At 32.8% G+C, this 72,089-nt stretch overlaps 1 long non-coding RNA gene across 1 annotated transcript; it reads right to left on the reverse strand.

The window, feature by feature from the left end:
- Nucleotides 1-17,296: 17,296 nt before the first annotated feature.
- LOC123264523 lies at nucleotides 17,297-33,495 on the reverse strand. Its single transcript, XR_006509361.1, has 3 exons — nucleotides 33,384-33,495; nucleotides 18,380-18,384; nucleotides 17,297-17,308 (listed from the first exon to the last, which is right to left on the reverse strand). It is a non-coding gene; the product is annotated as an uncharacterized LOC123264523 (long non-coding RNA).
- Nucleotides 33,496-72,089: the final 38,594 nt, after the last annotated feature.

Here is a 72,089-nt window from a genome sequence, read left to right on the forward strand (position 1 = left end):
TTTCAATATCAATTAATCGCAATTTAACCCAGAAAAATTATTACACAAAAATAAATTCTCAATATTTTATGTTTATGTTTCTATAAATATTAATATTTGCATTGAACTATGTGTTTTCTATAAAAATGAAGTTGTTATTGCTGCCAATATTCAAATTTAAATTCAAATTATCCTAAGGAATTCGCATTTAACGCCCTCTAAGCATTTATTGTTTTACCGCTTAATTGATAAATTTTCCCCGGGAGAACGCCAATTAGTGAATTCTATTGTCTTTCGTTTTAATTAGTCTTCAATTGAGGTTGGTTTTTTAAGAGTTATTTATGTAATAACAACAATTATACTTTTTGGAAAAAAAAACAATGTCTAGTAAAACTAATCAAAGAAAATACATCAACTTAGTTGGCTTCGAATCGAAAAATTTAAATAATTTAAAATTACCGATGAATCGTGACGTTTTATGTTTGTTTTTCTACAAACATAGAACAGAAAAACGAATTATCCGCGAAAGTGCTAAACTTGTTCTTTTTGAGGTTAGTAAGGTGTGGAATAAGTTTTCATTGCCTGCAAACAACTCACATAATACAATCGTAAAAATTGAAAAATTGTACAAAGATTGGCAAATAACTCAAGTGAAGATCTCATCTATACAATTTTGTTGCAAATTTGATATACTAAAAAATTTATACTAAATTTTTTGTTCTATATCATCGATAGTTCAATTGAAAAAAGTGAAAAATAATAAAAACAAAACTTTGTAGGTCTGTAGCTTTTTTGTTATTGATTATACAAAAAAATTGTTAAGAACTTTGTTATAGAGCATCAAACGAACTACAAAATTGCCATTTAATTTTTTTTTCTATCTCCAATAGTTTGGCTGTTAAATGCAAAAAACGTAAAATTTTCAAAAAATTCAAATTTCAAAGATCCGTAAAAACTTAAATAATGACGATTGATTTATGACTCAATGAAATTTTTTCTCAGAAATTTAATGCTTAAAAAGGTCCAATCATTCATTTTATTAAAAAAAATTTTCTTCACAGCTTGTAGGGTAAAATACTGTTTAAAACCGTACTTTCCATGTTATTTATATGGGAAAACTTAAAGTTCGATGAAGGAGCTCTTAAAATTGAAATTAAGAGCTGGCCTTTTGACAGAATTTTTGTTTAGACATATCCTATCATATTTTGGGCTAAGAGTGAAAAAATATCGTCTTTTTGGCACACCCTAATATATATATATATATATATATATATATATATATATATATATATATATATATATATATATATATATATATATATAAAAGGTTATAAAAAATAACCTTTCCAAAAAAAAAAAAAAAAAGGCTTATTCAGTAAACTGTGAAGATTATAGGCCTATATCACTGTTGCCAAACTTGTCAAAAGCCTTGGAACGGTGTGCTCATGACCAAATTGTTAAATATATCAATGACAATAATTACTTCGATGAATATCAGACAGCATTTCGTGGATACGCAGACTGCCATTGTAAAGTTCTGTGACGATATAAGACAAGCGGTGAATGAGTGAAAGGTTTCAATTGCGATCTCGTTTGACCTTAGCAAGGCCTTTGATTCTGTTAATCACAAAAGATTATTATGTAAATTGTCATCTATGAACATGTCGTATTAAGCCGTTGATTGGATTGGATCTTATTTAGCAAACAGAAAGCAGTCCGTACGCTCTAGCGAAGGTAACTCGTCGTGGGAAGAAATTGTAAGTGGTGTACCTCAGGGAAGTGTGCTTTCTCCGTTATTATTCTCACTATACATCACAGATCTAGCTAAACGTTTAGATTGCCAATACTTATTCTATGCTGATGACTTACTGATATACCTTTCTTGCCATCTTTCTCAAATCAGTGTTTGTGTGTGAATAAGCTTAACGGTAAAATAATAAAAATCACAGATTGGTGCAGAACTAATCATCTAAAAATGAATCCTTTGAAGACGAAAGCAATTATTTGTGGAAGTAGAGTAAAAATTAGTAGTGATGAGTGCAGACTAGCCGACACAATCTCTGTGGAGGGGTGTGCTATTCCTTATAGTAGCACTGTAAAATACTTTGGGGTGATTATAGATAGTACTCTCTAATGGGAGAATCAAGTAACAAATTTGTGCAATCGCGCTATGAGTATTCTAGCACAGCTAAAAATAAGCAATGAAATATTTAGTGAAAGTTTACGTATTAAGCTAGTATCTACTTTAATAATTCCTCTCTTTGATTATTGTTGTGCGGCGTATACGAATATGTCAAACAAATTATTATTAAAGATGCAGCGTAAATTGAATTCATTTCAAAAAGTTAGGTTGGCTAAAGCTTGCAGCGAGAAGAGATTATTTCATTGCTTGTCTGTTTTATAAGGAAATTCGACTAAATTATCGGCAGCTATTCGGCTCAAAACTGGACTTTTTGCCTGTAGCACTGCGTAGAGGTGATGTCCGACAAGACTATCTTCGTATACCGCAGGCTAATTGTGTCATGTATGATAATTCATTCTTAATTCATGGCATACGTATCTGGAATGTACTGCCAGCTGAGACTGTGGCTGTAGATAATTTTGTTGAATTTAAAAATGCTTGCTTCAATCACTTTTTTGAACATGACAATTAACAATTGCAATCTTTATTTTTGATTTTATTTAAATATTTTTTCTTGTAGAATTATTATGACTTTAACTTAAGTTATTTGTTTGTATTAAATAATATACTTGGATTTTATCACATTTGAAATTAAATTTAATTGTAAACCTTTAATTAGTTAAGTAATCTTGTAACCTATGTAAACCAATGTAATTTAAATATTGATGGCTTTGAGGGAGCTTAGGTTCCAGAGCCAAATAAATTTTTTATCTATCTATCTATCTATCTATATATATTTATTTAATTTGTGTATTTTATTTATTTATTTTATTTTTAAATTTGTCGCTTGTATCAGACACATTTGAAGGTACTAAAAATACAATAACTGAAATAAAAATCAAATAAATACATTGGTAAACTAAATTAATTTTTATTATTTATTTTTTATAAATCACGTCGAGAGACAACAGTTTTTCCATCGCCGGTAATATGGGATTTAATGCAACGCCTATATACATTTTTATTAAGCAGTAAAATTTGTTCAGACTTTTCGAAAGGTAGTGAAATTTCATAACATTTGATATTATTTAAAAAACCGTGGTTAAAACATTCTTTGTACAGTATATATATATATATATATATATATATATATATATATATATATATATATATATATATATATATATATATATATATATCATTCGCGTTACAAATAATTATATTAGTAATAAAACCAAATACTGGGTCGTTATTATCATCATTTCTCACATAAATCAAATAGCTAGGCTTATAAAGCGTTCAATTAACTTTAAGCCACGACACAGAGTGTTTTTCAATACCTTTCCAAAAAGAAAACGCATTATCTGTATAATTATCAAGGTCACTAACATCACCATATTCAAATCGATCTTCTAAACCACTTTCACTGATAAATTTGTAACAAAGATGCAGTTGAATTTTAAGTGCTACAGTATAAATAATATTAACACGCGAATTCACTATGTTAGCCTGTGCTTTTGAAAGCTTATGGAAGGATTCAAATTTTGAACATGAAAAATCATTTGATGGTCCCATATTTTTTATTATAAGCAAGACATTCCAGCAGCTGTAATTATTATACAACCATTTTGAATGTGGTTTTTTGATATGGTTGATACTTTATTTCCGTGATCAAATTCAGAATGATCAAAGTATTTTAGTCGGTCATTTAATTGTTTCAAGGTAAAGTATTTCTTATCAATAAAATATTTAATAATTTTTGCCATATCGTACCTACATACGCCTAGTGAGAAATCATGCATAACATCACACGTAGCATTAATAACATTATGAAAAAATGGAAGTTTGTCAAAAACACAAGATTCTTTAACTCCGTGAGATAATTTTTTAACATCTTCTGCATAATTTTCACAGTTACGTAATAATTTTACATCCTCTTTACATTGTTGATAGCATTCTGTTTTTGATGCTTGACAAAATCTGCAAAAATATGTCGCTACAAAACTTTTATTATAACCAAAAATACTATTAACGCCTAAATTATCACCTAAAATTCCCACAGTCACAAAAAATAAATGCTTCTTGTCACCGTCAATAATAATAGAAATCCCTGTGTTTGCAAGATCAGTTAATTGCTCAATAATATTAAAGAAGCATTTCTCATTTCCAAATATTTTTAAATCCGAAGTATACAATAATTGAGCTAAAAAAATGCTATCAACAGAAGATGAAAATTCAGGTGGTAAAGCGGCAATCGAGTATAGTCATCCAATTTTATAAATCCCTGCAGCTGTAGACAGTGGATTACAAACCTCAAAGTCATCGTAGTATAAGTACAGAGGAATAACAATTTTGTTTTCTTTAATAATATGCATGAATTTTATTAAAATTTATTATTTAAATTATGTTTTAAACCAACAAATTACATTATGTTTTCTTTTTATTGATTGATGTTCTTGCATTGTATTTAAACTACCAACGCTGCTACAGTTTTTATCAGGAACATTAATCAATTCATCCGTAGAATTATGTAAAATACAATTTGTTATATGTTCATATAATTGAGATACATAAAAAAAAAGTACGATGACATTTTTTATTAATACAGGCGTATAAAGGTTCATTTGAATGCGCTGCTTTTAAGAAGATCCACGCGAAGTAGTCAAGTTTTTAAAACTTCCTGAAAATTTGTAAATTTAATCTACATAGCCTAATAATCAATAAAAAAATTAAAAAACAGTAGTTTTCCGGGATATTTAATGAAATAATTAGGTTTGAAAATTGTAATTTTTATATGTATTTTTACGTTTTACACGCGGTTTTTTAAATGCTAGAAAATCTTAGTCATTTTAGTTAAACAGTAATAAACATATTTTTTTTAATAAAGTAAGTTAAAAATACAAAGATACTTAGGGTCAGTTTTTCAATCCGGGATAAAATTTTATTCGAGATAAAAGTACTGTCAATATAATAAAAAAAAAAAAAAAATAAATAAATAATTTAGCGACGTGATATTGCTCTCAGTTAGTTCTCCATGAATTTGATAATTTATTTAAATAAAAAATAAATATATCATAAAAATAATAATAACCTCTTATTGTGTCATTTAAATTATTTTAAATTAATTAACATAATTATAGATTAATAATAGATATGTCAAACGCAAGATATGAGTTCGAAGAGCTCAAAAGCATAGAACAGCGACCGCTCTGAGCTCAGAGAGCTCAAAATAACACATAAATTGTAATTTGAAGCTCGAAGAGCTCGATAACGTTATAAGTGCAATTTCTAGCGCTTAGATATGGAATTAGCGGGAAGTTGCAGGGATGGCCTTCAGGGTCATCCGTATTCCTAATTATTATTTTATTTATTTACTATCAGCAAGTTGTCACAGTTGGAGATTAATATTTCTGTGACGTGCGGCTAATATTTATTTATTTTAATTAAAAATAAGTGACTGGTTCAGGGAGAACTATTCGTATGCAACATCACTGTGCTGAATTATTTATTTTTATTATTATATTCGCAGTACTTTTATCTCGGATAAAATTTTATCTTGGGTTGAAAAACTTGCCCTTACAATTAAAAGTTGGAAATCATTTAATCGATGAGTAAAGAATATAATTTAATTAACAGGATTACATAAATAAAGTTATATATTTCTTTATAAAAAAATATACATTTGTACGCAATTTAATGCAAAAAATATTTGATAAACCAAACTGTTTTTCAGCGTAAAATATGAGCGTATCTGAAAGTAAATACACATGTTATGAGTAATCATCTATAATTGAAATTATTATATTTATTGAAATTCGTATTATCACCACAATTATATCAATAATTGTAATTAAAAATTATAACTTTTATGTGCAAAACTAAATACTTACAGAATAAAGTATACAAGTTTTCCTGAACTTTTGGATGTAGATTAATCAAATTTATCTTAAAATTGTTAATTGCCTCTGAGCGACTATGAAGTCATTTGGAATTTTAACATGTATAAAATAAGAAAACTGCATCGGCACTCGTAGTCTTGGTAATAACGTATTTTTTCCGATCCAAATTTAATTTATATCAATGTATATACGTGTACAAATACATGAGTCATAGAAATTTATTTATTTTACATACAAGTTACTTGACACTTCAGTGACAATATAACTCGATCATACGATGGAAGTAACTGACGATTACGTTATCTGTACAGATTTGTAAACCAATTAGAAATGTCGAAATACAAATGAATGTCACTAATAAAATTTTCTCTTTCATCAATTACAGATTATACACTGCATTAAATGATAGGTGGTGATTGAGGATGTTCACAACAATAATGGAGTTGTAATCATAAGTGTTATTACCTATCTTAGAAATTAGTATATAATAATTAAGTCCAGTTGTAATTTTAAGTGCACTACTAATCGTAAACCATAACAGAATTGCAAATAGCGGTCTGTTTAGTTGTACCGGAGTAAATATTTGTACAATTGAGTTTAATGACTGGCAAATTACCATCAAAGTAACCATTCAGCAATTCTTCAGTAGATCATCGCAAGGGTAGTACACAACGGAAAAGTTAATAATAATAATCTATTCAACGCGCATTTTTTAAACGTAACACATTTGAGATTTTAAAATAAATAATAATTATTATGGTTAGTCATTCGAATATAACAATATTGAATAGTACATAATAGATAAAAATAGATCAGTACAAAATGGATCGATACATATTAGATAAAAGATCTTGTCATACTAATTAAATTTTTCATGTTCAAAAACTGTCAATGAAAATGAATTCCACTTAATATTGTTAAAAAGAAAAATTAAAATTAATTATGAAAATTATTTAAGTTCAATTTATCAACCTCGGTTTGAAATCTTATAAAAATGTATACAGTCATAATTTTAATTTGGTAACATTAAATAAAATTCAAAAATAAAAATAATAAATAAATACCTTGACAATTTCGACTTCGACTCTGAAATATGAACACATAATTTCCTAAAGCAAAATTTCAATAAGTAATTCTGAATTAGAAATATTTATTTAAATTATTATTTATTTATTCAACACAGAAAATAGAAACATTATATTTATCTTATTAGTTATAAAAAATATTTGGTAACACATCATTTATTATAATTTTATCCTAGCGTAATGATCCTTAATATTACCTATTTGTAACCTATCACAGTTCTTATAATCTAAAATCACGTACTTTCAGTACACTTAATTAACGATGATATGATTATTATACATACATCAGGTATCAGGTATCAAGTAATAGTCTTTGTATTTACTGACTAATACTGCGATAGGTATCAAAACTAATGATAAATATAATACAAAAAAAAATATATTAAAATACAGAAAACTTAGTTTTCTTTAAAAAAAACTGAAACACAAATTAAAATATCTAATTATAATATTTAATTCAGTTCATCTTAGTTCGACGAAAACTATTAAAATAAAAGTAATATATATTAATTGACAAATACTTATTGTCACCATTCAGTACGAAAACGAAAAATATAGTGAAAACAATAGAAAAAAAAAACTGAGAAATAAAAAAACAAATATGTTAGCATGCACTGTCCATTATGTCATTTCATTTATATTTATATAGATATTTCATTTATATCCATATTAAAATACAGAAAACTAAGTTTTCTTAAAAAAAAAAAAAAAAAAAAAAAAAAAACTGAAACGAAAATTAAATCATATAATAATATTCAGTGACAGTCATCTTAATTAGACGATTGCTATTAAAATTAAAATAGAAATTAGCGGACAAGTACTTATTGTCACTATTTTGTATGAAAATAAAAAAACGATTTGAAAACATTAAAAAAAAGAAAAAAAACTGAGAAATAAAAAAGCAAATATTTTTGCCAGCAGTTAATCAACGGCAGTCGATTTTAATCCTGAAGTAAGTCTTCGCTTCTACGTTGAACCAAATAGGACTGTCCTGAAAATATATAAATGATATTTATATATTTATATCATCACTATATAATAATAATTAATTATTGAAAGTAGTCTTACCTTGATATTGTGGTGGAATAGGAACTCTTCGAGGGTGGAATAAAAAGTTTTCAATAACGATAGTAGATACTTGCGTAGTTGATAATTCAATGGGTCCCACACCATCTTCTGGATCGTGAAACTGAGAATTCCTTTTTTGCGCCTTTGCACGCTTGATGGTAATGATCTAAAGCAAATGTAGAATTGATATAACATTGCTTATTATTATTGTATCTACTATGTATGTTATTGAAATAATGTATAAAATTTACGGATCGTTCAGATGAATTACCAAAAAGTTGGGTGGCTCTGTCTCCCCAAAACAGAACGCAGATTCGACTGTTGCCGCCATTATTAACAATGACTGACAAAAGATTGATTACCCTATCATTAAATGCTCTTTCAACCACCACATTTTTCATGCCTACAACTTCGTCCACATAACCTCATAACTCGCTGCAAATTAAAATTAAAATGTAGAAAATAATATTAATGAATTAATAATAATTATTATTAATCAATGTTGATAACATCAGTAGAGTCAATCAAAATGGCTGAGACGCATATTTAAAAGAATAATTTAAACGATAAGTATCTGAAAAGTACTTACATACAGTCATCACCAATTACCCAGTGGCTTATTTCTTCATCGGACGTAAAACTGTCAATTACGGATTGCCTTGCCATTGTTCAGTTTAAAATTCTGATTAAAATAAGCAAAACGATACACGATATTATCAAAGAAAAAATTTACGCGTAAGTGCACGCTGAAGCCTTGGTGAATGAGAACGCTAATCAATATAAAGGAGTTTCGTTATGCTTACTATGATATAGCGCCATCAACCACTAATAAGTAAACTGAGAGGTCACTTCACTTTCACTGGGATGAAAGTTGGTAAAACTGGCAAATTTAGTATTAATATTTAATTTATTATTATTCGTTTGTTGTTTGCATGTTTTTTATTAGTTTTTTACTCTCACTGTAGTAGCTCTCTACAGGCTGAGTAACTGTAAAGCAGAGATTTATAACGCGACCGATTGAAGGGTTTTCAACTGTATAATATTATAATATTTATAAATACATATAATATATGCATCTTAAAAAATGTATATTGTGACGTCAGTTTACATATATTTTTATGCTGTTTGACTTTCAACCAATGAGATGCCGAGTTATTGAGGCCTCATGCATTTGTCATGTACTTTTTATTAGAGGATATCAACAGATTTTAAAAACGTGGGAATCTTATACATTACATCATTCACCCACACAAGAACTTCTAAAATTTCGAAGTAATTTTTCCCAATAACTATGATAAATGGTTGAAGCATAAGTCCAATTTTTTTTCAGTCACTCTTCAACTCACTGATTTCTTTAATCTTTCCAGGAATCTAAATATAAAATAAAAAATTTGAAGTTCATATTAAACTATAAATACATACAGACATAAGGTATTTACTGTATTTACCTCAATGTGAACTAATAGACTTTCTCCTGCACTTTCGATATTCGCCTTATAAAAATTTTTTGTTTTTTGATTTTTTAAGTTAGTAGCCCGATGAAAAAATTTTTTGTCTAATTATATATGATCATATATAATTATATATATTCATATATGAAATCATATATAATCATACATGATTATATATAGGGTCATATATAATTATATATAAGCCTATACATAATTAGATCTGATCATATATAAATATATATAATTAGATCCGATCATACCTGGCTGTTATAACCCCATAAATAATCATATATGCGTCTATATATGATCAGATCTGATTATATATAACTCTATATATAATTAGATCTGATCATACCTGGCTGTTACAACCCCATATATAACCATTTATAAGTCTATATATAATTAGTAGGGCCGAGAATTTCGTTTTTTTAAAAGAGGGAGACAGAAGATAGGCGTAGCCAAGCGTTCTGATTGGTCGTAATAAATAAATTGTTTTTTGTTTATCGCTATTAAGTGAAGACAGCAGCTTGAATAAAAAATAAAATTTAGATTGCTAATCCAATATGAAAATATAAAAAATATGTCAAAAAAAAAACAGGTTAGTTTGCAGATGTGAAGGTGCTTGTAAACAAATACAAGTCTATGCTGCTCAGATAAATAAAGAAGAGAATTTGAAACACCGTGTTGTAACTAAAATGTTTAATGAAATGAATAAAAGTGAACAGTGACAAGCTGACGATTTCGCTGGAGATCGCGTAAAGGAATTTCTCCCGGTCTCACTGGTAATTTTACTGGAGATCGCACTGACGGTCTTTTTAAAGGTCTCGCTGGAGGTCACGCTAGAAATCTTGCTGACGGTCTCGCTGGAGATCACGCTGATAGTTTTTCTAGAGGTCTCGCTGTCGGTATCACTGGAGATCGTTTTGCTGGGAGTTGTGCTAATGGTATAGCTGCCGGTCTCGCTGGTAATTTTGCTAGCGATCACAGTGACGGTTTCGCTCGAGATCACGCTGACGGTCTTTCTGGAGGTCTCGCTGGAGATCACGCTGATGGTCTCGCTGGAGGTCGTTTCACTAGAAGTTGTGTTAATGGGATTGCTGCCAGTCTCGCTGGTAATTTTGCTAGCGATCACGGTTATGGTATCGCTGGAGATTACGCTGACAGTCATTCTGAGAGTCCCGCTGGAGATCACGCTGACAATCTTTCTGGAGGTCTCGCTGGTGATTACGCTGACGGTTTTTCTGGGAGTCTCGCTGGAGATCACGCTGACGACCTCACTGGAGATCATGCTGACGATCATTCTGGAGGTCTCGCTGGAGATCACGCTGACGGTCTCTCTAGAGGTTTCGCTGGAGATCACGCTGACGATCTCGCTGGTGATCACGCTGACGATCTTTCTGGAGGTCTCGCTGGTAATCACGCTGATGGTCTTTCTGGAAGTCTCGCTGGCCATCACGCTGACGATCTTTTTGGAAGTCTCGCTGGAAATCACGCTGACGATCTTTTTGGAGATCTCGCTGGTGATTACGCTGACGGTTTTTCTGGGAGTCTTGCTGGAGATCACGCTGACTGTATTTCTGAAGGTCTCGCTGGAGATCACGCTGACGGTCTCTCTAGAGGTTTCACAGGAGATCACGCTGACGATCTCGCTGAAGATCACGCTGACGATCTTTCTGGAGGTCTCGCTGGTGATTACGCTGACGGTTTTTCTGGGAGTCTTGCTGGAGATCACGCTGACGATCTCGCTGGAGATCATGCTGACGATCTTTCTGGAGGTCTTGCTGGTAATCACGCTGATTGTCTCTCTAGAGGTTTCGCTGGAGATCACGCTGACGATCTTTCTGGAGGTCTCGCTGGAGATCACGCTGACGATCTTTTTGGAGATCTCGCTGGTGATTACGCTGACAGTTTTTCTGGGAGTCTCGCTGGAGATCACCATCAGCGTGAATACCAGCAAGACCTCCAGAATGATCGTCAGCATGATCTCCAGCGAGATCGTCAGCGTGATCTCCAGCGAGACTCCCAGAAAAACCGTCAGCGTAATCACCAGCGAGACCTCCAGAAAAATTGTCAGCGTGATCTCCAGCGGGACTCTCAGAATGACTGTCAGCGTAATCTCCAGCGATACCATCACTGTGATCGCTAGCAAAATTACCAGCGAGACTGGCAGCAATACCATTAGCACAACTTCTAGCGAAACGACCTCCAGCGAGACCATCAGCGTGATCTCCAGCGAGACCTCCAGAAAGACCGTCAGCGTGATCTCGAGCGAAACCGTCACTGTGATCGCTAGCAAAATTACGAGCGAGACCGGCAGCTATACCATTAGCACAACTCCCAGCAAAACGACCTCCAGTGATACCGACAGCGAGACCTCTAGAAAAACTATCAGCGTGATCTCCAGCGAGACCGTCAGCAAGATTTCTAGCGTGACCTCCAGCGAGACCTTTAAAAAGACCGTCAGTGCGATCTCCAGCAAAATTACCAGTGAGACCGGGAGCAATTCCTTTACGCGATCTCCAGTGAAATCGCCAGCTTGTCACTGTTCACTTTTATTCATTTCATTAAACATTTTAGTTGCAACACGGTGTTTCAAATTCTCTTCTTTATTTATCTGAGCAGCACAGATTTGTATTTGTTTACAAGCACCTTCACATCTGCAAACTAACCTGTTTTTTTTTGACATATTTTTTATATTTTTATGTTGGATTAGCAATCTAAATTTTATTTTTTATTCAAGCTGCTGTCTTCACTTAATATCGATAAACAAAAAACAATTTCTTTATTACGACCAATCAGAACGCTTGGCTACGCCTATCTTCTGTCTCTCTCTTTTAAAAAAACTAAATTCTCGGCCCTAATAATTAGATATGATCATACCCGGCTGTTATAGCTCCATTTATAAACATATATAAGTCTATATATAATCAGATCTGATAATATATAGGTCTATATATAATTCTAAAATTCTCAAATAATTTTAATACTACATGAATAAATAAATGAAAATTACACTTCATGATAAATTGATAAATAATACACAAAAGATTTTTTCATTTGGCATAATATTGCATGAAAAATAATAATAATAATATCAATTTCATATTGTATTTAAAAAATAAAAAAAAAATTTACTTTTTGTAAATTTTAAATCGGATAAAACACGGTAACCGATTGGTTCTACAACAGTAATTTTTTTTTCAAGTTTTTTAATAATGCACAGTAGATACAGCAGTGTAATTTGAAAAACATGTAAAATTTATTTATTTTCATTTAATTAATAAAAAAATTAATTTTTTAAATAAAAAATTCTAAAATATCTATTTCTCAATTAGAAAAAAATTTTGCGAAAAAATTGAAAAGTACATAATTAATTGAAAAGTTCTCGAGCAACTTTGAAGATTTTTTTTTTAAATTCATACATTTTACCTTTTTATAATTTATACCATAGATCTGCCATTAAATATATTAAATAAAAAAAATTAAAAATGTTGCGTTATAGATGCCATAAGGGCGTATAAAAATTATGCACCCTTATAGCAACCGGGAACCGTAAGCGCGTATAATAAAAATTCAATTCTTTTTTCTAAGGTCAAAAAAATTTTTTAGTTTGGAAAATTTTTTTTTTTTGCATTTCGCGGCGTTTCAGGTAAAAATAATTTAATTCCCAAAAAATAAAATTTTTTTTTTACGCCCTTATGGCTCCCTGGACCCACCTCGGATGCGATAAGGGCATATGAAATAAATTTTTTTTGGCAATCGATGTATTTTTGTATGAAACGTGAAAAATGCAAAAAAAAATTTTTCTTCAAACTAAAAATTTTTTTGGACTTAGAAAAAAAACAGAATTTTTAACTTTCCGCTAAGAAAATTGAAAATTTTCAAAAATCGGGAAGTTATTGGTTTTACCCCGTTTTTCGAAAATCGAGTTTTCATCAGATCTCGACGTTTTGAGGTCCTAGGAAGCTTCCCTGACTATTCCCGCGAGGGCGTCACTATGTCTGTATGTGTGTGTGTGTGTGTGTGTGTGTGTGTGTGTGTGTTTTTTTTTTTTTTTTTTTTATCTTAGGGGGGGGAATCCTTCTTACGGATTCCAGGCATAGCTGTTCGGCCTGGATATGTGGCGACTCGACGCAGCGTCATACTAAAACTCGACGCTAACGCCCCTACCCACTAAACCCTAAACCCCTTTTCTTCTTTCCTCTAATCCCTCATGGAAACCGCCGTCAGGCATTACTTCGTGAGGGGAGGATTTAGCTACTGCTATTCCTTCTGGTGGCTAAGGTGTTATTTTTCCTTCCTTCTAGTTTCTGTCATTTGCCCTTTTTCTTTCAATGGAACGCAGCTCTGTAAGCACTTCGGTGGTAAACGTGCTTGTGGCGTTCCAGGCAGCTTCGGATGACAGCATTTCTTCTACTATTGACTCTGGTGTGATTTTCTTGTTCAGGATCTTCTCTAACTCATCACGCTGTGGGTTAAAACGAGGGCACTCAAAGAAAACGTGCTCCGCATTTTCAGCAACTCTTGGGCAAGACGGACACTCTGGGCAATCATCGTGCTTAAAGCGATAAAGGTACTCCCGGAAACAGCCGTGTCCTGACAACATCTGGGTCAGATAGTAGTTGGCCTCGCCATGATTCCGGTTAAGCCAAACGTCAATCCTTGCTATGAGACGGTGTGTCCATCTCCCTGTTGTCGCGGCGTCCCACTGCGATTGCCATCGCGCGATGCTGTTCTGCCGTTCTTTAGCTCTGAGTTCCTCGGCACTTTGTGCGGTTGTCCTCTTTTGTTGGTAAAGGTTACGTCTTTCCTCAGCTAGGACTCTGAGCGGCAAAGTTCCGGAAATGACACACACTGCTTCCTCTGATATTGTTCGAAAGGCGCTGGCTACTCTTAGCGCGCTCAGTCGGTAAACCGGACATGCTTTCCTCCATGATTCTTGGGTCTCAAGTGCGTCGGACCAAATGGATATCCCATACGTGAGGACCGATGTAACTACTGATGATAGCAATAACCTCCTTGTCTGCTTCGGGCCACCGATGTTGGGCATCAATCGTACTAGGTTAGCCACTACTGCTGATGCTTTGGCGGTCACGTGTTCAACTTGTTGTTTGAAGTTAAGTCGGGAATCGAGCATCACTCCCAGATATCGAATGAATGGTTGGGATGTGATTTCTTGGTCTCCGACGTTTAAATTGATCGTTTCCACCACTTTTCTGCTAGTGATAAGTACAGCCTCGGTCTTCTGTTTAGCCAGTTGTAGGTTTACTGTGTCCATCCACTGGTTAATTCGCTCAAAGGTGATCGTGAACATATGATTTATCTCATCAATATGCTTGGCGACGATTACTACGGCTACGTCGTCCGCGTACGCTACCAGTTTGACATTTCTTGGTAGTTTCAGTCTCAGCAATCCGTTGTACATGATATTCCAGAGAAGTGGACCGAGAACAGAACCCTGCGGGACGCCTCCAGTAACATCATACTCCTTTGGACCATTCTTCGTGTCATATCTAAGGACTCTATTCGTGAAGTAGCTAGCGACTATCCTTCGTAGATATCCTGGTACGTTCATCTCTTGAAGAGCTTGCATGATGCGATCCCAGTTGGCGGAGTTGAAGGCATTTTTGATGTCTAGGGTTGCCACCAGACAATATTTCTTCGTTCCACCCTTCCATCTGGTACCGGCGATTGCGTCTTTGGCTATACCGACAACCAGGTTGATTGCGTCCAGGGTTGATCGTCCTTTTCGAAATCCGTACTGATTGTCTGCTAATAGTGGATCGACAACTGCTTCTATCCTTTGGTGGATTATACGTTCGAGTATTTTACCGGCTGTATCCAACATGCAGAGTGGACGATAAGATGACGGTTCTTCCGGTGGCTTTTTTCCTTTAGGAAGTAGTACCAGCCGTTGTTGTTTCCACTTCCGAGGAAAAATCCCTTCCTTCAAGCAGATGTTGTAGACATCGAGGAATAACGCTGGCGCTGCTTTTAATAGATGTTTTCAAGGCAATATTAGGGATTCCGTCCAATCCCGGCGCTTTATTATTCCCGACGCGGTTACAAGCTTCCATCAGTTCTTCTTTCGTCACAGGTGGGATATCATTCAGTTCGTCTTGTGTCAACAGGTAGTTGAAAACGCGCTGTCGTGGAAACAGTGCAGTCACGATCTTCTGTAGGAGTTGAGGACACGTAGGAGACGGCATTGGCTGGTATTTCAAGTTTGCCATGACTACCTTGTAAGGTCTGCCCCACAAGTCTTTGTCCACCTCGTTGATTAGCTCTTTCCAGCAGTTCTTCTTGCTATCCTTGATGGCTTTGTTTAAGTCTCGACGAGCTTTCTTGTATTCTGCGACTAGTTCCGCTGAGTCAGGCCGCCGATAACCACGCTGAGATATTCTTCTTTCTTGAGACACTCTTTCCGTAGGAAGCTGATGTGTTCGTTCCACCAGTGCACCGAAGGTCTTTGGTTCATGCCCCGTTTACGAGGCATGCAGGTGTCGCAAGCCTGGGTCACTCTCTTCATCAAGTCCTTGGTCATTTCTTCTGCAGATCCAGTAGTAAGCGGTTCACTATTTAGGGCAGCTACTAGAGCACCTGGGTCAAAGGATTTCACCTTCCACCCAACGATGTCAAGTTTCTTAGCCGGTCTTCTAGGATTCTGGTCCTTTGATACTTCCCAGAGAATCGCATTGTGATCGCTGGCCGTGTAGATCTCCATCACCTTCCAGTCGTAGTTTCCTCTGATGAGGCTGCTGCTGACAAAAGTAAGATCCACAATAGAACTTGCGTCTCCTTTAGTGTACGTCGGCGCATCGCCGCTGTTTAACAATACTACATCTAACGTAGAAAAAGCTTCCAGTAGTTCTTTACCTCGAGCGTTGGTGTGTTTGCTGCCCCATTCCACTGCCCAGGCGTTGAAGTCTCCAGCTATTGCCACTGGGTAGTACTGCTTTGCGTCCTCCGTCAGTCGATCCAGAAAGTCCATGAATTCAACAATAGTGAGGCTAGGTGGTGTGTAGCAGCTGTAAAAGCGGATGCCATCTACCGATGCTGCTACAAAGCCGGCGCTGCCATTGTTAACGACACTCTGGAAGGGGAGCTTGCGACAGGACCATATGACAGCTTTTTTGGTGCAGTCAGTTTCCCATGGTTGGCCGCCGAGGTGTTTATACGGTTCCGATATAAGCACAAGGTCAAGCTTCTGTTCACGTACTGTCTGCATGAGCAAATCATGTACCGCTTCACAGTGATTGATGTTTAGCTGCAGTATTCTCATTTTCGTTTATCAGTTATCTTCTTGAGTGCCTCTTGGTATACTGGGCATCTGCTTGTGCCGGCATGATGGGCGTTATTCTCTGTACCGGATTGATCCGCACACAGTGCGCATTTAGCAGGCTTATTACATTCGGCGATTTTGTGTCCCTCTTCTCCACATTTAATGCAAAGTTTGGAGCGGTCGACTTTACTTGTGCACTGAACCGCACGGTGTCCAAAATGCCAGCATTTATAACATCGGACTGGTCTTAGTACTGTTCTAATACGACAATTGGTCCAGCCGATCCTAATCTTACCGTGTTCTCCTACCACTTTCTGCGCTACCGTTGCTGCCAGAGTCACCGACGCAATTTGTGTTCTGCTACGTAAGACCTTACGAATTTTAATGGCCTCTACTGTTATACCACAATCGTTTCCAGCTGCCTCTTGTAAAGCTGTTAGAATGTCATCTTTAGTTGTAGTATCATCAATATCGCGAATTTCCAGGTCTTCTTCAGGTCCTGTACTAATGACATTTGCGTCCTCCTTAAGTATTCCCGCGATAGTCTTCTGCAGGTCTTTACCTCTATCACTACTGCCTTTCGACAGCGTGATGAGAATGTTCCCTGTCGCGGTCCTGCGTATCTTCTCGACTGTGTTGCGGACCTGATCTGGGCGAACGTCCGCCTTGATCCGTGTAAGTATTTCAGAATACTTATCTTTGTTCGCTGGACGGATAATAAGTGCCTCCGGTCTCGTTGCTGTTCTTCTTGGCTTCTGGTTCGGCTTCGGTGGAGGCACCAGAGGTTTTTCTGGGAGCAGTTTCTTGCGCTCCTTCTTCTTGTCCTTTCTGGACTGCACCTTTTCCCAGCCTGGCTTGTGTGTGTGTGTGTGTGTGTGTGTGTGTGTGTGTGTGTTTTTTTTTTTTTTCCTTGTAAGGGGGGGGAATGCTCTTTACGCATTCCAGGCATAGATGTTTTTTATAAATGTACTGCATAGATGTTCTGCATAGATGTTTGGCCTGGATATGTGGCGACTCGACGCAGCGTCATACTAAAACTCGACGCTGGCGCCCCTACCCACTAAACCCTAAACCCCTTTCTCTTCTATCCTCTGATCCCCCATGGTACCGCCGTAAGGCATTTCTTCGCGGGGGGAGGAATTAGCTGCCGCTCTTCCTTCTGGTGGCTAAGATGTTTTTTATTTCTATCTCCCTTCTAGTTTCTGTTTTCTGCTCTTTTTCTCTCGATGGACCGCAACTCTGTAAGCACTTCAGTGGCAAAGGTGCTCGTGGCGTTCCAGACAGCTTCTGATGACAGCATTTCTTCTACTATTGTCTCCGGTTGAATTCTCTTTTTTAGAATCTTCTTTAATTCATCGCGCTGTTGGTTAAAACGAGGACATGCAAAGATCACGTGCTCCACGTCTTCAGCGACACCTGGGCAGGATGGGCACTCCGGAGAATCGTCGTGCTTAAAGCGGTGAAGATAGGCTCGGAAGCAGCCGTGTCCTGACAACATCTGCGTAAGGTAGTAGTTAACCTCTCCATGACTCCGGTTCAACCAGTCGTCGATCCTCGGTATAAGACGATACGTCCATCTTCCTTTTTCTGCAGCGTCCCACTGGAGCTGCCATCGGTCGAAGCTGTTTTGCCGTTCTTCAGTTCTGAGCTCTTCAGCGCTTAGTGTAGTTGACCTTTTACGATGATAAAGGTTCCGTCTTTCCTCAGCGAGGACTCTGAGAGGCAGAGTTCCGGAAATAACGCACACTGCTTCCTCGGATATTGTGCGGAAGGCGCTGGCGACTCTTAAGGCACACCGTCGGTATACTGGTCCAGCCTTCCTCCATGATTCTTGCATCTCGAGAGCGTTGGTCCAAATAGATATACCATATGTAAGCACCGATGTGACTACAGATGATAACAGTACCCTTCTGCTCTGCTTTGGCCCTCCGATGTTCGGCATCAGTCGTGCTAGACTTGTTCCCACTGCTGACGCCTTGGCACTGACGTGTTCTACCTGCTGCTTAAAGTTGAGTCGGGCATCAAGCATCACTCCTAAATATCGAATATAAGGTTGTGATGTGATTTCTTGTTCGGCGACTTTCAGCTTAATTGTCTCTACCACTTTCCTGCTGGTAATAAGCACTGCCTCAGTTTTGTGTTGCGCCAGTTGCAGGTTCACTGCGTCCATCCACCGGTTGTGTGTGTGTGTGTGTGTGTGTGTGTGTGTGTGTGTGTGTGTGTGTGTGTGTGTGTGTGTGTGTGTGTGTGTGTGTGTGTGTGTGTGCAAATCTCTCATAACTTTTGAACGGATCATCCGATTCGATCGAAATAAGCGGCGTTCTGAAGAGTTTCTTTGCCCCTAGAATTCTGATACTAATTTACAGAATTTGAGTCGATCAATTTTGAGAAATCTCAAAAATAAAATTTCCAAAAAATCGTTTTTTTTAAATATCTTTTAAACGGCTGAACCGATCGATTCCAAAAACTAATTAGCTTGTAACCTCAAAAAACCACGTCGATTGCCACCATCCCGGTCAAAATCGGTTGGTTTGTTCGTGAGATATCGTTATCGCAAAAAATTGAAAAAAATTTTTTTTTCAGAATTTCTATGAAATTTTTAGTCTGACCAGTTTACGCTTAAAGATTTTTCAAAGAACTCAAAAAACTGCGTTGAATTCCGTGAACCACGAGAAAATCGGTTAATTCATTCAAAAGTTATTGCGGTTTGAAAATTCAAAAAATAGTGTTCTATAGAACTTCCATTAGCCTTTTGATCTCGAAGAGCTCAAAAGCACAGAACAGCGATTCATTTGAGCTCGGAGAGCTCAAAATTACACAAAAATTATATTTTTGAGCTCGAAGAGCTTAAAAAATAAGTGAATTGTTAAGCACTTAGGTATGGAGGTAGCGGGAAGTTGCAGGGATGGCCTTTAGGGTCAACCGTTTTCCTAATTTTTATTATACGCCCTTATAGCATCCGAGGTGGGTCCTGGGAGCTATACGGGCGTATAAAAAAAAATTTTTTTTTTGGGAATTAACTTATTTTTACCTGAAACGTCGAGAAATGCAAAAAAAATTTTTTTCCAAACTAAAAATTTTTTTTGGACTTAGAAAAAAGAATTGAATTTTTATTATATGCCCTTACGGTTCCCGGTCGCTATAAGGGCGTATAATTTTTATACGCCCTTGTGGCATCTATAACGCGACATTTAAAATTTTTTTTATTTAATATATATAATGGCAGATTTACGGTATAAATTATAAAAAAGGTAAAATGTATGAATTAAAAATAAAATCTTCAAAGTTGCTCTAAAACTTTTCAATTAATTATGTACTTTTCAATTTTTTCACAAAATTTTTTTTAATTGAGAAATTGATATTTTTGAATTTTTTATTTAAAAAATTAATTTTTTTATTAATTAAATGAAAATAAATAAATTTTACATATTTTTCAAATTACTTTACATTTTTAAAAAACTTAAAAAAAAAAATTACTGTTGTAGAACCAATCGGTTACCGTGTTTTATCCGGTTTAAAATTTACAAAAAGTAAACTTTTTTTTATTTTTTTAAATACAATATGAAATTGATATTATTATTTTTTTTCATGCAATATTATGCCAAATGAAAAAATCTTTTGTGTATGATTTATAAATTTACCATGAAATGTAACTTTCAGTTATTTATTCAAGTATTATTAAAATTATTTGAGAATTTTGAAAAAAATTAAAATAATCAGTGAAATACTTATAAATCTGACAACATTTTAATTAGTTACAAATAAAAGACATCACTATGGAGCAATCACATGTTCCGCACTGTCGAAACTAATATTAAAAGTTTTCGATAGATCGCGCATGGCCGCAGAATTGTTGCTTTCTAGATACTTGACTTTGAAGTGTTAATTTCCGAAAAGAGTAGAATTTTTGTACCCTAATACAGAGTGTATCTGTTTTTGAATAAAGTTGTACAAACAACTGAAATGAATGTTGTATCAACTTTATTATAATTATAAATTTATTTATCAATTTTATTTAGGCTTCAGGTTTGTCTACATCTTGATCAAGTCTACACCTTGATCAAGTCTGATATTGCCAATTTTTATATTAGGTCTGATCAGAATATTTTTTCACGAGATATAATTAGATATGATTAGACCTGGCCCATTTTTGGATCTGATCATATATAAGTGATTATACATAATCATATATAAACATATCTGTTCATATATAATCAGATCAAGTTATGTATGATTAGACCTGGCCAATTTTTGGATCTGATCATATATAGACGATTATGCATGATTATATATAATTAGACAAAATCTTTTTTCATCGGGAATCTTACATTTATTAGACTTAGGGCAAATAAAATGAGTCAATAGTGAAAATTCAACGATATTTCTAGTTTCATCACATAAATCTGGATCATTTAATAACTTTTTATTCTCTAATGCCTGCTGGGAAAGTCATTTTTTATCACTTACTTCAGAAATCTTGACTGTCATTGGCACTACTTAAATTCTTATTTTTAGCGACTTCAATTTTTCTCGGCACTGTTACATTTTTATATCAGCTCTTCTGATAAATGTTTGCATATTCCGATATTTGTCAACGAATTTGCCTTTTGAGACTTCTGATTTCTACTTTTTGGAATCTTTCAACTTGATTGGAGAAACAAAAAATGTTTCTTTACATTCAGATGGAAAAATGTTTATCGTTTCTTGTGTTATTTGTCTCCAATCATCGTTGTTTAATAGTTTTTTATGTTGAATCAGCTCTAAAATTATAATATCGTTTAAAATAGTTAAGCAGCTAGAATCTAGTTCTTGAGTGTGATCGTAAATTTTTAAAATGACCGCACCGTAAGGGTGACTTTCTAAAAAACTTCTTAACCCGTTAAGAAAATATTTACTTTGGGAACAAGTTTCTTTGTCACTTGATTTTTTCAATATATTATTTTCACAATTTAACTTGGGCAAATTATGAGATGAGATGAGTTCTTGATTTTCTGGTGCATCAATTAATGAAAGTTGTTCCACATTATCTTGATCTAATGGAATATCAATTATTTGACTACCAGACGAACTAATCTGTTGAAAAATACCAGTAGAGTCAAATTGCAGATTTTCCTGAGCGATATCAACGAAGTTGACTGCATTAGATGTAGAAGGCAAAATTTGAATGTTAGGAACTTTACTTTTTCCTACCTGTATAAACAAAAAAAAAAGTAAATGTATTAATTAATAAGTATTAATCTATTCATTATTTTATTTAAAAAAAAAAAAAAAAAAAAAAAAAAAAAAAGAAAGTAGTAAAAATTGGGTTTATAAATAAATAGTAACATTAAGAGCGGTTGATAGTTGATTTTCAAACGAGTTTTGCTTATGAATAAGATAAAATTTTGAAAAACAACGCTTCGCTCTTCGATAGATAATTAAATTATCCATCGAAGAGCAAAGCGCTTTTTTGGAAAATTTTCATTTATTTATGCATAAAATCCGTTTTAAGATTCCATAAGTTGTACAAGTATGACAGAGATACTCTCGTTTGTCCAATAGAGAGCGAGAGAGAGAAAAAATATAAACCCTTCTTAAAGCATTGTCAACCTACGAGTTCACGATATTTTTGTCTCAACTTCAATCTTGTTCCCAGAACTTTAACAATTTTTTCAAGTTTATGACTGTTTTCTAATAGTTCTTGCAAAATATTTATTTCAGTCACTCTATTTTCTATACAGTGTTTGAGGTTTTATTTTGGAAAAAAGAAAGTGTACAATTAATAAAAAGTATTGTTTTAAAATTTTACTAGATTTACTTAAAAGCCATAATCCGATACGCTGTAGTTATATCATTTATAACTAAGTAGTATTTTATGATACTAAAGTTGACAAATATTAAAATTTTTTTTTAATTTTATAACAATTAAATTATTATAAAAAAAAATTTTATTAAAAAATTTCACATGTTGAAATTAATAAAAATTATAAGTGAAAATTTTTAGAAGCATTTTTTTATTGTAATTGATTTCTTATTAAAATTTTTAAAATTGACAGCTGACGGCTAACTTCAGTATCATAGTATTTTTATTAGTATTATAACTAATAGTAGTATATTTTTTTACGAAAATAAACTAATATTGTTATAAAATATACAAATTTCATACTCAATAACACGTTTGAAAATTTTCTGCAAAAAAATTATTACTAAGCGACACGGATTTTAGGTTAAGAAATTTTTTTTTCGTTTCGATGACTGCATGAAATATAAAAAAAAATTTTAATGAAAAAAAAAATAATAAGTCACAACCGGAAAAAATAAAATTTCTTTAAGATCAATAAGTAAATGAATATTATAATAAAATAAATATAAAAGAAATAGTGGTTGGTTACAAAAAAAAAAGTCAAATGTAAACAATACTCTTACCTTCAAAAATAGGCCACAAATGCGACAAATCCCAATCTTCCAATAATTCTTTCATTATAAACTTTTAATTATTACACTTAACAATAAGAATTATTCCATTTAAATAATAAAAAAGACGCTTACTCGTGTTACCGGTCTGAAGATTAAAGTATATAAACAATGTCCTGGGATGGCGAAATTTAGCGGGATAAAATAAGTGGCGACTATAGCGGCACCAAGCGTAATTTACTTGGAGCGAAATTTGTTAATAGTTAACAAATCTTTATTTGAATGAAATAAATGAGTTGATTCAATTAAATAAACCAAAACGAAGTCGTATTTGATTCAAAGTGATATATTTAAATGAAATAAATTTGTTAACATTAAATAAATATTTTTGATTTATTTCAAATAAATCTGCACTGAGAGAAAAGTGCATAGTTAACTGAATTATAACATCACAATTATGAAAATATAGTTTTCTGAACTTTTTTTTTGTAATTGCTCAAACTATGCATTAGTTCAAGTAACTATTGATAAATAGTTATATCGATTATATTTTAATAAATATGTTTTTGCTATCGCGTTAAACAAAAAGTTATTAGGTGACTGAAAGGTTTTTACGGACGACGTCTCAGATAGCTAAACTGGAAGAGCCCTTAGCGCGTAACCAAAAGATCCGAGTTCGATTCCCGGTCCAAGCTATATGAATTATTTTTTCTGTTTTCTGAGTTAAACTTAATCAAGATGGCTATTAAGCTGATATTTAACTGAAAATAGTTTAAGTAACTATCTACTGAGGTTCAATATAATAAATAATGTTAGGTACAAGAACTGCAATTAAATAGTGGTGATGCTATTTAACTAGATTTTCCTAGTTCAGTTGACCATATTTTTCTCTCAGTGTGCGCATTTGAGTCAAACAAACCGTTTTCTCAGTGTAGAAACACCATTTGTGGACACTTTTAGACACTTGATGTTCAAATTATTGTATAAATAATTTATAAACGTTATAGTATCATAAATTCTGTTTATATGAATGTAAGCGTTTAAAAGTTCGATGAAAATATCATTTTAACATTACAATTTTCTGCACAATCATTGAATTTTAAAGTGTCCAAAACTAACACTAAGGTGTTGTTGTGTCTTAATTGGACAAACGAATTAAATTTATTTTGGTATTGGTATGTTTCAACCACTAAACGGGGAACCCAGAAGTTTAGAGGGACAGGTTTTATTAATAAAATTATGATTCAAATTATTTGATATATAGAGTATATTGTTGAACACAAATTTAGTTTCATTGACTGAATTCCATACAAATTTTCATCTAACAGTAAATTAACATTCAAAATTTACTTGGCAGAATTACAAAAGATAGATAATACCTGAATTTGTTTCGGCAGCACACGTGGTTACTTTTATTAATTATTTTTGTCACTACTTATTCCTCAATTCTTATTTTATTCTTATGAAGTTGAAAATTTAATTTGTTTAATGAATTTACTTTATGTTTACTTTAAATTTGTTTCTTGTTACACTGTTTTTTATTTGAAATCAAAATTTTAAGCACATATTTGGACTTTACAGCTCTTCACAAGATATACTGTTTTTTGTGCATTTTTCTACGATGTGCACATTTGGAGATCTTGAAGAAGAGAGCGATTGTCGTAGAAAACATAAAAACATACGTCTTGTACACTTTTTTTATATACCTTGTAATTTTAATAATTATAACGGCTATAAAACATATTGCTACATAACACGAAATATAAATGTTCACACAGTAATTAATGCACCGGTTATATTTTTTTAATGTTCAATAAACTGATGACTGACAATAATTCACAAATTGTAAACAGCACTTCACGCGCAGGCGCTAGAAAAAAAATGGCGCAGATGTCACTGGGTATAATCCAAGATTCTACTGAGTATAATCCAAATTCTATAGGATACAGTCTCGGATTATATCCAGTGGAATCTTACGGAGTATAATCTGAGATTTTACTAAGGGAAATGGGAGATTACAATGAGTACAATTTAGATATCACTCAGTATAATTTGGATTATACTAGCTGTTATTTGAAATTTCTTTTCCCTACAGATGTCACTGAGTATAATCCAGTGGGATGCCGTGTAGCTATTTTAGCCATCTAACGTATTCCTGTCAGAGCGATCTACTAGATTGCTTTAGTAACAATCAAACAGATAGTTAAGTGGGGATAGCTACTATAGCAATATATTACTGTTTTGAGAGCGATATTTTTTTTCCGTGTACTGGCTCGGCTTTATAATTTGAAGTTAACCGCTTAAATTATTATTTATACTTTGATTTCCTGAATTCCATTATCTCGTATAATAATCTTGCGGGGTGCAAATACGATTGTAGAGTAGAAAAAAGAGTAGTTTCCGATCGAAAGTTCACAGATGCTTAACCCCTTTTTCGTGTCCTTCTTACTTTCCTAGACTTATGAGCGTATAAGAGAAAAGAATGGAAGAGGTTAAAGATCGTACAGAGGGAAGAGTCTCCAGCCTGCAGTCACACGCCTGACTGCTTTTTAATTCTGCGATCTCAACGATCGATTATCTCGCCTCAACAAACCACCGATAAATCTCTTATCGACCGGGTGAACAGTTTCATGAGGAGAGCTCGGGTTTAAATTTTTTACTTTTATCGACAGGAAAGCTGAGAAAAATGATAAAGTTATTGAGCTTTTCAAACTCTCATTAATTTGACGATATTCTTTTGTCACCTTATTATGAGGAAACTCTTTTCTTTTAACCTGACATTTTATATGCTTTCGTTCGGAACCATTATCATAAGCTAAAGTTAATTAGTGAAAAACATTGCTTTATCATCCGTTTTGGTAAATTCAGCATAATTTAATCAGACTGCAGACAGATCTAATCGTAAATTACTTTATAATCCTGAAAATAATTTTAAATTGTACCTCAATATTGTACAAATGCATGTTGTTCATAAACTCTACTTAAAAATTGTATTACTTTCCTAATAAATTATGCTCATTTAATTTTTAATGAAAAATAAGTTGTATTGTTAATTTTTAAACGAGACAAAGGAAGTTTTTACTATCTATAATAACTGACATGAAGAATAAATAAAAAAGTGTTCGATACCGAAGAAGACTACAGATTAAGACGGACGGTAATACCTGATATTTTATAATAGACCAAATTTCTACTAAAAATTTGTAACATCTGCAAAACAACTGAACAAAAATATTGTCTCACTATATGATAGTTTTACATTTTACGACCGTTTTTCTGTTTCCAAAAACATATTTGTTTTACTATTTTATTTTCTTTTAAAATTTTTACTACAACCTTTTAAATTTTTTTATTCGATAAACTTTCTAATCCCTTAAACTCATGTTCCAGAGTGTCATAAAAATTATTTATGATCTCAGTATACAAAACTGTCTCACGATAACTGACCTTTTGAGCCTCTCACGCTATCTCAGTTTCGTACAACCCTCGACACATATGCGCCCTCATTCTTTCAAAAATCCCGCCATAATCTCAGTTGACCAATCATCCAATGAATAAAAAGGGTAGAGAATTGAGGTGAAACTACGAAAAATTCTTAATCAACTATTTAGAAAAGGAGATGTCTCTGTCAAAGTCATTTTCACGATAAATTTTATTTTTTTTTTCAAAAACACCTCTCCTTAAGCTTATTTAGAATTCTAACTAATCATATTTACCAAATATACCACACTTTTAAAATACATCTCATTTTTAAAAATTGGGTGACACCATAGACTTTGATAGAAAAAAGAAAACCGAAAAATTAATACAGTCAGACAGTCAATCAAGCATACACTGATGAAGTAATTAACTTGATTCAAGAGAGACATTTTTGAATCAAGAACATAGTTTGAAAAGTTTTGAATATCTTGAATTAACAGGCGAGACCATCTTTTTCTCACTTTGCTCTCACGGAGTTCAACGGAACTATCTCTGTCGCACTCCCAACAGCAGAGCAATTGCAGTTTCGATTGGTTTCACGAAACGAATGAAATTTTTGAAAAAAATGCTTTTTGGTGAAATAGTTTATTAAATTATCTACACGAAAAGAACAATAACCAACTGCGCATACTCGCATAGTATACTCCGTGATATCTATAGTAAAAAAAATTTCAGACTATAGTCAATATCCTTCAAATTATACTAAATTATTTTTGGACTGTACTTAGTGAAGTCTCCGATTTAATCGATTAATTTTTCTGGTTATATCGCGTAAAATTTCACGGGATATAATATGAAAAATTATTTCATGTAAATTAAATTATACTCGGTTGAAATTTGGATTATGCCCACGGTGACTCCGCCAATTTTTTTTCTAGCGCCTGCGCACTTAGCATTATCATATCTATTATGTATTTTAAATATAAGGTTAGTCAAATATTGTTTTAAATAATTATTACATACATTAAAAACATTTAAGGAGCATTAAAGCACAATTTTTCCGATAATTTGGGGTTAAAAAATTTTTTTTTCTCTTCTTAGACTCTTCGAACTTAAAAATGTTAGGCTAAGAAAAAAATATTTTTACATATCAAAATATATAAACAGTCACACACTCATATAATTCACTGATTATATTTTAATTAATGTCCAATATGCTGATTGACTATAACTCAAAAATTATAAACAGCACTTTACGCGCAGGCGCTAGAAAAAAAAATGGCGGAGTCACAGTGGGAATAATCCAAATTTCAACCGAGTATAATTTAATTTACACGAAATAATTTTTCAGATTATATCCCGTGAAATTTTACGCGATATAACCAGAAAAATTAATCGATTAAATCGAAGACTTCACTGAGTACAGTCCAAAAATAATTTAGTATACTTTGAAGGATATTGACTATAGTCTGAAATTTTTTTCCACTATAGATATCACGGAGTATACTATACGAGTATGTGCAGTTGGTTATTGTTCTTTCCGTGTATTATCTCTAAAAACGTTTTTTCAAAATTCCCATTCGTTTCGCTAAGCCGATTGAAACTGCAATCACTGGTCTCGGCTGTTAAGCAGAAAAATTTTTAAATGTATTAAAATTTACTTGAATCAAGAATAATTTCTTAGATCAAGAATTTTTCCACTTGATGCAGACTTATCAAGCTCTTCAAGACGATGTTCTTGGCTCAATAATTTTTCTCTTGAATCAAATTAATTTTTATCAGTAAAACACTTGTTCAAACAAACCCACATTCTATTGAATTCATTTTATTATTACATTCTTAACTTCCTGCTAAGAAAATCGAAAATTTTCGAAAATCAGGAAGTTATTGGTTTTACTCGGTTTTTCAAAAATCGAGTTTTCATCAGATTTCGACGTTTTGAGGTCCTAGGAAGCTTCCCTCACTATTCTCGCAATGGTGTCTGTATGTTTGTCTATATGTATGGATGTAAATCTCTCATAACTTTTGAACGGCTTGACCGATTTCATCGCAATTGGCGCCATTCGAAAGGGCTTTACCAAACTAAGATTTTGAATACAATTTGGACCGATTCGGACTGGTAAATTTTGAGAAATCTCAGAGAAACTACGAAAAAAATAGTTTGAAGAGCTCAAAAGCATAAAACAGCAAACTCTTCTGAGCTCGAAGAGCTTAAAATAACACATAAATTATATTTTTGAGCTTGTAAAGCTCAAAAACGTCACAAGTGCAATTTTAAGCGCTTGGATCTGAAATTAGCGGGAAGTTGCAGGGATGGCCTTTAGGGTCAATCGTTTTCCTAATTTTTTTATTTATTAAAAATTTCAAAATGAATTATAATATAATATAGCCCATGTTACCCGGGGATAGTGTAGCTTCCCAACAGTGAAAGAATTTTTCAAATCGGTTCAGTAGTTTCGGAGTCTATTCAATGCAGACAAACAAACAAAAAAACAAACAAAAAATCAAATTTTTCCTCTTTATAATATTAGTATAGATAAAGAAAGTTGCTTTATATTAATAAGTTAACTAATTCTTTAATAGAATTGTTACTTTTTTTGAGTGCGCTTTGTAGACGTAGGACTCGTTTTGTAATGCATTTTTCATTATTTGATTAACAAGAGAATATTCTCACTAAGAAGTAGATCTAATATCATTTAATCAACAATTTGTAATAAAAGTAATATCCACTTCTTTAGTTTAAAATCTGATAATTTGCTCTATTCTGCTATAACAAAATTTCTCAGATTGAGGAATATATTACTAAGGATGTTAATCTCAAATGTAAAGATTATTGTTTTTTTTTTCTTTTTTACATATTTATTATGTAATTTAAAGTAATATACCATCACAATATATAAGTCCATCTGTCACTGAAAGTTCAAGTGTATATTGAGAGAGAATATCGGGTATGTGATCCGGTATCTTAACTGCACGGTGAAAAATTTCCAATGAATTTTGCAATGTGTGCATAGTAACACTGAACCATAAGAAAACTAGTACAAAATTTATTATGGGAACTTGTAAATTTTGAATCAGTTTTTTTATGGTTCAGTGTTACTATGCACAAATAGTAAAATTCATTGGAAATTTTTCACCGTGTGGTAGAGCCATCGACACGTAATCGGGGAGATCAATTATATTAACGGCTGTCAAAATTGGGTAAACACACTAAATCATAAACACACATATTTCCATTTTTAGAATACGAATAAACAATTTGTTATTAGATACTTATACATTGAAAATTTAACTGCAGTTTTTGAATATCTCTTTATTTACAATCGTTTTATTTATAACTGTACAGTTATACATACTCACATCAAATCACTTTGTTTTTCATGATTCAAGTATCGAATATGTATTTTTGAATTGAAAGTTTGACCCGGATCTATGAGTTACTCATTGAGAGCTTTTGTGCAGGATATGCTGTAACGGTTAACCCATCCGGTTTTATATCATGCATGAATTCACTCTGGTTGAATAGAATCATACATTGTTATGAATATTACCGAGTTTTTGTTTCTCATAAAAGTTTATTCATCGAAAAATTTATTCTACTTTTCATTTCTTCTTTTTGCAGTGAATTATTCAGATAAAATTATTTTGTTAATTAGATATTCATTACATCTACTTAAATGCCTCTTTATATGTTGTGTAAATGGATTTCAAATATATGTGGGTCTCAATGGGCTACGACATTTCTCCATTAAGACGTGATAGTCTGTCCTCAACTATCTGGGATATATCTGGGATCCCCGTGAGACAGACCAGCTGAATTAAGATTAACACGAGGTAACAGTGGGCTCTTTTATCATTGTCAACATTAGGGAAGAAAGATTGCCCCAAAGTAGACCTACATGTCCGAGGGTATCAAACTAAGAGAAAGGTCACATGTAATAATAACTAATATAAAAAAACCTATCATTTTTGTCCAATATATTACTTTATCCCTTTATCTTGTTTTACGATTATATCATAATGTTATTGAATAGATAACTTCTTCTTGTAAGTCATCTCTTTTCTTATGATTGTGTTACTCCTTTTTTTCATATACTTTTCAAAATTTGTTTGGTTTTTTACATGTCGTAAAGATAAATCATTTCTGACTCAAAATCTACCGTCTCAATAGCGCCTCAAAGGACTCGTTTTTTTTGTTTTTTTCCGGAACTTTAATTTTTAACATCTCAACAGCGTTTCAAACTTATTTGAGATTCTAATGCCCAAAATTAGAAGTGCTATTCGCTTTTTAGAGCCTTATAAGCCTATAGCGTCTCAATAGGTGCTCGAGAACCTCAATATTCTTCGAAACTGAGCAAAGCCTCATTAACTTCTCAAATTTCTTTGATATTAATAAAAAAAAAAAAATCTGGAAAACGGTTGACCCTAAAGGCCATCCCTGCAACTTCCCGCCAATTCCATACCTAAACGCTTGAAATTGCACTTATGACGTTTCTGAGCTCTTCGAGCTCAAAAATACTATTTATGCGTTATTTTGAGCTCTCCGAGCTCAAAGAAATATCTTTTGTATGCTTTTGAGCTCTTCGAGTTCAAAAGTCTGACTGAAGTTTAATAAAACAGTATTTTTTGAATTTTCAAACTGCAATAATTTCTAAAAGAATGAATCGACTTTCATGCGGTTGGCAGAACTCCACGCAGTTTTTTAAAATCTACGATATACTTTTGAACACAAACTGATCGAACTGAAAATCTTAGAGAAATTAAAAAAATTTAGAACCAATCAACCAATTTCCACATTCTTGGTGGCGATCGACGTGATTTTTTGAGCTCTAATAATTATTTTATTTCGTCAAGAATGATCCAATAAGAAATCTCGAAGTTATGTGAAAAAAACACTTTTTTCGAAATTTTTCGTTTTCGATAACTCTCGAACGAATAAACCGATTTTGATAGGACTGGTGTCAATCGACGTGGTTTTCCAAACTCAAGAGCTGATTAGTTTTTGGAATTGATCGGTAGAGCCGTTTAGAAGTTATTCCAAAAAAACGATTTTTTGAAAATTTTATTTTTGAGATTTCTCAAAATCTAGCGAACCGAATCGATTCAAATTTTCACGAAATTTAATGGCAAGGATACTCTTTGGATCGCCACCTATTCTGATCCGATCGGCCGAGCCGTTCAAAAGTTATAAGAGGTTTACACACACACACACACACACACACACACACACACACACACACACACACACACACACATACAGCCGCACGGACACCATCGCGGGAATAGTGAGGGAAGCTTCCTGTGACCTTAAAACGTCGAGATCTGATGAAAACTCGATTTTCGCAAAACGGGGTAAAAGCAATAACTTCCCGATTTTTGAAAATTTTCAATTTTCTTAGCGGGAAGTTAAAAATTAGTAAATGTATTCAATGCTTTTTTTATATCAGTGAATTTATTTATTATTTAAATTCTTTGTCATTTACAGGCAAGCTAAGATAATTTTTATTATTCACTTTTATAAAAAAAAGACGCCATTCGGCCACACCCGAAACGGAAGGTAAATTTCATAGAATGAATCATCATCTTGTCTCAATAACTTTCGTTTGATATGGAATGAAATTTATTTTAACATACATAAGTAGGTTGTATTACACATTGCCTGAAAATGGTTCAATTGAACTATTAACTTCGATAAAATAACTAATAATTGTCAAAAAGTTAACGTTATATACATCAAGTTAGAAGAAATTTTATAAGCTTTCACATGAATTAATCAAAAATCAGTTATCTTTCTGCTATCAAAACTAATACATAAATGAAGTCGTCAAAAACGTAATTTTTACTATTTTGATCATTTTGAAGAGCTCTTATTTCTGAACTAATCGAAGTATTTCACTGATTTTAGGGCTAATGCAAGTTAATTGTCTTAGGAATCTATATACTAAATTTCATAAGGATCTGTTGAGAATTCTCGACAAAATAACATTCATAAGTTGGTTGTACTACACATTGCCTGACAATGGTTCAATAGAACTCTTAACTTTGATAAAATAACTAAAAATAGTCAAAATGTCAATGTCATATACGTCAAATTGAAGGCGATTTTAAGAGCTTTAACATGAATTTATCAAAACTTAGCCATCTTGTTTCGATCAAAAGTTATACCCGTGCAAAAAAAAATTCTGATTTAAAATGAATTTAGGATTGAAATTCATATTTTGACACAAATATGAATTAGTTTTAAGATCAATCCAAATTTGAAATTGATTTGTAGATAGAAATTTATTTAGGATAAATTTTATACATAAAGTATTCGTAAGGAGATACTTTCGCCATCAATGTTAAATAAAAAATATTAGATTATGCATAAAATTAATTTTTATCTAATAGTTAAAGTCCTTATGTATCTACTAGTGAAGTTTAATTTATTCTTCACCGTGCAAATTTTTGAAAAAAAAATTTCTAAAAATGTTAGTATTTTTTCCGAGTCTTACGAGAAAGTCAGACCTTAACAACTTTCTCGAACTATGGCATTAGCCACTGATTAGATGGGGTAAAAAAAAACTCAAAATAAGGTTTTCGAAATATTCAAGTTTGATTTTTTGCAATAAAATATATAGGTTGCCGTGGAATTTATGGAGAAATTATAATTATAAAATCACAGAAAATTTTTAAGTAACCTACATTTAAATGGCGTCAGAACATTTGGCAACGTTGTATAGCGCGCGAGCTTCAGACCATTCAATAAATTCAAACTAAACTTTAACGCACTTATGTTTTTCATACATACTTATTAGTTAATTTATTGTTAACAAATTTTCATACTTCATAATTGAAAAATAAAACAATAATTTAAAAATACTAACATTTCTGCCATGAGACATTAGAATATTTATGGTTTTGTGACTAAAAATTTTTAATTAATTTATTTATTTACACTGACTGCAAAAAGTTAAACATGGTTAAGGTTATATTGTGCAAATAAAAATGTAAACAACCGAAATAAAGCGTTGCCAAATCACGGACAGGTTACTAACAGCTGATTTACAAGAGTCAAATTAATTTTTGTATTTAACTATTATTTTTTTTTAATTTCAAAATTCAACGATTAATGCCTCATATACTATTTATTTTTCAATTTTAGGAATTTTTATGGGTTTTTTATTTTAATTTATTGAATATTGACTACTACAGTTGTTGTGACTCAACTGGAGCGAAAGGACTTCCTTAAGTCTTTATTAAAATTCTTTATTTAAACTCTGAAGCAGGATCGAAAGTTCTACAGGCATGCTAATTTCTATCTACAAATCAATTTCAAACTTGGATTGATCTCAAAACTGATTCATATTTGTGTCAAAATATGAATTTCAATCTTAAATTCATTTTGAATCAGAATTTTTTTTATACGGGTACATCAATGAAGTCACCGAAAATGTGATTTTCACTATTTTGATAATTTTGAAGAGCTGCCATTTCTAAATTTATTGATGGATTTTGCTCATCTTCGAACTTATTCAAGGTTATTATCCAAAGAATATGTGTAACAAATTTCATCTAGATCCGTCAAGAACTGTAGACACAATCGCGGCAACATTCCGCGTTATATTACATAAATATGTATATATAAATATATATATATATATATATATATATATATATATATATATATATATATATATATATATATATATCTATATATATATATATATATATATATATATATATATATATATATATTATACCGCTTAGCCATGGGCTAAGCGGTATAATGCTTGTCATGCTTGCTTGGGACTGGTGAGGCGTGGGTTCGAATCCCGGTGTGAGCTGAAATTTAATTTTCAGTGAACATCGGTGCTCATAACTCACGCCGGGCTGTACAGGTTTGGGTTTTTCGATGGTTTCCCCAAGCCCTGTGCTACCGGTGGGGCACAGGCAAATGCGTGCAGTTTCCCCAAAGTCGGCCCATCGCCGCATTACTCTCCAGGCTGAAAAAGTATGTAATACCGCCAAACTTATTCTGCCAAACTTAATGTACCGATCAGCCTGGAGTCCCCTTCCGGTCTCGGCCGGACCCCCATCGAGACAGAAGTCTGAAAATATTACGACGAAATTCCGAGTAAATTTTGACATGAGGACCAATGCAAAAGATTGATTTCTATGAAATCTACCTAATACATATGTTCAGAAGATATTTGATAGAAACAATAGTATATTCATTTGTAGTTTACAAGCCGTATAGATGAACCAAGTTAATTTTCACGTTATCAAAGAGTAGTTTAAAAACTCGATCACCATCAAGTTTTTGTGTTATAACATAATATGTTTAGGGATGCATTCGCAATTATGATTAGCACATTCATTAATACAATTAATTAAAAAAAAATAATGTATTATTCAAATTTTCGCGTAACTATTTACAGAAAAAACTTTTAGACAGAGAAATTAGAAACAGTCAAAAATTTTTGGCAGAAAAATGTTTGTTGCAATCAATTTTTTATTCATTTAATTGATTACTTTGGTCATGAAATGATTAATTAAGTCATCCCAATTCGAAATTACCAAAATTTATGAGAGCATGATCCTATGATAAAATTAAGATGAAAAATATGTGTTGCAAACTATTCGTAACATGATTAGTCAGATATATCATAAGCATGAAAATATAGGCAAATCTTATATTCAGGCGCGCACAAGCGCAAATTAAATTCTAGTCCGCTCTTATAATTTAGATGAAAAATATGAAAATATATCTTATAAGCAAACTATTCGTAACGTGATTGGTCAAATATATCATAAACATGAAAATATATATAATTCCATACTAACATTCAGACGCGCGCTTGCGCGCGCAACGTATACAAGTTTAAGTTAATTTCGATTTCTATTACATCTATTTCTATTTCGTTGAAAATGTAAAATGTTGTAAAGCTTATATATTCTGTTGAAGAAACATTTTCTAAGAATCATCGCAATATTTTTTCGATTTTATATTCCATTTTTTTTTACCTTTTTCAAAGGTTATTTTCATCGCTATTGGCTTTGACAGCCAACTGACTGTTAAAAGTAAATATTTCATTTTTGAAAATGTGCATGATACATGTAATACATATTGCATAATACATTTGTCTCTTTTATTTTTATTTACATTTCAATATTTATTGTTCCAAAACTATCTCGTAGATAAAAGCTTCACCTTTGGTTCAATAAATAAATTTACAAAGATTATTTTTTATCACCTGACCAGATGGTTATATTTTTATTTACATGCAAGATATTTTTCATTTAAAAAAATAACAAAGTTACATATATATTTATGATCTTTTATCAAAAATAAGCAGGAACTTTGATATAAGAGGAGAATAAATATGATGAATTGTATTTTTTGCAATATACTCATAAAAATAAGCATTATTTTAAGCTCTTGTACTCACCGGAGAAAAAGCAAGAGCAGAAATAACTGAGTAGTATTAGGCTTGAGCCTACAACACTGAGCTCTTTCTTCCGCTAACAAAATAATATATTTTCTTTCCTAATCCGTGCCAGACGTGACGACGATGAAGCTTCACAAGTTTAACGTTCAGACCGTTGAATGTTTACGGAGATAGTAGTTGTAGTTATAGCAGTAGTAACAGTTTTGCTAGTCAACGTCTCATTTTTTTTTTCCGTGGCTAATCCTGAAAAACGGCCAAAGTTTTTTAACATACTGAGAAGAAATAACACTGTACATTTTCAAGCATTAAAAATACATAAGTTTCATTTATTTTTGTTACTTTTTTTTCATTTAGTCTAAAAATACATGTATCAAATTAATTAAAATTTTAATCTATTATTTCTATCTACTAAAATAACTTTTATTGCTATTTATCTTTTTAAAACTTTTATTATCATCTAGCGTTTGCGATGTGTGCTTAACGGTCTACGAGGCAGAAACTGGAAAGGAGCTAGCAGCATTATCACTAATGAAATCGAGACCTTGCTTGTGATCCCATGCAATTAATGCGGTTTTCCTTCTCTCAGTGTAAAGAGAAGGACCAATAAGAGGAAATGCTCAGGGATAGAGAGAAAAAGCTGCCGAATGGATCCTCCTCAGAATGCTACTGAGAATGAGAAGCCGTAGTAGCTTATACTCTGTAATACTGTAACGTCGAAGAGGGAATCTGATTTTGGGATGAGGATTTCATGAAAATACTGTGGCTCCAGATACCAGTAAAATCTTGTTGAACCCCTTTTAGAATTTCAAATAGAATTGCCGATCATCCATTAAAGTCTTTGAGCTATTTAATTTTTGTGTTAGCTTACACAAGTCAAGCTGATGCTAACGTTGAAAAAAAAATTTTTTAAACCCGGGTGAAACCAATAACTTCCTATTTTTTTATTGATTTTGATGAAAACCATTGATTTTCATAGTAAAAGGTTAAAAAGATTTAATACATTTAGGTTCTCGAAATTTTATAATTCCAATTTTTTGTAACGTTTGAAAATTGTTATCCTCGCTAATAAAAAAGTTTAGTTTCAAAAATAAAATTGTTCATTTTTATCATCACATATCATATGAAATATATATTTTAATTTTCATTACCCTCATATATGATGTAATTGTTGTATCAAATATAGTTTATGAATTAAAAAAAAATACACTTCTCACAAAAATTAAGGGAGCAGAAAAAAAATCTAAATTTTTGGGGGATTTTCAACAGGCTGTAACTTATACAAAAATGGTCGTACAGCAAAAAAAAAAAAAGCAAATTGTAGCTCTAAGTGTTTAGTTTTCGGATCTGAGTTTGAAAATTTTTTTTTGAAAATATTTTTCGAGTAATCATAAGAAAACCACCGAAAAAAAAATTTTCGAAATTTTTTTGGTTTTTTTTTTTAATCTACGGACGTGGAAATTTTTTCGACTCAACCTCCATATGGACCGGATAGCTTGTTTATTCAGCTTTAATTTCGTTTTTTTAAAATCTCGATACGAGCATTTCTCGCTGAGATATCGATGTTTGAATGGAAAAAGATCATTTTGTCTTTGATTACCAATATCTCAGCAACCAATGATCGCACAGAAATTTTGAGGTTGGTTTTAAAAACTTGAATAAATTCTCTACAAGGATTGGCAATTGAATTTTGAAAAAAAAATTTTTTTTCAATCATTACATGAATTTGAAAAAGCATCCAAAAAAGGGCTTTTTGTCGTTTTTTGGAAAATCAAGCGCCCAATCAAAAATATTGCGGAAACCACTAACGTTAAGTGTGCCTTTTACTGTTCAATATACCCACAAAACCCTACAAAGTTTCAATTCAATCCAGACAACCGTTTTTTTTCCCACTTGATCGAATTTTTGAAAAATTAAAGGAGCAAGAATTTCGCTCTGAAAATGTCATAATTTTATCAAAAATAAAAAAAATTTTTTTTTTCTTTTTTCTCTCAATTCTGTATTAGTGACTTGAAAAATTTAAGTAAAAAAAAATCGAAAATTTTTGAGAAAAAAAAAAAAAATTTTTTTAATTTTTTTCAATTGGCCCAAATCAAAAAAAATGTAGTGACTCACTTTCTCACCGATTTTACTCTTCCGCACTTTAATTTTCCTAGTCACAAATTAATTGAATAAATTAATAGTTGATACCCCCAAGGCAAGTCGAATATTCGTTCTACGAATATTGGGACAATAATTTTTTCGTGCGAATTCCAACAGTGTCTAAAAAAAAACAGTTTTTCTTAAAACTAACCTGCTTTCTTGGTAATCGAGCCAATCAACAGTTTTTCTCAAAACTACCGTATTTTTTAATTTTTAGAAAAGCAAATTAACTGAGTTTTTGCAAACTTTAGTTTTCTTTTTATTTTTTTTCATAATGCCTAGGCGGCATTTATCCGCGCCACAAGTCGCTCAGATAGTGACTCTAGTGGAAGAAGGGTACAATTACCGACAAGTCGGGGATCGTATGGACGTTAGTTCATCTGTCGTATCTCGCGCATACAATCGGTATTTGGAAACCGGTGGTTATCAACGACGAGTTGGCCAAGGTCGTCGTCGCGCAACAAATCCTCGTGATGACCGAGCGATCGTTCGGCGCGTTCGTCAAGAACCTTTCGTTCCTGCGAACGTTGTCGCCCGAAATTTTCCGAACCGTCGACAACAACAACAACAACAGCAACAACAACGACGACGACGACAACAACAACCGCGGAACATTTCAGTTCAAACGGTTCGAAATCGTCTTCGTGAGACTGGAGTGCGATCAAGAAGTGCCGCCCGAGTACCGATGTTATCACCCATACATCGCCGAAACCGTCTGGCTTACGCTCGTCAACATGTTCACTGGACCGTAAGGCAATGGAACAATGTTTTGTTTTCTGATGAGTGTCGGGTATGCCTGTTTGGAAATGACCGAAGACCCCGAGTTTGGCGCCGTCAGGGAGAGCGTTTTTCACGTAACTTCACTCGACCGGTAGCTGCTTACAACGGAGGGTCGGTGATGGTTTGGGGAGGAGTTTCGAGATTTTCACGAACTCCTTTGGTAATCGTCCACGAAAATCTAAACGCTACGCGTTACATTAATCAGATCTTACGACCTGTTGTCTTGCCTCTACGGCAGCAAACTAGAGGTTTTATTTTTATGCAAGACAATGCCCGGCCTCACACAGCAAACGTCACCCGTCGGTTTTTCCAAAGACACGACATAACGCACGCAGAAAAAAATTTTGTTAAAATAACCTAAGATATGTTCTAGTAACAAATGCATTTGTTAACATAGGGATAACAAATTATATGTTAAAATAACAAAATTTAGGTTATAGCAAGTTATTAATATGTTATAACAACAAAACAATTTGGTTACTATAGAAAAATCTTTAAGTAGATTCGACCAAATAATTCAGTTGGTATAACAAATTTTTTTGTTGAAACAGCAAAATTATTCTATTAAAATAACAAATAAATTTACATTAAATTTTATAAGAATCCATAATTTAAAAATATGCTATAATCAGTGATATCTGATTTGGAAAATATTTTAGCAACAAATTAGTTTTGTTATTGCAATAAAATGATTTCGTTAGGACAACAAATTGATTTGGTGATTTAACAGACTGGTTTGTTAGTACAACTTGAAACATTTTGTTAATGCGATTAATGGATTTGTTACTATAACTAAACTCATTTGTAACCAGAACATATTTTTCAGTTATCCCATCTTTTGTTATTTCAACAAAATCATTTTTATGCGTGCGTTGTTAAGGCATCCAGCGGTAAGCCCTGATCTTAACCCTATCGAGCACGTCTGGCATATCCTGAAGCGCCGATTGCGCCAGAATTATCCCAATTTACGAACGTTAGCAGCATTAGAGCGGGCGCTAATCGAAACTTGGCGACGGATTCCGCAGTCAATGATTCGAAACTGCATTTCGAATATGCCTGAAAGATTGCGGGCTGTTATCAGGAGCAGAGGTGGCAATACGCGGTATTAGCACAACACACACACACACACACACACACACACACACACACACACACATATACACACATCTTCGGAGAGTGAGTTTGGAGTCACAAAATACTGTGGAAGTGACGAACCACAGGGTCTCAATCTCTGATAAAACCACACACATACACGTGCGCAAGCACAAAAGCGTAAATCCGCCGTGCAACCTCCACGTGGTACGCTTTGGGTAACGCTAATGCCGGCGGTAATTTTTTTTTTAATTTTTTGAAGTTTTTAGCCAATTGAAAAAAATTAAAAAATTTTTTTTTTTTTCTCAAAAATTTTCGATTTTTTTTTTTTTTTTTTTCCTTAAATTTTTCAAGTCACTAATACAGAATTGAGAGAAAAATGAAAAAAAAAATTTTTTTTCATTTTTGATAAAAATTATGACATTTTCAGAGCGAAATTCTTGCTCCTTTAATTTTTTCAAAAATTCGATCAAGTGGGAAAAAAAAAACGGTTGTCTGGATTGAATTGAAACTTTGTAGGGTTTTTGTGGGTATATTGAACAGTAAAAGGCACACTTAACGTTAGTGGTTTCCGCAATATTTTTGATTGGGCGCTTGATTTTCCAAAAAACGACAAAAAGCCCTTTTTTGGATGCTTTTTCAAATTCATGTAATGATTGAAAAAAAATTTTTTTTTCAAAATTCAATTGCCAATCCTTGTAGAGAATTTATTCAAGTTTTTAAAACCAACCTCAAAATTTCTGTGCGATCATTGGTTGCTGAGATATTGGTAATCAAAGACAAAATGATCTTTTTCCATTCAAACATCGATATCTCAGCGAGAAATGCTCGTATCGAGATTTTAAAAAAACGAAATTAAAGCTGAATAAACAAGCTATCCGGTCCATATGGAGGTTGAGTCGAAAAAATTTTTTCCACGTCCGTAGATTAAAAAAAAAACCAAAAAAATTTCGAAAATTTTTTTTTCGGTGGTTTTCTTATGATTACTCGAAAAATATTTTCAAAAAAAAATTTTCAAACTCAGATCCGAAAACTAAACACTTAGAGCTACAATTTGCTTTTTTTTTTTTGCTGTACGACCATTTTTGTATAAGTTACAGCCTGTTGAAAATCCCCCAAAAATTTAGATTTTTTTTCTGCTCCCTTAATTTTTGTGAGAAGTGTATATTATAAAAAATTACTTGATAAATATAATGATGCGTTAAAAATGATGAAGAAAAATTTATAATATAAAGCCAAATATTCATTGAATGATTCGTAAAGCGATCACCGTAGTTGTTAGATAACATTAGACTTCTTTGCATAAAAAACATCACATCAGAAACAGAAATACCAATAAAGAAAAGGGTAGAGTGAGGATAAACAATTGTCTGGAGGCACCTTGCCTTTGCTTTGACATCTTGTTTCACTTCCTTATTCACAGGGAAGTTATTTAGTCCTGTATGATCCTTGAAAAAAAGTATAAGGGTGTGAAAAAAGTTTGGAGAACCATGAAAAACAAGTCAGCCTCTCCTTATTTTTGATGACAAGGGACAAAAATATAAAAGGTGAGGTAAGACAGAAAGAGATTACCAAATAAACATACATAGAATCCCAGTGGAAAGTAGATATAAAAAAAATTCTACTTAAATGACGTATGGGTATTGTAGTCAAAGTTTATTTTACTACTATTGTTATTAAAATTATCTAAAAATAAAATAATAAAATAAGGAAAAAAATGTTTATACGAGAGAAGTAAATGTTGAGAAGCCAGAAAGTCATTATTGTTGTTGTATCAACGTCTGAATACAAATAAAGAAAAATAAATGTGAAGTAGTGAGTGACTTTAGCTTGAATTAACATGTGCATACTTACAAGTGCACTCTTGTAGACTATATAAGCAACGAGTGAACACATGATTATTTTCCGTTGTCTTATACAACAGTCTGTGTTGTATTTGCATTTATGGAATGCAAATGTATTTAAAACAACATATTTAATGACTAATATGTATGACTTATGATGAAATATTTGACTAGTGGCAGCTGATTGATCAGATGTTAAGAAGGGTTTACATTTTTTTCTCTCTCTCACCCTCTATTGGACAAATAAAAGTATCTCTGTCATACTTGTACAACTTATGGAATCTTAAAACGGATTTTATGAATAGATAAATGAAAATTTTCCAAAAAAGCGCTTCGCTCTTCGATAGATAATTTAATTATCTATCGAACAGCGAAGCGTTTTTTTCAAAATTTTATCTTATTCATGAGCAAAACCCGTTTGAAAATCAACTATCAACCGCTCTTAAATGCAATAGTTTTTATTTTGAAAGCTTCATAACGTGCAGCAGAATGTAAAGTCTTAATATTTTAAATTGTTTCAAGTAAATAAAGAATGAATAATTGTTTGAACTGGCATATTTTTTTAGAATATTTATATCGGACACAAATTCACTTAAAGAAATTTCCTTTAAATATTACCGTTAAATTCATGGTAATCGTGGGACGAATGGCACGACCTAATCATTTGTTGGTAAGTGAGATCATTTTTAACTTTTTTTCAACAAATTTTACCGTAGTCTACTGTAAATTTTATTCAGTTTTCAGTAAATTTGATGAAATCTACCACAAAATAAATGAATTTTTTCGTAATTTTTATTGTAAAAATGGTAATAAATAAAATGGCTGCATTATGTCCCACGATTACAGTTAATGTAACGGTAATTTTTGAAGAAAATTTCTTTCTGCGTATATTTTCCGGTTTTACAATTTATGTAACATTGGCGTATAAACTTTTATTTTTAGCAGCTGCTGTAATTTTGAAAATTTAGGTTGCTTGATGAATCTTGAATTGCACTTCTTCGACTTTCACTTTGACTACTTTCCTCGAAACCTTGGAGACTGTATATTTGATCGAAATAAGATTTATTTGTGCCAAAGATATAAGATATTTAGATATTGCCAAACAAATATTTATTTCTGATAAATATATAATATATTTTGGCGGCTTAATTGCGTAAAATAAATAGTTCTTTATGGTAAAGGTATGGTTTATTTGTGGTAAATTAGTCATAGTTGACGAAAATAATGAACTTTGAAAATTTATTTTATCAATTTTCATAAATTATAACGGCTTTAAAATGGAAAACAAAATTAGGAAAACGGTTGACCTTAAAGGACATCCCTGCAACTTCCCGCTAATTCCATACTTCACTGCTCAAAATTGCACTTATTAAGTTTTTGAGCTCTTCGAGCTCAAAAATACAATTTATGTGTTATTTTGAGCTCTCCAAGTTCAAAGAAATAGCTGCTCTATGATTTTGAGCTCTTCGAGCTCAAAAGTCTGATAGAAGTTTAATAAAACACTATTTTTTGAATTTTCAAACCGCAATAACTTTTGAATGAACGAACCGATTTTTACGCGGTTGGCGGCATTCAATGCAGTTTTTTGAGCCTCATGGAGAAAATTTAAGTTTGAATTGATCAAACTAGGAATTTCGGAGTAATTCTAAAAAAAAACCCTTTTTTCGATTTTCTTTCAAAAACGATACTCACGAACGAATCGACCGATTTTGGCTGGACTGGCGGCGATCGAAATGGTTTTTTGGAATTAAGAGCTGATCAGTTGTTGAAATTAATCGGTAAAGTGGTTTAAAAGTTATTCCAAAAAAACCACATTTGAAAAAATTTTCTTTCGCAGTTTTTTTTTGTGAATTCTTGAAATCTACCCCTCCGAATCGATTCAAAATGACAAGAAATCTAAGTTTGATCGAACTCTTTAAAACGCCATTAGTTCCAATTAGTCAAGCCGTTCAAAAGTTATAAGTAGTTTACATATGGCCACACACACACACACACACACACACACACACACACACGCGCGCACACACACACACACACAAACACACACACACACACACACACACACACACACACAGGAATACAGACATCATCGCGGAAACGTTCGGGAAAGCTTCCTAGGACCTCAAAACGTCAACATCCATTGGAAACTCGATTTTCGAAAAACGGAATAAAATCAGTCTTCCCAACTTTTGAAAATTTTTAATTTTCTTAGCGGGAAGTTAAAAATTATTTTTTATTCTTTTTTTTGAATGATGAAATATTTTCCGGTCTTTTATTGAATAAAAATGTTAATTATAGGTTAAGAATAATTTAGATTTGTTTCCGTAAAATATAGGGTAGAAATACCGTTTTTGGCCACTTTAGCACCGTTTTTGGCCAGTGAACATTTGAATTAAATTTATATTAAAACAAATTGAGTTTGTAATGGTTTATTAATATAAATTAATTCCTATCGTTTATTTGAACAATAAATGGCCATAAATGGTACAGTGGCCACAAACGGTACTTCTATCCTAATATTTTAAACAACTTACCATATAAGTTAGGTATGATTTTTTCTAATCTCCAATTAATTAATAGTTCATCCATCGATGAATAGAATTAGTTATCACTATTATGTATGCAAATAAACTATTTTTCGAAACGTCGCTGTAGCTTTAAGTTGTAATCAAGACAATCAACACTTGGTAACAATGGTGGTTACTTTTGGTACGGTTTAAGTGACGTCATGAGAACTGTATTTGAGAGTTTTAATACCATAGATGTCGTTGTTTTCGACAAATTTAGTATCTTTACCACAAATAAATGATATACTTCTGACGAATAATAAAATAATTCAAGTCAACTGTTATATTTACTTGTATATTTACTATGTTATATTTACTGTGTTATATTTACTAAACCTATATAGTTGTCAGAAGGAAATATTTAAAAAAAAACGACTCAAATAAATTGATTTATTTGTGAAAAATATTTATTTTTTTCTGTGTAGTGAAGAACAAGGTGAAAAATTTCATCAAGATGGTGGTATGTCAATATGATGGCGGATTTTTGCTAGATGCTCAAGAAAGAAATGAATGAAAGTATAAAACGAAAGAGAAATCCGTTGCACAGATCATTCGAAGGCAAAAGAGTTCAATACAAGCGAAGAACTCTAAAAAAAATTTAGTTTGCAATTTTCAGCAATTTTCTGGGTTTTTTTTTTCACAAATAACTTCGAATTTTGAACTCAAATGGGCAGAAAAGGCACTATATTTAGATTGAACGCTTCAAAGTTAGTAAGAAATCTTCTCACAGAAGTTCAAAACACAGTAGTAGCGTTTTTCGCAATTCCAAAGAACTTATTGATTTCTGAAACTTAACTCTCTTATAAGACGATTCAGTGATTATGCGCCTTCTATCGGAGATTTGCTATGTTAACATGTTGCAAAATTATGTAGAAGCATGTATGACCATACTAGATCTGATACGTCCTGACACAATCATATGATGCATGATATGACTAATTTTCATATCAAGCTATATTTAGGCAAGCTAAGAGAAATAAACAATTGCATACGGAAAAATCAGACCATAATCGAAATTTTATTCCCGGGAAACAAATCTAATTTAAAATAAACACTCTTTCACATTGACATGTATCCTGATATTTTATGTGTAGACATTAAATTTTAAATGTAAATGCCGGAACTATAACTGAGAAAGTTTCTGACAAACTTAATAACATCCAAATGTACTTTAGAAATTAGTGAGATTATATTCAAAGTATCTGAGTGTATGCATAAAATATATTAATAATGGATAAATATAGCATCAATGTACGTCCATTTTGTCAGCGTGTGCCTCGTTTTGAACGACATGTTACTGCAGCAGACTGACGCCGCTCTACAACCCGACGACCTAATCTCACTTCTGACGTTTCACTTCCTCGCGAACCAACTTGAAACTCATAGCTTCTCTACGACTAGTTGCTAATTACAAACAGCACGCTGCAGACAAAAGCTTCATCGGCGTACCAGGCACTTTCGACAAGCTCGAAAATGCGTGTATACCAGATTGACTGAAGGATTATTTTGTGGAAGCACTTTATGAGCATTATATATCTATATGTTCACACAACAAGATTGACTACAAAGTGATGATATCATGATTATGCAGTCTTGTCAAGGATGAATGCACTCTCGCCCACGGCTGTGATTTCCTCGCACTTCTTTTACTCTTTTATCGGAAATTATATTGACAACTATAACATTTTTTCGTATTTAACAGTCAAGTTGTTTTTTAAAAGATAGTATAGATTTTATATTATTTGTCAAAATATGTCTCAATTAGCCAAAATATTATAAAAAGGCCATAAATTGTAATAGTAGGTTGCACTTTAAGAGTGCGAAGTTGAACGCTTTTATCCATGTGTGAAATTGCTTATCCGAGCCGAAGGCGATCACGTAGATTGGTTTATGTTACTTTTTTCCTTGGCGCGAATATCTCTCTTCACTGAATCTACAACTAAAATTTACAATTTTAGCAATTGTTCGTGAGAAGCTTATTTGTCAATGTACTTAATTTATTTTTCTTCATACGAAAATGTGCTATCAAATTTTATGGCGTTAAATTTGAAAAAATTTGATTTGAAAATCGACAATACTTCCTCTTAAACAGTGTATACTGGCGATTTTTTGTATGCACAATTAACGAAGGGTTAATATTAGAGCCAATGATACATGCGCTGATCACATCTTACATTTAAAAGAATCGCATTAAATTATAAACATACAAGTAGCTGATAATAGTACTAGTTATTTATAATAAAAGTACGATCGAGCGAATTTTTTGAATGAATAATTGTATTCGTGATCGAATGATGGACTCCGTGGGATGTATTAAATTCGTGAGAAGATAGCAAACATTGTCGTAAAAGAGACAACGTTGAATTCTGTCCCTTTTACTCCTTCTTATTCGCCATTTTATGTTCTTTTTTTTTCAGCTGTACTTAATATATTTACTTTTTTTTTATTCTGTCCGGGCTTCCTGACAAGAGCACTCGGCGTCGGAATTCGAAGAGTGGTAAAGCCTCTGAGTGCACACGGCCGAAGATATCATTACGAAGATAACGGCGCATCATTGGTAGCCGCCATGAGGATAATCGAGTTGCTTCCTTTTTTATCTTTTAAATTCACCTCTTTCTTCTTTTCTCTCTGTCGTTTTCGTTGTCGACCCGGTTTAAACTGAATAGATAGAATCGACGTTCAGCGAAAAAAAAATCATTTATATGCATAAAAGTGGAACACACTTAATTTCCTGTTCTTAATATGACCTCCTGTTAGTTTGTTGGCTTAAATTTACATTGAAATAAGCTGAAGAATTTTATAAAACAATGAATTGTAGACCCAAAATCAACAATGAGAATATTTTAAGATGGATAGATTCAAATGAAACATAATAAAATTAACTTTATGAAGTTGAGTAGTTACACTGAATAAATGTATAATTCAAGTAAAAGGGAGTAGCGTAATTCTGGGAACATAATGTTATCGGAAGCCAACAATCCGACGTGAAAGGTAGACCGCTTGCCCACCAGATATGCAGCTGGCTTACCAAGGCATCGTTGATTTTTTACACTTTAAATTATTTTTTATATTTTTTAGTTTTATTTGTTGACTTTAACACAGCTTTTTGGTCACTCAGTGACTCATATAACTGCGTTAAATGTGCGTCGGCTTTTTTTCGATGATTATAGATAAATGTCTATCGGCTTTTATATTTATTGATATTTCAAAAACTGCTGTTATCCGTTGATAAAAATGATTAATTTTGTTCATTTTTATTCGTAAGATTACCTTTATGAAACCTACCCGAAATTTTAACAGGAATAAGATGTTCAGAAACAAAATATATAAAGGCTCAAGCAGTTTATGAACTGACTCTTACAAGTTTTATTATCTTCGGTATAATTTTTATGTTTTTAAATAATTATAGTTATAAAAAGAGATATAAATAATATAATAGTGTGATTTATTTATATTTTTTATTAACTCTCGTCTGAAATACTCATTATTAGAGTTAAAATTGATTTTTTTCACTTAATTTTATTTTAAACTGTTGAAACAAAATAAGGCTATTATTGGAACACTGTTAAAAGAAAATAAATCTCTCAGAAAGAGTGAAAATCACGCAAGCTATCTGAGCATCTCCTGCTGCGAACACTCCACCAACGTTCACGATCGTGTAACGAGACACATTTTACGAGCACATAAGATGGTAATTCTTTTTCTTACCACTAGCGTCCTTCGTATTTATATTCAATTCCTTTTCCATTTTACAGCCATATCATATACCAGTAGTCAGTAGTCAGGTTTAGATTTCTCTGTACCATTCAAGTACTGTAATTTCAAAAATGGTTTAGAATATCCAAAAGTGCACTTATTATGGTGACTTTTCATGATGTAAAACAGAAATGATTTGATTTTCTTTATAACTTATACGAAAAAAAAAAGATGATCACGAATTGATATGAAATATAAGTATAATCAAGGCAACTAAAATTGGAAAAACAGTTTGGCCTTACATTGACAAAGTGAAAGTAAAGCACAACTTAAAACGCTTAATGTTATGAGGTGTACAATAAATTGAATCAAGTCAATTCAAGTGAATAATAAAAACGCTTAATTTCATTAATAAAAAATATATTTATACTCTATTCGTATAAATAAAATATGATATTAAAATATTTTGTGTAAAAAAACTGTACACATAATCTTTTTACAGCATAGCGATTGGTTTGCACGAGTTTAAAGAAAGATCGATTGGACATTTGAGCGTATCAGAAGCCTATCGGCAATTCTCTTCTCTCCCATAATTACCGTAATGTTATGCCATCTAATTGGAGAGGTTTTTTGTGAGAACCGATAAAACAAAGATTACCAGCCGTAGATTGGTAGAGTCGCATGTTTCGGCCGCAAAGCACCCAAGAAATTGGATATCGATGAGCAGTTTACTTCTTCCCAATAAGGAATAAAAATAATAAAATATAAAAACAGATCCATTTCCAAAAGCAATTACACCCTTTTATACACCAATGAGATTAAAGTACACATACTGTGAGGATGATTACTTTAATGAAAAGATAATTATTAATGCGAAATTTTTTTAAAGAATCTTTAAATTTTATCGCAATGTATACATTCTTAAATAATCCAATCAAATAACACAATATACGTTATTATGTTGAGTTAACTTTTATCTGATCCTGAATTTACGCGATACCAGTAAATACCCTCCGAAATACGTTGTTCGAGTGAATACCTAGAATTAACGTAATGGGCGAATATGAGTCAAGCGTAAGTAATGAACAGCCTCATTGTTTGCTATTGCCTTGACGTATTGCTTTACGCACCGAAACAATAGGACAGCCAATTCTGCTCTACTACTGAATGCGATATATATGTGGCTCTTCATTTTTACTATATGCACCAAGTACCTATGAGACTAGACTAATATTATTGCCTCATAAATTCATCATTTATTTCAGTATATTTAATAATAAAAAATTAAATTTCATTTTTCTCTCAAGTCGTTCATGACGGAAGTATATATTATAACATGAATGAATGAAAATAATCTACAATTTGAAAATCTATTACATTTCACAAGAAAGACCGCTCAGATTTCAACAAAAAGAGAGGAAATTATAGAAAACATTTTAGATATTTGAAAATACGGTCTTAAAGTAATTGAAAATATATCAATTGGCAGTGTTGAAAATTCATTCTGCTCTTTCTTGAATTTGTTGTTGGATGAACTTGAGAGTTTACACCCAGTTAAAATTTTCAAAAAATCGATTTTTTTGCCTTTTTGGAAAGTACATATAGTTGAATATTTTTTTTGAAAATTTCAAACTGATCCGACAAATATTCTTGAAAATAAATGTATATTTGTAAGGAAGTCTATGAGCATACGAAAATAGGTGGTGCGTAAAAAAAACGCGTTTTTTTCAAAACGGTGTTTTTAAAGTCGATAAACATGATTTCTTCAAAACGGAATGATTCATCGGCTTCAAACTTTTACACAACCTTCTAAGACATATTCCTCAAGTATCAATCGAAGGAATAAGATTTCTGACGGTTATTTCGATTATTTAAACCACTTGAAACTGGAAGTTTTTTCGAAAATCACTTTTTTTTTTGGAAGCCGGTATTTTGTCAAAAATCAAATTTTGGGCTGTTCCTTCAATTAATACACGGAAAAAAGTAAACAGTAAAATTCACGCGGATTTTGGTTAATTTTTATAGTTTCAAACACTACAGCGGACTTCGGAGTGGTAAAAATGTAAATATTACAAAACTAGTGTGAAAGCCCCAATTTATAATTTAATATTGAAAATAAGTGATTAGTAGTTGTCATTATATTAAATAACGACTCTATCATCTTAAAAAATTATAATTTCAAAAAGTAGAAATTGCCGTTTCAATATATAGTCTATACTATGAGTAGAATGGGAAGGTCTCACACTCGGAGAATTTAACATTTGAAACAGTAAAAATTCTACTCTTAAAATATATATTTTACCAGTCCAAGCAAATCAATAATTATAGTTTCAATTTTAGCGGTGCGTTTAAAATTTACCATTTTATTTTGTAAATATTGGCGTTGCTTGTATAGAAATTTAGTAACTGTAGTTTATATTTTTTACATATCATACGATCATTTTTTAAGTACGAAATGATAAATATCAAAGTCAAAATTCTTAATTATTATACTTTAACATTTTCGACATTCATGTAGCGAATATTACTGTTTAAATAGTATTTTCTTCCATGTAAAGAATCAACTGTAATATTTAAATGATAAATGTTATAAAGTGATTATTAAAATCACGATATTACTGTTTAAAATGGTAATTTTTTTCAGTTGATCATTACTTATTATAAATCGACTATTATTTATTACAGTTTACTTCTTTCCGTGTACCTGCACTTATCATTTCGCTATATAATTTTTAACTTCCCGCTAAGAAAATCGAAGATTTTCAAAAATCGGGAAGTTATTGTTTTCACCCCGTTTTGCAAAAATCGAGTTTTCATCAGATCTCGACGTTTGAAGGTCACAGGAAGCGTCCTTGACTATCCCCGTGAGGTTGTCACGGTGTCTGTATGTATGTATGTGTGTGTGTGTGTGTGTGTGTGTGTGTGTGTGTGTGTGTGTGTGTGTGTGTGTGTGTGTGTGTGTGTGTGTGTGTGTGTGTGTGTGTGTGTGTGTGTGTGTGTGTGTGTGTGAAAGTATGTGAACCGCTTATAACTTTTGAACGGCTCGACCGACTTCATCGTGGTTGGTGCCATTCGAAAGGGCTTGACCAAACTTAGATTTTGAAAACTATTTGGACCGATTCAGATCAATAGATTTTGAGAAATCTTCAAAAAACTGAAAAAAAAATTTTTTTCAAATGTAGTTTTTTTGGAATAACTTTTAAACGGCTATATGGTTCAATTCCAAAAACTAATCAGCTCTTAACCTCGAAAAACCACGTCGATCGCCACCAGTCCGGTCAAAATCGGTTGATTCGTTCGAGAGATATCGTGAACGAAAGAAAACCGAAAAAAGTGTTTTTTCGGAATAACTCCGAAATTCCTAGCGCGATCAATTCAAAATTTGAAATTCTTTGTGAGGCTTGAAAAACTGCATCGAATGCTGCCAACCGCGTGAAAATCGGTTTATTCATTCAAAAGTTATTGCGGTTTAAAAATTCAAAAAATAGTGTCTTATCAAATCTCTATCAGACTTTTGAGCTCGGATAGGAAAGCAATCTCTTTGAGCTCGGAATGCTCAAAATAACCCATAAATTGTATTTTTAAGCTCGAAGAGCTCAAAAACATCATTGGTGCAATTTTAAGCGCCTAAGTATGGAATTAGCGGGAAGTTGCAAGGATGGCCTTCAGGGTCAACCGTTTTCCTAATTTTTTTTTTTTTATTTTCCATTTCATATAATTCTAGCCAGAGATATCTTTCTCACCACCTGACACCCTTTTGTGGAGACCCTCCAGGAGATCGTCTACTGAAGCAGTACAACATAATATTTAAAATATAAGAAAATCACTACTCATACATGTTTTTTATATATTTATTAAATAGAATATTTTTTCAGAAAAAATTCATAAAATACGCTTGTCTTGGGATTGCAACTAGGTATTAAGGTAAAAGCCCCCATTATTGACACTATAAGTGATCATGAATATTTGAATTTTTATATCGTGTTTCAAATCAATATTGTCAACTTTTTTTCTTATAGGACACCTTAGTCACTGTTTTTACTTATATAATTTAATTGATTAACTTTAATACCAATAAATTTAATAGCTATCATATCAACTTAAAACCAACAGGTCGAATGTGTGTATTATTGACAGCGCAAAAAATTCAAAGAGCCAATTATTGACATACCATTCATCCCATTATGGACAGGTCTTTTATTACAGTTAAATTTATGTTAACAATAATCATTTTTACTAACTAGTGGAAAACTATCAATAATTTTTATTATTTTAAAACTCGTTTAAGACCTAGCTTTTCTATGTTTTTTACCAAGTTTTTTTTTAGCAATTTTTTCTAGTCTCAAATACTTTGATTCTTATAAAATCACATGAGAGTTTGTAAGCATTAGTACCTTTATATGTATGTTACGGGAGTTTGGTTATTTTACATTATGGCCTATATCGTTAGTTGACGCAAGTTAATTTTTGTATCTCCATCATTGACATCCGCTATTTTGAAATTAATTTTAACTTGATAAAATATATAAATAAATGATTACATGGTCATTTAGACTATACACAGTAAAAAATTTTGCGTCATTGCGTCAAAAAACAGTGTTAAAAATTTTTGTGTTGAATATTTAACACTTTTATGTGTAAATTATGTGTATCACTTATTCTGTTAAATCAACACAAAAAAGTGTTAAATATTTAATAAAAAAATTTTTAACAAAATTTTTTGATGCAATGACGCAAAATTTTTTACTCCGTAAATAATCTAAAATAATGTTAAACAATGCAATTACATAACAAAAACATTGAGGAATCGGAATTTAAAAATAAGATATTTCTTAACAATATTGTTAAGAAATTATAAACCCTATAAGCAGTTTTGGCCTTCTTGAAAAATGAAATTTTTTGCGGTAAATAGTTTATACCTTGGAATTAAATTTTATTATTTTGTAATTAAAAAAAAAAAAAAAAAAAAAAACGTAAAATTGTCATGAAATATTAACAATTGTGAATATTAACATATTTTATTTATGAAATAATAAAATTGAATAGGATATCAATAGTGGAGGCCCTGTTAATACTAGGGGCTTTTACCTTATCCCTTAAATAAAGCCAAACGTAACGATGTCTAATACATTTGGTTCCCGCATTATTGTTAGTACTGTCATGATTAATTAAAACTCATACATTCGAATAATAAAATGCAAAAAATTGATTTTTGTATTAATCAATTTTTCCTTTAACATAAATCAATCAAGCAATGATTCTTATTAATTAATAACATCATCAATTGTTTAACCTAGTTTCTCATATATTACTAATTGTTCTCATCCATTAAGACTAAAGTATTCTAACAATTTCAATAATTCTTTGCGGCGTTACTTATTATGTAGTTCATTTTTACAGTTAACGTATACTAATCGTAGAATATTTATCGAAACGTCATCATTTATCTTATCCGTCGGGTACTTAGTTTTCGTTGAAGCGAAGTACAGGCGTATTATGGATAAAGAAAAAGGTTACACAAGAATTTGCAGCTTGTTGGGCAATCAAGTGTAGTCTATTTATAATCGCGGACACATTCGATTTTTCATAAACATAATAGATTTTTAAATGACAGCTGAAGTGTTGTCTTCAACACTAAGATGACAATATACAGTATAGCACTATTCTATTCGTACAGTCATCTAAAATCTAACTAATGACAATCCGCACGTTTGTATTTGCTGAACAAACATTTGTACATACATCGTAAGCGTTAGACAGCTTGAAGAGCAATGGCTCGTGCGCTTTATTTAACTGTAAACACATTATGTGATCTGACGTAGGTTTACTGTGTAATGTGAGGGAGGTCAAATCGTAAATTATCTGTCTCAAAATGTCAATATAAAATATTATAAAAAAAAAGTAATATTATATTGTTTTCATTGCAAATTTGAATCTATCGAATTATTTGATTTAAAATATGTCTTTTACAATAACTACACGGAGAAATTAACACAGCAATGATTACTGTTTCGTACACTACTCAGTAGTGTTTTAGAAAAAAGTTCATTGACAGTAGAGATTACTGTGAGACACACGACTGGTTAGTGCCAGTGCACAACTTGGCAATGAAAGTTCATCTTGATCTGAAATTTGATATAAACTAGAAATTTGAATAGCGAACTACGCGCGTGGCTTAATTTTAATCAATAATTAATCGTTCACGTTTTTTGCGAGTATCTACCTATGACTAACTTCAAGACTTTCATGTAATTTTATTTATAGGATATTATTGAAAGTATAAACTTAGATTCAAAGCAAAAAAAATGAGGACGACGGTTAACCCTAAATGCCATCCCTGCAACTTCCCGCTCATTTTGTACTTAAGCGCTCAAAATCACTCATTACGTTTTTGAGCTCTTCGAGCTCAAAAATATGGTTTTTGTGTCATTTTGAGCTCTCTGAGCTCAAAATTCTAATAGCAGTTTAATAAAACACAATTTCTTGGATTTTCAAACCGCAATAACTTTTGAATGAATGAACCGATTTTCACGCGGTTGGCAGCATTCGACGCAGTTTTTAAAGCCTCATAAAGAATCTTTGAGTATGAATTGATCGAACTAGGAATTTCGAAAGGATTCCGAAAAAACACTTTTCGGTTTTCTTTCGACAACGATAACTCACGGACGAATCAACCGATTTAGACCGGACTGACGGCAATCGACGTGGTTTTTTTATGTTAAGAGCTGATTAGTTTTTGAAATCGATCGATAGAGCCGTTAAAAAGTTATTCCAAAAAAAGCACATTCACAAAAATTTTTTTTTGAAGTTTTTTTGAGACTTCTCAAAATCTACTGGTCCGAATCGGTCCAAAGTGTATTCAAAATCTAAGTTTGGTCAAACCCTTTCGAATGGCGCCAACCGTGATGAAATCGGTCAAGCCGTTCAAAAGTTATAAAATTCAGAAAATTGAAAATTTTCAAAAATCGGGAAGTTATTGTTTTTACCCCGTTTTTTTGAAAATCGAGTTTTCATCAGATCTCGACGTATTGAGATCTTAGGAAGCTTCCTTTAACTATTCCCGCGATGGTGTCTGTATGTATGTATGTGTGTGTGTGTGTGTGTGTGTGTGTGTGTGTGTGTGTGTGTGTGTGTGTGTGTGTGTGTGTGTGTGTGTAAACCTCTCGTAACTTTTGAACGGCTTGACCGATTTCATCGTGGTTGGTGTCATTCGAAAAGGCTTTACCAGACTTAGATTTCCTGTAAGTCGGAACCGATTCGGACCAGTAGATTTCGATAAATTGCAAAAAAAGTGACAAAAAAGTTTTTTTTTTTTTTCATTTTTTTTAAATATCTCCGAATTGGCTGAACCGATCAACTTCAAAAACTAATCATTTCTTAACCTTGAAATCCCGAATCGATCGCCACATAAAGCGTCAGAATCGGTTGATGCGTTCGTGAGATATCGTTGTCGAAAAAAATCGAAAAAAGTGTTTTTTTGTAATAACTCCGAAATTTTTCATCAGATCAATATTCTTGTTCAGAATCATTTATAGAGCTCAAAAAACCACATCGATCGCCGCCTACCGCGTGAAAATCGGTTGATTTATTAAAAAGTTACAGCAGTTTGAAAATTAGAAAAATCGAGTTTCATCGAATTTTGATGACTGTTGAGCTTGAAGAGCTCAAAAGCATAGCAAAGCTATCTCTCTGAACTCGGAGAGCTCAAAATAACACATAAAGTGTATTTTTGAGCTCGAAGAGCTCGAAAACGTCATAAGTGAAATTTTAAGCGCCTAGGTATGGAATTAGCAGGAAGTTGCAGGGATGGCCTTCGGGGTCAACCGTTTTTCTAATTTTTTTTATTAATTTTTACCTATTCTACGAGAATTTAATTCAACATTCACTATTTACTAAATGATGGAATTACAATTTCTCAAATAAATTACTCGAAAATCTTTCATACGATCTTTTCTCAAACATTTTTTTATATGTATGAGATAGCGATTACGAAAATATTGACAATTCAGCTTTTTATTCTTACATTACCTTAACGTTCGATCAACTTTGATAATGTTTTTTAAACAAAAATAATAACTCGAACTATAGCCTTGTGAGCTTACCCTATAAAATATCACAATAAAGTTTGAATAATTTATAATGAAGAAAATAAAAAATTCGCAGAATCACGTGATTTAAATTAGGACTTGTATAATGTCTGTATCATTTAATTCTCTCTGTCATTCGCATTCTTCGTTTGTCAAGTACAAAGAAACGCTAGATTAAGAGAGTAATCTCAGTTGTGTTCGTGCGACTAAGACAGATACAACCGATTGCACCGAGTCGAGGATTTAAAATAGATTTAAGTCACGTTCATCCTTCTTAATCTCCACTTTTTTTTGACAGCTGAAGTTTTTTTTTTAATTAAAAAAAAAATGTCCAATATTTTTTCTTGTAATTAAAGAAAATTTTTCTATTAAGCAAGCTTTTAATGAGTAAGCAACGACTCGGTAATTTATTTAAATATTTAATTTAAGAATTTTTATGAATAATAAATGTTTTATTACTGAAGAAGACATTAAAAAAACTGTGTTGAATCCAAGGTGTAAAAGATATGCGATATATCTGAAGAATAATCACTAAGAGTATTTTGCTGAAGCGGATAACGCTGCACAGGGAGGAATTACGTGCGAATGGTAGCCGTTATCCGGTTGTGACCCGCCAGTAAATCGTTTTATCCGGACCGCGCATTTATTTGAGTCCGCCCGTGGGGCTAGTCCAGCCATTTTTCTAAAACTATTCCAAGTACACCCCATTAGAGGAGGTACTAGAGATGTTAAACTGTTTGAACATTGAAGTTTCTCGTGCAGTAAAACGACGCAAGTTTTGTCTTTTAAAGTCTGTTACTACTTGGATATAGAAGAATAAACCAAGAATATACCCATATTATTCATATTTTTTTCATCTTTTTAAATATACAGTATATATTTTTTTGCTATGTTAGTATATATACACGGAAAGAAAATTGTACGAAAAATTACAATGCAAACATCGTAATTTTTAGTATAGGACATTGCAGTGCCGGGCCAGAACTCAAACATCGTAATTTATATGATGCAACATCGTAAATTTCTATCACTCAAATTAAAAAGAAGTTTAGGTCACCGAAAAAATAATTCTGTATCATTCAGGAATCGAACCCGGTGTCCTCTCCGCCTCAAGTCCAAGGTTTATCCCCTCACGCTATCGGAGGGAATATTTAAAGTTTCTGTTCAGTCACATAATAAGACCCTCGATACAGTAGTTGGTCATCTTTCGGTGGTGGCGTCGCAAACTACTAGACTCTGTCTCTCTTTTATTAAAACATATAGTATGCGTCCTTATTCACTTGATCTTACGGAAAAAAAATTTACTAAATAACATCGTAATTTTCAATAATTCAAATTGTATTCTGTAGACGGCAGCATCGTAAAAATCGAGATACTGAAAGTCTAGTCCTGGATTACGATGTTACTATAGTAATTTTTCATAGGATTTTTTTTCCGTGCATTTGATTTTTTTTTATCGCAGCATAATTTGATATGTGTATGTGTTAGGTTGCTTTTCTTTTACTGTAGCGGATTGATACAAAATTTAATTAAGCTATACAATGATAGTAAATTTATCTGGTTTTGGTGAATGCAAGATGATAATGGTAGCGAGATCGTCGATGAGTTCGGCTGGAGGCAAAAGCCGTTGTGTGTGATGTTGGGACGTGCCAAGTAAACACTTGATGATGGTTGAAGATTTGTTGCTTTCCCAGGTGTGACGGGACTGGACTTTCATGCGGACAATGATTTTGGCTCGTTTAATATTATCTCTGTGAATCGAATATCACATTGTAATGAATTCGTTTTAGAAATGAGTTTAGATTGCGGAATAGGTCGGAGAGCATAGTGGACTGTATGAGAATGAGTTTGATTTGACTCCAGAGAAGGTCCAGGTCGAAATACCTGGAAGAACTTCTTCTAGTGACGGAATTATTGAGATGAAAATAGATTATAATGCCAGAGTTGATTCAGGCCTGTGTAGTAGGTCCTAAACAGCCTACCTCTGGGCTTGAGAGTTGCCAGAGTCGATTCAGGTCTATGTGATAGGTCCTAAACAGCCTATTTCTGGGCTTGTGACATGCTTTGTTGTTAAGAGACTTAAATTGATTAAGGAGGCATGCCAGGACACAGGGGTCCTGACGGGAGTTCTTCAAGATTGACTTTTTAGAAGTTAAATCATGCGTTATTTGTGAAGTGAAATGTGTGAAGACTATCGTAGAAGTTACAAGTTGATAAATGTGAATCAAAAGTGTATTATCTACGACAAATCGAGTAGAAAACACAATTTTAAGTAGCAATGACGTTTTTTTATCGAGTAAGATTTGCCAATTGTAGTTTGTACATACCTTTGAGTATTTTGTTTAGAGACAAAATACTGTAGCAATTACGTGTGGAGTTGATTTGATGTATACAATAGGTTGTTGTGCTGAGTTTTGAAAAGTTCCAGGTGATAGAAACTCTTTTGGCGACTGGAGCTGCCTTGAGACGTTGGATAGTAGTCCTTGATGATTGATAAATCGAACGAGTGATGAAACACACTATGTACACTGATGTGAATAAATCACCACAAATAAACTGACAATTTTGAACCAACTGGGGAAATAGGTAGAATATTGAAAAGAGGTATTTTGAAGTTACGTGGTCGAAAAATTGGTAAAGACTGACGCTTACCGAAGAGTTTTTAGAACTCCAGCGTACAGAGACTCTTTTTATTTTTGTAATTGGTGGTAAGGATTCTGAAAAATATTCTTGAGAAAAAGCGTTGACAAAAATATTACATATATAAAAAATAAGGAAAACGGGTCACCCTAAAGGCCATCCCTGCAATTTCCCGCTAATTCCATACTTAAGCGCTTACAATTGCACTTATTACGTTTTTGAGCTCTTCGAGCTCAAAAATATAATTTTTGGATCATTATGAGCTCTTCGAGTTCAAAAGTCTGATTGATGTTTAGTAAAACACTATTTTTTGAATTGTTAAATCACAATAACTTTTGAATGAATGAACTGATTTTCACGTGGTTGCCGACATTCGACGCGGTTTCTTAAGCTTCATAAAGTATATTTAAGTTTAAATTGATCGAACTAGGAATTTCGAAGTAATTCCGAAAAAACACTTTTTTTCGGTTTTCTTTTGTCAACGATAACTCACAAACGAATTAAGCAATTTTGACCGGCTTGGCGGCGATCAACGTGGTTTTTTGAGGTTAAGAGCTAATCCGTTTTTGGAATTGATCGGTAAAGTGGTTTAAAAGTTATTCCAAAAAACCACATTTAAAAAAATTTTTTTCCGCAGTTTATTTTAAGATTTTTCAAAATCTATCGGTCCAAATCAACCCAAATTGTATTCAAAATCTAAGTTTGGTCACACTGATAGAAGGATTTATTTGTATTAAAAAATATTTGTTGATAGTTCACAAATCATTTATTAGAGACCACTTTTTAGTATTAAAAAAATATTTCTTAGCATTTAAAATGATTTATTTGTATTTAATAAATCTGATATTCGTTCATTAAATATCAATAAATCTTTTCAAATACTAAGAAATATTTGTTAAGGACTAAAAAGCGGTTTCTAATAAATGATGTGTTAAATATTAACAAATATTTTTAACTATCAACAAATCCTTCTATCAGTGCAGTAATGGTACCTTTTGAATGGTGCCAACCGCGATGAAATCGGTCAAGCCGTTACAAAAGTTATGAGAGGTTTACACCCCCCCCCCCCACACACACACACACTCATACTCATGCATTCAGACACCACCGCGGAAATAGTCAGGGAAGCTTTCTAGAACTTCAAAACGTTGAGATCTGATGAAAACTCGATTTTCGAAAAACGGGGTAAAAACAATAACTTCCCGATTTTTGAAAATCTTCGATTTTCTTAGCGGGAAGTTAAAAAAAGAGAAAGTAAAAACGGAAAATATTTAAGCTGAACCGGATGAGTGCCCGGGTTGAGGAAAACAAGGGAATGCATTTAAGGCCTCAGCGGCCAGAAATTCATAAAAGTAAGTACTTGAGAATAAAGACCCGCATGTATGCATAAGAATTCATAGTTGGAACGAAACATTTTGGAGTTTGGCATATTATTTTGATACACACTGAATAATTTTTTAAAACTAAGATAAATGACGTTAAAAAAAAAATTAGCTATTTAATTGATAATTTATAAATTAGCTAAGAATTCTAAGGTATGTATGTTTTCAAGAGATGCATATACTCAGAACTATAATAAAGTTTGTTTTGTAGAAAGTGATAAAATGTACAATGTAACGAGAAGGGTGAAAAAAAAAATCTTGCAAGTCATAGATTGTGGACGGCAAAATACTCAAAAGCTTATTACGAGTAGTAAGAAAGTCATGTTGTATTGAGTTTTATGTGAACTCTCAGTACTCTGTCGCTTGCTTTTTGTATTGTGAGTTCTTTAAAATCTACGTAGATACATGAGCAACTATGAGCTTCGCGGTATGTTATTCATCGTCATAAAATGTGTCGCACAGGTATTCATTCGCTATGAGGTAAATGCAAGGCTAAATATAAACTCACATATACACGTGAGTATGTGTATAGATATATATTTTCATTTGTATACATAGATATATGTTCGAACGGTAATACTAGGTGTGCTAAGAATATCTTGGCGTGCGAATGTCGCAAAAGTACAATGCTGTGGTCCGTGCAGCTGCTCGTTTGCTTGTTTTGCCATCGTTATTGTTACTTTATTGATCGTAAATCCTTCCAGCGTGCATGTCGTACAAGACGAAGGATACCAAAAATTATCGGAATATTCCTATGGACTTGGTATTGTCACGCACATAATACGCTGACATAGATTATGAATTTGATTTACCTTGTTCGCGAGAAAATAAAACTTTTAAGCTTTTAATTATTTTCTATATACTAAAAATGTGGATATATAAATGACATGGTTTAAAATTTAGTGAGTGAATCACGGATTAACCAGTATAAAGTTTTTTGTAATTACTATTTAAAGATTAGATCTATCATGAGCATCACTCATAAAAGGGTTAGAACTGAAGAAATGCAGGTGACAAAAAAATAGTTTCTCAAATTCTACTTCTATAGTAGATGCATTCAAAGTTAATTTTATTTCAACAAACTGAATCACTTCAAAAAAGCATTATTTTACGACAATTTGATCAGAAACTGTGCTGATTATCAGACAAAAATTCAAATATTATTATTAGCTTTCGTACATAAACTTCTATGCTCTTTATTAAATTTTTTTCGGCAACATTAAGTATAGACGATCACCTTTATAATGGAAGCTTTCAAAGAGGGTTTTTTTTCTGTACAATTTACATTTTTTAGTAGATTTCATAGAAATCTAACTATTGCATTTGTTCTCATGGCGGAACTTTCGAAAAATTTTGCTATTTCCTGATTCAGTTCGTTGAGCTGATTCAAAAAATATATATGGTTCAAAAGTTTATGCATGTATTTATAAATTTATATATGTATATATATTTATATATGTATATTTACATACATACGTATGTCGTAGATAGATCGTGCAGCCAAATCGTGTAATGGTCCATCAGTTACACGAAGTAGCTAAAATTTTAAGATAGTTTATGAAATGCAAGTAGGTCTTAAACAGATCGTGTTTCATTCCAGAATTACATGAAACCCATGTAGGAAAGTATGGTAGGCCCAGACCTGGCCTAACTATACAGAACTCTAAGTCAGGCTTGTAAGCCAGCGTTATTCCAGTCTTGGTAGAAGTCTGGAATGATAACGATGGGCCAAGGCTGGTTACCACGACTGGCCCATGCCTGTTTACCAGGATTAGCCCATACCTGGTTACCAGGATTGGGCCACAGTTAATTTTCAAGTCTGGTCCATGCCTAGTTACCAGGACTGGGCCATAGTTAATTTTCAAGTCTGGCTCATGCCATTTGATAAAAAATGATAAAAAAGAATTTTTTTATTATAATTTTGGTGTAGAGCTAACGCAAGTCTAGATCATTTGACTGCTGATTTAGACCTAATTTTTACTAATTATAGAAATAAAGTGAATACTGCATTTTTTTAAATGTGGTTTTTTTGGAATCACTTTTAAACGGCTTGACCGATCGATTCCAAAAACTATTTAGCTCTTGACATTGAAAAACCACGTCGATTGCCGCCAGCCCGGTCGATTCGTTCATGAGTTATCGTTGTCGAAAAAAAAAACGGAGAAGAGTGTTTTTTCGGATTTATTCCGAAATTACTAGTTTGAGTAATCAAAACTTAAAGGTTCATTATGAAGCTTCAAAAACTACGTTGATTGTCGCCAACCACATGAAAATTGGTCCATTCATTAAAAAGTTATTGCGGATTGAAACTTCAAGAAAAAGTGTTTTATTGAACTTTCATCAGATTTTTGAACTCGAAGAGCTCAAAAACGTAATTAGGACAATTTCGAGCATTTAAGGATGGAATTAGCGGGGAGTTGCAGGGATGGCCTTCAGGGTCAACCGTTTTCCTAATTTTTTTGGTTCAATTGACCCCCTTCTTCCCTAATGATTAATTAAGTTTGGATTTTCCATTAAATGGCCAAGGCTAGGTTACCCAATTCTGGCTCAAGTCCAGACTGGGTTGTCATTCAACGGCCATGGCTAAGCTTCCTAGTTTTGGCTAAGGCTCGGGTAATCATTGGGTTGACCAAGGATGATTACCCAGTGTTGGCCCAAGCATGGGCTAATATTGGTTGCGCAGTACTGGGTCAGGCAAGGCCCCGTCATTCAACTCTGGCAGTTCCTACATGGGAATGTCTAAATTTTTTAGACACCATGAAATGTTTAATAGCTGTTTTGCCGATGGTATAATATCTAGGAATAACGGATTCCCAATAAGGAGACAACTAAAAAGAAATAAGATATTCTAAAAAAAAAAAAAAAAAAAAAATTCGAAAAACGGTTGACCCTAAAGGCCATCCCTGCAACTTCCCGCTAATTTCATATTTAAGCGCTCAAAATTGCACTTACTACGTTTTTGAGTTCAAAAATATAATTTTCGTGTCATTTTGAGCTCTCCGAGCTCAAAAATCTGGTAAAAGTTTAATAAAACACTATTTCTTAAATTTTAAAACCGCAATAATTTTTGAATGAATAAACCGATTTTCACGCGGTTGGTGGCATTCAACGCAGTTTTTCAGGCTTCATACAAAATTTTTAAGTTTCAATCAATCGAAGAAGGAATTTCGATGTAATTCCGAAAAAACATTTTTTTCGGTTTTTTTTCGACATCGATAACTCACGAACGAATCAACCGATTTTAACCGAGTTAGCGGCGATCGACGTGGTTTTTTGATGTTAAGAGCTGATTAGTTTTTGGAATTGATCAGTAAAGCCGTTTAAAAGTAATTCCTAAAAAACCACATTTGAAAAGAATTTTTTTTGTAGTTTTTTTGAGATTTTTCAAAATCTACCGGTTCGAATCGGTCTAAATTGTATTCAAAATCTAAGTTTGGTCAAGCTTTTTCGAATGGCACCAACCGCGATGAAATCGGTCGAGACTTTCAAAAGTTATGAGAGGTTTACATACGGCCACACACACACACACACACACACACACACACACACACACACACACACACACACACACACACACACACACACACACACACACACACACACATACATACATATATATATTACATACAGACATACAGACATACGGACATCACCGCGGAAACGTTCGGGGAGGCTTCCTAGGACCTCAAAGCGTCAACATCCGTTGAAAACTCGATTTTCAAAAAACGGGGTAAAACCAATAACTTCCCGATTTTTGAAAATTTTCAATTTTCTTAGCGGGAAGTTAAAAAATTATGTTTCATATAAAATGTCTCATAAAATAAAATAATTTATTTGATCCCGTAAGATGGACAGCGGAGTTCATAAGATGGTCCACCTTTACAAGCATGGAATGTTATTCATACCTCCAACTGAGCAGCCACTGTTATTTATTTATAGATAAAATTTCATTTTTTATTTATTTACAAAACACAAAACATAAAATCGTTCGAATTTTTTTATTTATTTGCAACTCTTTGTCGTAAAAGTGCATGACGCTGTGTGTTGTTGAGCGCGAAATTTGACTTATTTTAAGATATTTCTTTGCTTTAGAAATATTACACCATCGGCAAAATAGCTATTAGACATTTCATGGATTGTCTAAAAAATTTAGACATTTCATGTAAGCCTGGAACATTACACGATCTGTCTAAGGCCTAATTGTATTTCATGAACTGCTTAAAAATTTTAGCCACTTCGTATAACTAATGGACCATTACACGATCGAGCTATAGTTCATGAAATGTCTAGACAGTTCACGAACTGTCTAATTTCACGATCTGTCTACGACATACATTTATATATATACACACGATATAACACTGCTTGTCTGGACGATAGCATCTCCAATTCATAATGAATCTTTTCCAAACTCTGCATACTTAATTTTTAGACGATTACTAAGGTCAAGTTCAAAGATGAGCTTAATCGTTCAAGTAGTTCAGAAATTACAAAGTTTCAAAATTTTAAAAATCCTAAAAATTCATATTTTGGCGGTTTTTTTTGAGCATAACTTTTGAATGAAATAACTCATCTAATTTTTCTAAATTGCATTTTTAAGTCCATTAACTTTTTTATTATTTTATTCTTCTAGACTCAAAATAACCCATTTGTCTGTAGGTATTCAACGAAATTTTACTATTGCATTAGTTTTCGTAACTAAGGGAAAAATATTTCTATTAATGTGATTGAAGTGTTTGTATAAGCTACTGATGAGTTATAACTAAAAAAGAAATAGAAAAAAAAATTGGCCCATGGGGGGATCGAACCTACGACCTTCGCGTTATTAGCACGACGCTCTAACTTTTTTTTTTTTTTTTAAAGAAGTTTATTTGCTTTGATAAATACATTTTTCAATACAGTTTAGGCCGCATAACATAACATAAAAAATAGCCTTAAGAGTCTAAGATAATAATATAAAATTATTTCCATTGTGTAGGCCGCTGGTCTCCTTGATTGGAGCGGCTGGTGCCTATCCGTTTTTCCTAAATTAATTTAGTGTTTTTTTGTACTCTCGTTACTTAAATAATTAATGTTACGATTTATGAATATTCTATTTTCTTTAATAATGAAATTTTAAGTGGAAAGTTATCGTTAAAAAACCACTTTTGTTCACTAGTTTCATTTTTAAGCTTAAAAACTAAATAAATAATATAATAAATAACTAAAACTAAGACTAAAACTAATTATGTACAAAAATTTACAGTCCTTAAATTACTATCACACTACACTACTCGGGTGTATTCTTCTTCTGAGCTCCTTGCGGTGTTTGGATTCACTGGTGAGCGACCAATATTTGTCATCTAGTCGATGATCATCCATTTTGTCTCTAGTAGACATGGCTTTTGAATAGGTGAAGTCGACCCATCTAAGTTTGGGATGAGTATCTCCCTATTCCATCCTGCGGGCATTTAGGTCGCCCGCTAGAATGAAAAAGTGATCTGCATTGCTTAGATCTAGACGTTGTAGAACATCGCATATTTATCATCCAGCTCTTGTATAAATGTTTTTCTATTTGAATTTGTAGCATAGCTGCTGATGATAAATATTTTTTTGTTGGAATCTGTGTTCTGAAGTAGCTGAATTATAGTGAATTCTAGTGTTTCGTTTTTTAAAGAAGATGGATATCTAATGACTTGGTGCTTGATATGATTTTTAATCAGAATCGCCGTACCTCCGCCTTGTTTAGAGTTCGGGCGATCTGTTCTGATGACTTTATATTTATGAGAAAGTATATAGTGAGAACTGTTGAGTTTAGTTTCAGATATTAATACAATATCAGGATTATATTGTTCTAATCTATTGTGTAGTTCAAATCTGCGTACATTGTGTTGTAAGCTGTTAGCATTTATAGCCATAAATTTTAAGGTTGTTAGTATACCTTGCGGTTCACTAGTTTCACTTGTTTCGTTATCAACTGTTGGCTTATTATTCATAACTGACGTTGAAGTAGCCAAAAAGGAAATTAATTTTTCGTGTATTCTCGTTGATACTTCTATTGATGTTGATACTCATTTCTTTGATAACATTTGTTAGTTCACTAATTTGATTTGTAATGTTAGCCCAGTTTTGTTGCTGTGGATTTTCATCACGGGGCCATTGTGATTGTTGCTGGTGATATTCAGGCTGTAATCTGTAAGCTTGAGACCTCGTATTCTCGGTTGCAGGTGGCGGCGGAGGTCCTCCCTGGAACGGTTGAAAGTTGGTCTGGTTTCTATGCTTTAGTGGAGGGAAAGGGTCCCTTGAAGGTCTCATGGCATTAGCATAAGAATTTTGTGGAGTCACTTCACGATATATCGCCTCGATATTTCTTTCAAGTGACTTGTTTTTTTGTGTTCGTGCTTGATTTCTGCTAATCTTTTTAAATTTCATGAATCGACAGCCTGCGTAGCTTGCTGGGTGTCCATTTTTACCACAGTTTGCGCACTTGAACTTGTCTCTAGTTGGCACTTTCTGCACTGGAGTGCTCTGTTTCTTCGTAGTCGCTCCCATCTAGCTTTTAGATTGAGCACTTGTCGAATTTTAAACAATTCTTTCAGACTGCTAATTTGTGTTACCTGTACGATCAGATGTCTTCTGGGTTCATCGTCACGCATAAACTTTAATTCTGAGATTTTTTTAAATACTACAGAGGGGATGTTTTTCTCTGTTAGATCTTTAAAAACTATATGTAGTTACGTCCGGGCTCATACCTTTGAGGAGTAAGGATTTAAGTTTTTCATTTTTTGGAGTGAAAGAGTAGAAATTAAAATTGTTAGCTATGAGAACCTCTTTAATTTTTTCAAAGCTTAGCTGGTTTTTGGCTTGGATTTGGTGTTGGCCTTTAGACATTGTTATTGAGAAAGTTTCTTAATCAATGTTAGCGATTCTCTATGCTTGAATTGTGTCGATTGCTTTTTCACCTTGTACGAAGATGGTAGGTGGTCTGTATGTTTTAGCATTTGTTGTCTCTGTGTTCTGGGATGCGATACCGAAGTATCATGTGTTGTCTTCAATTGTTCGTTGGTTTCATCAGTTCCATGATCCGTTTCCATGGTGTCAGTTTCTTTTCCGCTATTTATGATGCGTTCATCAGTGTCAAGAACTTGATATTGGTTTGCAGTATCAGCTGGCGCCGTCTGTAGAGTGATACCGGAGTTGATCTTGACAGGATTTTTTGGATACTGGAAGCCTTCTTTATCGACATTGGGTAGAGAGTTATGTCTATCCGACGTTTTAAGATTAGGCGTAATATTTGTTTGTTTATTAGTATTATCTTTTTGTGTTTTCTCCCATTTTTTATAAGATTCCTCTAGAGAAAAAGAGTTTCTGACCATGAATGGTATTTTTTTGTGCTGTTTTTAGGCGCAACGAGCTCTGCTTGTGCTTTGCGCTTTAGGCTTTGGCTATTCGCCAGTGTATGCGGCACGCCAGCCATATTGGCAAAGACTTTGTCAGTATTTATTCGCTTTATAAAAGTGTTTTTTAGTGACACATATAAAACTAAAACTCACGACTATTCACTTTATCAGTTCGTAATGTATTTTTGAGACACTTTATAACAAATTCACTGCACAATGCAATCAATTTTTTATCAAAAACATGTGGTAGGTACAGGACACGATGTGTACAGTACGGCATCCATGTTAAGACTGCACGACGCTCTAACCAACTGAGCTAATGGGCCAAGATATAAGTTAATAACTTCAAGTAACTATATAATCAATAGATAAAGGTGTCAGTTGAAAAGTTATATAATTGGCCTTTTTCGATAAGAACAGTTTACATTGAAGTTGATATAAAAGTAATCGGAAAATTATTTTAAATAGTGATTTCATATTACTTTATGAATACTATTTGATATACTTATATAATTTATACTTTTCTACGCAGAAATTTGATATAGATTTGATTTTCAAAAATCAGACTGAAAGTTGAATTTCTCAAATTTTGAAAATTATTAATTTTGTTAGGGGGAAGTTGAATTGAACTTTTCAATTTGTTTGTGAGAAGAAATTTGAAAAGTATTTTTTTTTTTTTGAATAACCCTAATCCGCATTGTGACCCAACATTCCAATTTGACTTACAAAATTCATATTGAAGTAACGTCACTCCAGAAAACATCATCAGGCTTAATTTGATGTTATCTTATAAGTCGGATGAAAGCAAGCGATGAACATTGAATAGTTTGTTGCTCGGTCACTGCCTCATACTGATTTACGCAGCAGAGAAAGTCACTGTTAGGTAGAGGTCTATAAATTACGTCCAAGACGTTGTCCAATGCAAATGCAATACAAATTGGACCAGGTCTCTTATTATTCATTAAAGACATTTATTAGCTTATCTGAGGTCGCAGTCCTTTCAGCAGCTTATGTAAGCAACAAGACCTGCAAATGCCTTTTCTCTTTTGCTGACTGTCATTAGACGTCTAAAAGATTACACAAAATGTATAGAGTGTTTAAGGTTGCGCTAAATGTTTCTTTATATCAAACCTAATTCCCTTCATATTGTCCTTCAGTTGTATAAGAACATTGATGTTAAAATGAAATACAATCATTTTCTTCATCTCTGCAAATGTATTTTGATAACTGATTTTAACCCACAATGATTGATGGTTGTGACGCAAGTTTCAATGTTTAATTACCCCATGTCATTCAGGTTATTTCACGTATCGATTTTTTTGTAATTTTTTAATCGTCCAACTAGGAAAACCGTTGCTAGTTGATTTATTTGTTTTTGACACACAAAAAACATAAATGATTTTTATCATATTACAGAGATGCTGAAGCTGGTGTTAACAATACATTTTTAGTTCATATCTATTGTATAATAGTTCCACCGGAGTTATCGTGTATTAACCAAGTTATCGTGTATTAAAGTTTAGAATTCCAGATACATTTTGTGTTGAATACTTATCTTTTTGAAGCTTATTTGCTGATCCATGAAAGTATAACACGCCGTGCTACATTGTATAGTTTGAAAAAGATGAATAGATTTATTTGGAAAGGTGAAATTGATATTTTGTTAATGAGCTGCATCTGTACCAGATCATTTTATAGAAACATAAATACATAACTTATAGAAGTGTCTGTATAAATTTCATTTATATTTAGGTATTGCATGCTTAAGTATGTTCTACTAGAGCCTAAAAACCAAGACTTCAACATTTTTTTAAATTATAAATCGTCTGTGACAATGATCCTATCCATAAAATTGATAAAAAAGAATACTGTCAGAAATAAAAATATTTGTTGAACTTATTAAAATTTTTAACTTCCCGCTAAGAAAATCAACGATTTTCCAGAAATCGGGAAGTTATCGGTTTTACCCTGCTTTGCAAAAGTCGAGGTTTCAACAGGTCTCGACGTTTTGAAGCCCTAAGAAGTTTTCCTGACTATTTTTACGATGATGTCAGTAAGTCTGTATATATATATACAGGGTGTCCCAAAAGTCACGGATGCCATTGTAGCATCTGATGAAAAAAATAATTCTGAGACGAAAAGTCCTTAGCCATTTTTCAATTAACCGCATAGATAATTAATTATTAATTAAAAATAACGTCTCTTTATTTGTTAGAGAGAGAGAGCGCCAGTGTCCAGTAAAATATGTGCCAAACAAAGACACAACTAACTGTATGACTAACTAGTTTCTATAGCTAACGTAGTCACACATATTTACTTACACATTCACACGTGCAAGCGTCTTCGTTGGAACGCACTTGACTTGACACTAGTGCTTTCTCTCTAACTCATAGAAGGACGTTATTTTAATTAATAATTAATTATCTATGCGTCTGATTAAAAAATGGCTAAGGACTTTTCGTCTCAGAATTATTTTGTTTATCAGATGCTACAATGGCGTCCGTTACTTCTGGGACACTCTGTATATATATACTAGCTGACCCGGCAAATGTTGTTTTGCCATGTGAATAATTTCTAGAGAATTTCTAGTGTCGAAAAAAAATTACTAACTTATTGGAAGTGTATAAGGATGTGGAATATGAGTGAAAAAGGCCTGGAGCGCTGTGAACGATGAGGGAATGTTGTTTAAAAATAACAAAACACCAAACATTAATTGTTTTAATTTATTAAAAGTAATAATTATTTGTATAATTAATTAATTACATAATATTAATCTCTTAATGCTGCAGCGTGAACAATATTTTTTGTTAGCCCGTCTTTAGCTAATACAAACAAACTTCCCGACTAGAATTTTAGTGAGGCATGTCGAAAAATCAGTTCGGGGCGAAGTTGGCTTTCCGAACTTAGGCTAGCCCAATTCGGATCTTATTTGTTTTAAAATAGGCAAGCCGAACATTGGTATGCCAAAAGAATTCCACATTCGATGTAATCTCGTAATAGTTTGGCATTGCCTAAGTTCGGCATATCATGGATTGCCTAATTAGTACGAAATAACGGTAACCAAAGGTTTACCGAAGTTTGGTTCACCAAGCTCGGGCTCACTTAGGCAAACCTGCGGCAATACCTAAGTTCGGTATAACATGGATTGCCAAACTGTTATGAAATAACAGTAACCAAAGGCTTACCGAAGTTTGGTTCACCAAATTCGGGCTCACTTCCGAAAACCTATGGTAATGCCTAAGTTCGGCATTTCATGGGTTGCCAAACTGTTATGAAATAACGGTAACCAAAGGTTTACCGAAACTTGGCATACGACGATCGAGCTTCTTTAGGCAAAACTGTGGAAATGCCTAAGTTCGGTATGTTATGGATTGCCAAACTGTTATGAAATAACGGCAACCAAAGAGGCTTACCAAAGTTCGATTCACCAAGCTCGGGCCCATTTAGGCAAACCTGTGACAATGCCTAAGTTCGGTACGCCATGAATTGCCAAACTGATACGAGATAACGGTAACCAAAAGCTTACCGAACAGTAACTACCCGACTAGAATTTTAGTGAGGTATGCCGAAAAATCAGTTCGGGGCGAAGTTGGCTTTCCGAATTTAGGCTAGCCCAATTCGGATCTTATTTATTTTAAATTAGGCAAGCCGAACATTGGTATGCCAAAAGAATTCCACATTCGATGTAATCTCGTAATAGTTTAGCACTGCCTAAGTTCGGCATATAATGGATTGCCTAATTAGTACAAAATAACGGTAACTAAAGGTTTACCGAAGTTTGGTTCACCAAGCTCGGGCTCATTTAGGCAAACCTGTGGCAATACCTAAGTTCGGGATATCATGGATTGCCTAAATAGTACGAAATAACGGTAACCAAAGGCTTACCGAAGTTTAGTTCACCAAGCTCGGGCTTACTTAGGCAAACCTGTGGAAATGCCTGAGTTCGGTATATCATGGATTGCCAAACTGTTATGAAATAACGGTAACCAAAGGTTTACCGAAACTTGGCATACGACGATCGAGCTTCTTTAGGCAAAACTGTGGAAATGCCTAAGTTCGGTATGTTATGGATTGCCAAACTGTTATGAAATAACGGTAACCAAAGGTTTACCGAAACTTGGCATACCACGATCGAGCTTCTTTAGGCAAAACAGTGGAAATGCCTAAGTTCGGTATGTCATGGATTGCCAAACTGTTATGAAATAACGGCAACCTGTATTCTGAAGCTTGGTCTATCAAAATGAAACTTGACTAGGTAAGTCTGTGGCAGGTCCTCACTTAGGTATAATATCGGAATTCCTAACTCGACCGTTGCAACGGTAACCGAATGTTTGCCGAAGTGTCGGGCTTATA

This window comes from Cotesia glomerata, linkage group LG1, assembly GCF_020080835.1.
Source record: "Cotesia glomerata isolate CgM1 linkage group LG1, MPM_Cglom_v2.3, whole genome shotgun sequence".
In the NCBI taxonomy this organism is placed as follows: domain Eukaryota; kingdom Metazoa; phylum Arthropoda; class Insecta; order Hymenoptera; family Braconidae; genus Cotesia; species Cotesia glomerata.